Source organism: Quercus suber, unplaced genomic scaffold (assembly GCF_002906115.3).
Source record: "Quercus suber isolate HL8 unplaced genomic scaffold, Cork oak 2.0 scaffold_352, whole genome shotgun sequence".
Lineage (NCBI taxonomy): Eukaryota > Viridiplantae > Streptophyta > Magnoliopsida > Fagales > Fagaceae > Quercus > Quercus suber.
Window position 1 is genome coordinate 520,175 of NW_027069804.1, and position 72,089 is coordinate 592,263.

At 35.9% G+C, this 72,089-nt stretch overlaps 2 protein-coding genes across 2 annotated transcripts; one reads left to right on the forward strand and one right to left on the reverse strand.

Annotated features, from left to right (window-relative positions):
• Positions 1–22,713: 22,713 nt before the first annotated feature.
• On the reverse strand, positions 22,714–35,522 carry LOC112033178 (plant UBX domain-containing protein 2). Its single transcript, XM_024065958.2, has 3 exons — positions 34,201–35,522; positions 24,257–24,535; positions 22,714–23,366 (listed from the first exon to the last, which is right to left on the reverse strand). Exons 1-3 carry the CDS (start codon positions 35,143–35,145, stop codon positions 23,112–23,114), a joined length of 1,479 nt encoding a protein of 492 aa, XP_023921726.2. The 5' UTR covers positions 35,146–35,522; the 3' UTR covers positions 22,714–23,111.
• A 1,534-nt stretch (positions 35,523–37,056) lies between these two features.
• LOC112033182 (uncharacterized) lies at positions 37,057–44,349 on the forward strand. Its single transcript, XM_024065962.2, has 3 exons — positions 37,057–37,203; positions 43,051–43,216; positions 43,989–44,349. Exons 1-3 carry the CDS (start codon positions 37,143–37,145, stop codon positions 44,227–44,229), a joined length of 468 nt encoding a protein of 155 aa, XP_023921730.1. The 5' UTR covers positions 37,057–37,142; the 3' UTR covers positions 44,230–44,349.
• The last annotated feature ends 27,740 nt before the right edge of the window (positions 44,350–72,089 follow it).

The following is a 72,089-nucleotide window of genomic DNA, read 5'->3' on the forward strand; positions in this document are numbered from 1 at the left end:
ATATATTGTTATACTACACAAAACACAAATTTTCACAATTATTGAGGTGTTAATTTCTTATAAGTCAAATATAAATAATAAAATATAAACTGTGACCAACCACAACTGAAAATAAATGTTTTGTGAAAATGTTGTGACACTTGTTAGGTAAATGTGTAAAAACTACAGTACTTTTGGTTTGTTCAATGTGTACTCTTTTTTTTTTTTTTTCAATCATCAATTTGTGCTCTTTTTTCTTATATAAAAAAGCACGAATGTGCGTACAGTGTTTTTGCACTGTTCATACAGTGTTTGCACTGTTCATCTACATATCTATTTTGTTGAGCCATTTTATCTTTTTTTTTTTTTCTCAAGTGTTGAACAGTAGCTACATTTTATTTCTTTAGTCTTTCGTTTGTACTTTTTTTTTTCTTATATATATTGTTATACTAACACAACAAAATTTCACAATATTTTTACAATTATTGAGGTGTTAATTTCTTATAAGTCAAAATAAATAATAAAATATGAAACTGTGACCAACCACCACTGAAAATAAATGTTTTGTAAAAATGTTGTGACACTTGTTAGGTAAATGTGTAAAAATTACAGTACTTTTGGTTTGTTTAATATGTACTTTTTTTTTTCCAGTCATCAATTTGTGCTCTTTTTTCTTATACAAAAAAGTGTGAATGCGTGTTTAGTGTTTTTGCACTGTTCATACAGTGTTTTCACTGTTCATCTACAGTTCCATTTTGTTGAGCCACTTTGTCTTTTTTTTTTTCCCCTTAAGTGTTGAACAGTAGCTACAGTTTTTTTTTTCTTCAATCTTTTGTTTGTACTTTTTTTTTCTTTTATATATATTGTTATACTGACACAACAAAATTTCATAATATTTTCATAATTATTGAGGTGTTAATTTCTTATAAGTCAAAATAAAATAATAAAATATGAAACTGTGACCAACCACAACTGAAAATAAATGTTTTGTGAAAATGTTGTAACATTTGTTAGGTCAATATGTAGAAACTACAGTACTTTTGGTTTGTTCAATATGTACTTTTTTTTTCCCAATCATCGAAATTTTTGAACGCATGACAACATGCTATAGGGTCCAATGCAAATGACACTGAACCCATAATCTAATGCCTCCTGAGCAAAAAATAAACACTATTAATAATTTAACACTCCTCAAAAATCATCCCTCCCTTCTGTATTTTTGGTACAAAAAATAATTTGGACAAATTTAAAAAATAACCCCTAGATTTTTACTAAAAACATGTAATGCAATTACATAGTTGATTAATGCATTTTTTTTATTCCCTCTAATTACCCATATGTCATAAATAGCTCATTAAATTAAAGTTTTTTTTTTTTTTTGAGAATCAAATTAAAGTGTATTTAATGTATACCATACGCAATTTAATTATGTTTTATTTTTATTAAGTTGACTTGTACATTTTTAGACATGTCATGACTTATTATTTATTATTATTTTCTTTTGTAAAGATGTGAAGACTTACTTGATGTAAATATTTTTGTTTACGTAATAAATATCATATGTTAAATTAAAATAAAAACATTCTTCATGTGTAATAAATATAAATATATATATATATATATATATAAATTGCTTGATCCCTTGAAAATATTTTCTAACTCCACCACTAGTCACTTTATGTCCTATTATCCTATGTATACAATATTATATATATATATACTAGTACATTTCTATGCGACACACGGCTTGATGAAAATTCATATGTAAACTAAATTTTTTAAAGAATAATTAAATAAATTGTAATAATAAATACTAAAATAAGTAAGTAATTTTAATTTAAAAAAATTACTTTAATTTCTTATTGTTTAGAGTTTGGACTTTATCAGTGTTTATTTATTTTTATATTTTAAAAATCTCTTTATGCTTTGTGTTAATTTCTTAATATGTGATATGAAATGAGTTTGATCATTTCTATTTGGGTTATGTTTAATCTATGCCCTAGCCAACTTAATAATAATAAACAAAATAGTTCCTTAATACAGCTTTTTTCCTAGTGATAGTCTAATTTAAAAAAAAAAAAAATCAACACACTCACAAATTAAATACAATAAACAAAACCCAAAATCAAAACATACACAAAAGAGTTCAAAAATTGAGAATATAAAAAATAAAAAATAAAAACTTAAATAAGAGAACCAAGAACTTAAATGAGGGTCCATTGTTTTGCTTTTTTGTAGTAAAATTCATTTGACATAATATCTTTTACGCAAATTCACAAGTAAATAACAATAAGTAAGATGGATTTATTAGATTAAAACATAAGTGTAAGTTCCAAATAATTAAATAAATTGTAATAATAAATACTAAAATAAATAAGTAATTTTAATTTAAAAAAATTACTTTAATTTCTTATTGTTTAGAGTTTGGACTTTATCAGTGTTTATTTATTTTTACATTTTAAAAATCTCTTTATGCTTTGTGTTAATTTCTTAATATGAGATATGAAATGAGTTTGATCATTTCTATTTGGTTTATGTTTAATCTATGCCCTAGCCAACTTAATAATAATAAACAAAATAGTTCCTTAATACAGCTTTTTTCCTAGTGATAGTCTAATTAAAAAAAAAAAATCAACACACTCACAAATTAAATACCATAAACAAAACCCAAAATCAAAACATACACAAAAGAGTTCAAAAATTGAGAATATATAAAAAAAAAAAAAAAATTAAAAACTTAAATAAGAGAACCAAGAACTTAAATGAGTGTCCATTGTTTTGCTTTTTTGTAGTAAAATTCATTTGACATAATATCTTTTACGCAAATTCACAAGTAAATAACAATAAGTAAGATGGATTTATTAGATTAAAACATAAGTGTAAGTTCCATCTTGGGGGAAAAAAGTGAAAAATAAAAATAAAAATACAACAATGTGGGGTGTATTGTGTAGGATTTAATTAAAGGGATGACTTTATTGTAAAGAGTGATTATATTAAAAATTCATGGCTTTTTAAATTTCTAAAACTTGGATGATAAAGTTTTATATAAATTAAATTATTGTTAAATCTTATCCCTTAGTCAAGAGTCTTATAACTTAATATCCTAATAAAATATTAATTTAATAATATGCAACTTGAGGAAAAAAACAAAAACAAAAACGTGAGTTGTGTGGTATTTAAGTATAGAAAATTTTGATGATAGACTTTTAGTTTTATTTAAATTAACCAGTTTGTTAGGTTATAGATTGACCCCAGTTAATTAATTGAATTTCCCAAATTGATTAATAAGGTCAAATTACATACTGGAAGCACGAACAAATCAACAAATAAACTAGAGTGTAGCCAAAACCCAAAAGTAAATTTGACATGGTAATTTGTTGACTAAGGGGGAAATCATCTCCACCGGGTGATTTTCAGAACACCACTCCTAAGAATCACGAATCAAAATCAAGAGATTACAAGTACAAGTAATCTTACCCCAACTTGGTCTACCTACAGTTGAATCCTTACACCAACCCTCAATTGGTCTTTATTTTGTAGAGATTTCTTCCATTTGCACGGATTCCAGTATGTAACTAACTCCCAGCAACTTGAAGCTTGTTATTGGATACAAAGTCTTTCAATAAATTTGTAGAAAAGGAAGCACTTTGTCACAAAATTCTAAGACACACAAAAACACAGTAGTTTCTCTAAGTGTTTATATTCTCTAATTGAGTCTCTATGTCTTATGATGACTTTAAAGTAAAGCTTTTATATCTCTTAGAAGTTTAGTGAACAAAACCCTAGAAGTCCAAATCATCATGAGCCACAAAAAACAGATATGAAAATTCTGGTTCTATGAAACTTGATAGATCAAGAGGTGTCGAGCTTGTATCAAGACATTTTATTAATTCTCGATAGATAGCTTGTATCAAGTTAGTGTCAAGGTTCACTTTTTCAGCTTTTCTTCACTTATTTTTTGGTGCAGTCTTCATGTCTTCAATAATACCAGCTAATAAGGTCCTAAGACATAATTCATGATATTCTAGAAACCACTTAGAACTACCCAATTACAAGTAAAATATATTTTGTCAAAAAATATGCCAACACATGAAAAATATGACCCTAACACAGTTATTAAATGTTATCCCTTAATTTGAGGAAATGTGTAATAAAAAATACTAACACAAATTAATTTGCTGATCTTAAAATATTGATGGTAGACTTTTAGTTGGAGTAGAAGTCAAAATGTTTTTTTTTTTTTTGAGAAAGAAAACGTGGGTTGTTGTTTGGAATTTAGTTTAGAATTTTTGATAATAGACTTTTAGTTTGAATAGATTTAAATTTTTTGAAGTTTAAATGATAAGTTTTATCCAAATTAAAAAAATTGCTAAATATTATCCCTTAATTTGAGGAATTAAATCATAAAAAAATGTTATAAAATTAATTTATTAATTATTTGTTCTTAAAATATTGATAATAGAATTTTAGTTAAAGTAGAAGTCAAAATGTGGGTTTTTTTTATTTAAAAAAAAAATAATAATGGGTTGTTGTTTGAGATTAAAGTATGGCAAAAAATATGCCAACACATGAAAAATATGACCCTAACACAATTATTAAATGTTATCCCTTAATTTGAGGAAATGTGTAATAAAAAATACTAATACAAATTAATTTGCTAATCTTAAAATGTTGATGGTAGATGTAAGGACCAGTTTTGAACTTACAGCCCACTATATGGAATGACTTCGGCCCAAAAGCAATGAATTTGTAGAGAATAGGTTGGAGAACTGGGCTTTAGTTTATCAAACAGATATTGGAATCAATCAGATGATCAGAGAATGAAACAAAATAGGATTATACTGAAGAAAAGTGGTCCTCGGCCAGTTCCGAGGTATACTGTTCTCTTCTATTATCTTCAAATTCGTATACAGGTTTTGTTCCTAAATATTAAGTTTTTCTTTAGAATTTTTTCCCGATCCCCTTCCTTTGCTCCTTCCCCTTCCTCTTATACTCTTTTTCCTCTTTCTCACTATCTTCCACGTGCATGCCAAATGGTAAATCTTGATACTTGTCCCATCAGAGCCTCCCATAAGTCTTCATGTAGTAGCTGTATAGCTGAAACTCACTGTTCAAGCATCACCTCCACATTAATGCGGCCAGGAGGTTAGCTACAGAGCATTTAATGTGGAGGTAACAGTTTTTTCCTTAGATATTTTATGATCCTTCTATGTCTTAAGCTTCCGTAGTACTTATCTGTATCAATTAAGTACTTCTGTGACGTTTCTTCGAATAGCAGGTCATCTCTTCGGGCTATGGCCTCGATAAGTCGAGGTGACTCTTATTCTCAGCACAAACATTTAAGTCGTCCTAATCTAAATTGACATCTTTGCTTGTTAACATGGTCCCTTCTGATAACGTTTACCCCTTCTCGGATATATTTGATCCTCGGCGTGGGCCTTAGGCTCATTATACAACATGCGTAATGGACCCTCAGGCCCAATACCACAATAAACTTTTAGTTGGGGTAGAAGTCAAAATGCTTTTTTTTTCTTTTTTTTTTTCTTTTTGTTTGAGAAAGAAAACGTGGGTTGTTGTTTGGAATTTAGTTTAGAATTTTTTATAATAGACTTTTAGTTTGAATAGAATTTAAATTTGTTGAAGTTTAAATGATAAGTTTTACCTAAATTAAAAAATTGCTAAATACTATCCCTTAATTTGAGGAATTATATCATAACAAATGTTATAAAATTAATTTATTAATTAGTTGTTCTTAAAATATTGATAATAGAATTTTAGTTAAAGTAGAAGTCAAAACCTGGGGTTTTTTTTTTAATATAAAAAGAAATCGTGGGTTGTTGTTTGAGATTAAAGTATGATAAACTTTTAGTCATTTGAATATAATTTAAATAATATAGTTTTACTTAAATCAAACAGTTGTTAAATACTATCTCTTAACTAGTATGTAACCCGTGTTTACGCACGGGAATGGTGAATTGTAGCAGTACTATTAATGTTAGCTTAGGTTATTAAACATATAGGACATTAATTCATCCGAGACATTTGAAGGTACTAGAACGGTTTTTTCTTGCATTTTCATGATATTAGTTATGCCAAGTTTCTCATTACATTGCTGTTATGTATATAATTTTGAAAATTATTATTAGATATTACATATATAATATTAATTCACAATCACTGTTTGTAAATTTCTTCTAAGTACAACACAAAATAAAAGAATAAATTGATCCAATAGTATCTCCTAAATTGAATAGATCATACATTGTCAAAGTATATCACATAAATGACTTATAAATTTAAATTATTTTAAGTTACACAAAAAATGGCTCATAAATATAAAATTAGTCAAACTATTTCTTTCTCTAATTTTATATATAGAGTTAGATATATGATTAGGTTTTTTATGATTTATTTATACTAACTTGTGACCCGTGCTTACGCACAGAAACATTGAACAATAATAGTAAATAATAATAAATTTGAAGAATTTTGTCAGTATTGTGCTCATTATATTTATTTTTGGAAATATGTATTTAATAATAATAATAATTTTATTATTATTGTTGTTGTTGTTGTTGTTGTTAATATTTGTATATCGAGTATGATACTATGAAACTTGGTGGTTAACAGCAGCCATTACAAATTTACATAATGAAATTGTTTGTTTATTGATTAGGAATTTTTTTAAAAAAAATTGAAATTAACATTTAGAATAATAAATGAAAATTAGCTTCTTCTTTTTTTATATTAAATAGAAGACTTTTATTGCACACAAAAGAAATATACAATAGAATTAGTCATGCCAAGACTATTCTTCCTAAGAGACCAATCCCCTCATCAAAATAACTTGGAAAAGAGTTTGACAAAGATCATCTTGCTAAGACATATGCAGCTTTGTTAGCATTTCTATACACCCAATTAAACTCCAGCTAGTCAAATCTTGCATATAGAAATCTGAATTCAACAACAAAATTAACAATTCTCAAATGCACTGATCTGGATCTATTGGTCACTGCCTTAACACAATTTTTGGAATTGGATAAAATTTAACTACAAAATTGGTTGTAGCCTAAATGTACAACCTTACTCAATATCTTTTTATTATAGGTGAATTTTGACAAATCCACCATTGGATTACATCTTTTTCTTATATCCTCCATCTTTGCAAAATTTCTAAAAAATTAAAGATCAATAGCTATATCATTAATAAATTGTTTAAATTGAAAGTTTTTGTAGTATAAAAGTATGTATAAAATATAAGCATATAGATAATATAGTAAATAATATATGATTGATATAAATTAAATTTGATATATGTATTAAGAGCGTAAAGAACATGCAATTCAATGGTTAGATTTTCAAAATATGCAGTAATGTTTATTTTATTGAGTAAGGTTATAGCCTAAGGTTATAACCAATTTTGTAGCTAAACTTTTTCTTTTGAAATTTTTTGTAGTTTTTGATATTTACTATATGATCTATAAACTTATATTTTATGCATAATTTTAAACTACAAAACCTTTCAACTTAAACAATTTATTGATGACATAACTATTGATATTTAATTTTCAAGAAATTTTACAAGCATGGAGAATATACGAAGAAAATGTAATCCATTGGTGGGTTTATTTTATTGAGTAAGGCTGCAACCTTACTAAATAAAATAAACATTATTACATATTTTCAAAATCTAACTGTTGAATTGTATATTCTTTATGCTCTTAATACACATGTCGAATTTTATGTCAATCGGATATTATTTACTATATAATATATTAACTTATATTTTATGCATAATTTTAAATTATAAAAACTTTCAACTTAAACAATTTATTAATGACATAGCTATTGATATTTAATTTTCAAGAAATTTTTCAAGCATGGAGAATATAAGAAGAAGATGTAATCCAATGGTGAGTTTGTCAAAATTCACCTCCAATAAAAAAATATTGAGTAAATTTGTAGCCTTAGACTACAATTAATTTTGTAACTAAATTTTGTCATTTTTGGATTACTGGCTTTGTTTATTGTTGAGATGCAACCCAAAACCAAAAAGGCATACGACAACAACAAAATTAATAATAAATAAAATCTCCAAATAACATTATAATGAAGTATTATTTCCAAAAGCCATATTTTTCAAATTCCTGTGATTGCTTATTTTAATCCTCATACGGGATTTAAATTTCATTTATACACTTGAATTTTGATATTGTTAAATTCAATGGCTAGTTATGAAGCAAATGAGTTGTTAATTGTGAAAAAAATATGTGAGAAAACGAATTGACAATGTTTAATAAATCAATGAATATGAATAGAGAAGGAGCTACAAGTTTACTTACAAATCTATTTGTTGTGCGTTGGGGGGTTGCTGGTGTGTTGATGAGAGTTCTTTGATGATGGTAGCAAGTGGTTAGGGCTTGAGACTATCTTTAGAGAAACATTTAAGAGAAAGAGAGAAACTTGAGAGTCTACATAGAAGTGTCTAGGTGAAATGTTCTTGTTTAGGTTATTTTTGTAGTCTTCTTTGTTTTTGTATTAGGTGTTAATGTATCATTTATTTTGGCACACAAATTTTAAAAATTTAGATGGGACACATGGTACAAAATTGAGAATCCAATTAAAATCTAATTGGATTTTCTCTGAGTTTTAACTATTAATATATATATATATATAGAGAGAGAGAGAGAGAGAGAGAGAGAGAGAGAGAGAGATTGGACTCCTCGTTTTCTACTCTAAATTAACTCACTTGGTACAAAAATTTAAAAACTTAAAATAGATGAGACACGTGGCTAAAAATTAAACTCTAATTGAAGTTCAATTTTTATACCGAATCAACTCACTTGACACAAAAATTTAAAAACTTATATTAGACAAGATACGTGGCACAAAATTAGACTCTAATTGAAATCTAATTTAAAATCTAATTGGAATTTCTCTTAGTTTTGGCTAAAATATATACTAGTGTGAAGTTCTATGCATATGCACATGTACAATTAAAAACAATCACAATTATACGGTTCAAATTATACATTATTTTTAGAAAATGTTCAAATTATACATAGTATTAGCTTACACTTTTTTAAAACTATACATTTATAAAATATGTAATGATTTCTCATTATATATATATATATATATATTTTTTTTTGAATTTAATTGGTTTTAGATTCTTTGGTTTTTGCACTCAATAATTCACTTTCCATAAATATTAAAAACTTAAATAGACATATGGCGGAAAATTAGACTCCAATTGAAATCTAATTGGATTTGGACTCTTTGATTTTTACACTCAATAATTCACTTGGCACAAAATTAAAAATTAAATAGGATACATGGCGCAAAATTGAGAATTCAATTAAAATCTAATTAGATTTTCTATATATATATATATATATATAGATTTGAAGAAATATATCCTAACAAATAATATATAATTAATTTACTAATTAGTGAGAGTAATCACTTGGCACAACCACAACTTCTAAGCTCAACTTATATATATATATATATATATATATATATTCATGGAAATTACTCAAATACATACATACATACATACATACATACATATATATATATATATATTTGGGTTTGGTCACATTTTTTTTTTTTTTTTTTGAAACTGGCCAAGAAAGCAAGCCAGGCTATTTTGTTGCTACAACATCAGAAACATAAAATTTATAAATGTTGAAAGGGACAAAATTCCTCCACACTAAAACAGGAAAAGAACTTCTTGCTCTTCGGGCTGGAGCGTGTGCCAAAGTATTGCCTTGCCGACGCGTATGAGAGAAAGAAAAAAACTGTAAAGAATTAATTGAAGACATAATGTCTTTAGTCAAATGACCCATGGAAGGAAGATGAAAAGACTAGTTTTTAATCGCCAAGATTGATTCCTTTCAATCTCCTTCAAAGATCGAGTTGTGCAAGTCGAGTTCTTGAAGAAAACTTATTGCCTGTCAAGCTGCCAATGTTTCTAAAGCAACTATGGTCGATGGTAAAGAAATCTCGAACATAGCTGCCAACACTTCACTGAAAGAGTTTCGAACCACAACTCCAATACCTGCTGCTCCCAATTCCTCAAAAATAGCACCGTCAAAGTTTGTTTTAAAGTGCTTGGGTCACCACCGCGCACCCTTGGTGCGGTGGTCACTCCACAAGTATAAATGCTTGTGGGGTGTTGGGGGTAAAGGCCGAAGTGCAAGTCTCCTAGATGGAAATTCACACACATATACACTTAAATTAGACTAAAGTAGAAATTCTATCTTGTAAAAAAAAAANTGAAATCTAATTGGATTTGGACTCTTTGATTTTTACACTCAATAATTCACTTGGCACAAAATTAAAAATTAAATAGGATACATGGCGCAAAATTGAGAATTCAATTAAAATCTAATTAGATTTTCTATATATATATATATATATAGATTTGAAGAAATATATCCTAACAAATAATATATAATTAATTACTAATTAGTGAGAGTAATCACTTGGCACAACCACAACTTCTAAGCTCAACTTATTATATATATATATATATATATATATATTCATGGAAATTACTCAAAAACATACATACATACATACATACATACATATATATATATATATATTTGGTTTGGTCACATTTTTTTTTTTTTTTTTGAAACTGGCCAAGAAAGCAAGCCAGGCTATTTTGTTGCTACAACATCAGAAACATAAAATTTATAAATGTTGAAAGGGACAAAATCCTCCACACTAAAACAGGAAAAGAACTTCTTGCTCTTCGGGCTGGAGCGTGTGCCAAAGTATTGCTTGCCGACGCGTATGAGAGAAAAAAAAAACTGTAAAGAATTAATTGAAGACATAATGTCTTTAGTCAAATGACCCATGGAAGGAAGATGAAAAGACTAGTTTTTAATCGCCAAGATTGATTCCTTTCAATCTCCTTCAAAGATCGAGTTGTGCAAGTCGAGTTCTTGAAGAAAACTTATTGCCTGTCAAGCTGCCAATGTTTCTAAAGCAACTATGGTCGATGGTAAAGAAATCTCGAACATAGCTGCCAACACTTCACTGAAAGAGTTTCGAACCACAACTCCAATACCTGCTGCTCCCAATTCCTCAAAAATAGCACCGTCAAAGTTTGTTTTAAAGTGCTTGGGTCACCACCGCGCACCCTTGGTGCGGTGGTCACTCCACAAGTATAAATGCTTGTGGGGTGTTGGGGTAAGGCCGAAGTCAAGTCTCCTAGATGGAAATTCACACACATATACACTTAAATTAGACTAAAGTAGAAATTCTATCTTGTAAAAAAAAAATAAAAAATAAAAGTGCTCGAGTCGGGTGGCTTCAAGATGGTTTCCTTTGGTGGCTGCTTGATGATAGGCTTGCAGTTTTTTTTTTTTTTTTTTTCCAGGTAATACTAATGAAAGTCCTTTTGCGGTTGGAGCTTAATTTAGTATATGCTTGGTCACATATGTTTTTTCCTCTCTCTTTTTTTCCCGAAGAACCATATGCTTTTTCCTTTATTAACTAATCTTGCACTTATTAAAAACAATCAAACAAACAAACAAATTTTGCATATATTTCATAATAGTATTAGTATATTAAAATTTACAGATGTGGATTACCATCTGTTTTTAATATAAAATATCACTAATTTTCTTTTGAAGCTCCATGTTTTAATATTATAACCGATGGGCACTAAATATTACTTTATTAAACAAAACCATGTGCTACGGTCACTTAGAATATATAAAGATTTGATTCTCATAGACATGGTTCTTTTGCTCCTTTCTCTCCTGTGGTCCAAGTTGACCGACTACCTGATTCTCTTGGGATTCGCGTTGGGTTAGGAGAACCTGTAAGATTAGGTAGTGTTTGGCATCTCCTTTAAAAATGCATTTTATAAAGTAAAATATATTTTACAATTTTTAATAGTTGGACAAAATTTTTTAAGTTCTTTTGTGAAATACTTATCTTAATTATTGTCTTTACAAAAGACTAGTTAGGAGATATTGTTGTTAGGATAATAAGATTTTTAGATGTTGACTAATTGTATGATAAATATATTTTTAATTATTGGGTTTTGATTGTAATGTACAAAATGGTAATGAAAGCTTAGTTGAAGCTTTTGTTCACTGTGCAAGAAAGACAAATTGGGTTGTGTGAAACTAAAGTCCCAATCGTGTGAGTTCAATCTCGGTTGCACGAGATCCAGGCAAAGACTCTTGATCAACCGAAACATTGTTATAGAAATTCCAAGATTTGCTTCAAGAGTTGGTTTTGTGACTATCTCTAGCCAAAACCCTATGTTAGGAATTTAACCAAAATTCCAACCTGTGAGAAACCAAAAAAATAGAGAAAACACACGTCAAAGAAAAACAATCACACGCACAAGACAGTATTTACGTGGTTCAGCAATTTGCCTACGTCCACGGAGTTGCAGGGATTCACTATTATCAGGGAAAAATACAAAGTGCGGCTACAATGTTTTTTCTCTCTCTCTAAAAACACAACAACATTAGTAGTCACAAAACCCTAATTATAAAAGCGGCCTTTTATATCCTACTTATAGGGTTGCAATGGGCTAGGCCAAAAATAAACTAGGCTCCACAAAGCCCAACAAATCTCTCACTTGGAGACTAGTTCAATCATCAACATCAGCTGCTATCCTCCAAAAGCAATCCCTCATCCCTGCAACTCATCCTCTTGTCCTCAAGCTAGAAGACCAATTGAAGCTGCACACAGCTTCAACTTCTCAATAGTGACACCCTTAGTCAACATATCTGCTGGGTTCTTAGATCCACATATCTTCTCAAGTGTTACCAACTTATCTTCAACAAGGTAACGGATAAAGTGGTATTTTGTTTGTATATGCTTCGACTTTGAATGAAAAGCTAAATTTTTGGCAAGAAAGATTGCACTCTGACTGTCACTGTGTAGAATGCCCATCTCCTGCTTCTTACCCAATTCATCTAAGAAACCATGTAGCCAAATCATCTCCTTTCCAGCTTCAGTTGCTGCAACATACTCAGCTTCTGTAGTAGACAAAGTAACAATCTTTTGTAGATTTGAAGCCCATGATATAGCTGTACCACCTAGAGTAAATACAAACCCAGTAGTACTCTTTCTACTATCAATATTGCCAGCAAAATCAGCATCTACATAACCTTGCAACTTCAAACTTGCACCTGTGAAATAAAGACATGTATCTGATGAACCCTTCAGATATCTTAGAATCCACTTGACTGCCTCCCAATGCTGCTTTCCAGGCCTACTCATGAATCTGCTCACAACTCCCACTGCATGTGCAATGTCTGGCCTTGTACACACCATAGCATACATCAAGCTGCCAATAGCTGAGGCATAAGGCACCTTGCTCATATGGTCCCTTTCTTCTTCTGTCTTCAGTGATTGTTCTTTGCTCAGTTTGAAATGACTACCCAAGGGTGTGCTCACTGGTTTAGATTCATTCATGTTGAACCTGCTGAGAACTTTCTTCACATACTCTGACTGTGAAAGCTTCAATGTACCATTAGNACCTCAAACATTTTAGTTTTAAACCTGTTTCTATCTCAACCATGGCCTTCCACTTCTTAAAAGTTTCAAATACGTCAGATTTATTTTTCAGAAAATAAACCCATACCTTTCTGCTTGAATCATCAATGAAAGTGATGTAGTACCTTGAACCTCCAAGGATGCAACCGAAGAAGGCCCCCACAAATCAGTGTGTACTAACTCCAATTTTTCTGCCTTCGGTGTCCTGCAGTTTTCAAAAAACTCACCTTTTTCTGCTTTCCTAAGATGTAGCTTTCACACATGTCAAAATCAATGGACTTCAATTCTGGTAGTTTTCCTTTTGACAGCAGCATCTTCATCCCTTTCTCACTCATGTGACCAAGCCTGCGGTGCCATAGGCTTGTATCAGTACTTGCATCAGCAACTGCAATTGTGTTTCTGGACTTGAGTTCATATAGAGAGCGCCAGTCTTCTTTCCACGAGCCAATACTCTAGCTCCCTTTGTAACCTTCCAAGTACCACCAACAAATAGTATTGCATGCCCTTCATCATCAAGTTGTCCAACAGAAATCAGATTCCTCCTTAGGTCAGGAATATGTCGAACCTTCTCCAGTAACCAAACAGACCATTGGGTAACAATATCGGACATCTCCGATACCCACAACATCCAGGGCTGAACCATCAGCCAAATATACCTTACCAAAATCACCTGCATCATAGTTCTGTATGATTTCTCGGTGTGGAGTGGTATGAAACGAGGCTCTTGAATCCAAACCCAATCATCAAGTGGACTGTCTACTGCAAGAAGTAATGCATCCTGTACTCTTCTATTACAGCATTAGTAGAATCATCTTCATTCTTCTTCTTAGGACTTTTGCATTGGTTCCTAAAGTGACATGTTTTCCCACAATTCCAGCATTGTACTTGTTGGCCTAATCTAGATTTACTTCTGTTCTGATTAGTATTTCTGGATTTTGATCTGCCTCGATTTGAATTTCTGTTATTACTCTGCCTCTTCTCTCAAGGTTTAGGGCAGAACCAGATCCTGAGGTTTCACCTGCATCTCTTCTGTGAATCTCCTCAGCCAGAATTAAATCTCGAATATCATTGTACTTAAGCTTTTCCTTTCTTGTAAAATTACTTACTGCCATCCTCATTGCCTCCCAACTGTTTGGCAAAGAAGCCAAACGATCAGAGCACGAATCTCATCATCAAAATTAATTTCTACAGACGACAATTGATTTGTGATAGTATTAAATTCGTTCAGATGTTGTGCTACTGATGCATTCTCTGCCATCTTCAAATTGAACAGTTTCTTCATCAATGCACCTTGTTGTTTGCTGACGGCTTTTCATACATACCAGACAAAGCCTTCATCAGATCTGCTGTGGTCTTCTCCTTTACAACATTATGTGCAACAGACCTAGACAGAGTTAACCTGATAACTCCTAGTACCTGTCTGTCAAGAAGAGCCCATTCATCAGCCTTCATCGCCTCAGGTTTTGTCCCCAAAAGAGGCAGATGCAATTTCCTCCCATAGAGATAATCTTCAATCTGCATCCTCCAATACGCGAAGTCTGTGCCATCAAACTTTTCTATTCCAGACGCCTTTCCTGCTTCCTCTGCCATTGCTCTCACTCAAACCTAACCCTAGGCTCTGATACCAGTTGTTGGGAATTTAACCAAAATTCCAACCTGTGAGAAACCAAAAAAATAGAGAAAACACATGTCAAAGAAAAACAATCACACGCACAAGACAGTATTTACGTGGTTCAGCAATTTGCCTACATCCACGGAGTTGCAGGGATTTCACTATTATCAGGGAAAAATACAAAGTGCGACTACAGTGTTTTTTTTCTCTCTCTAAAAACACAACAACAGTAGTAGTCACAAAACCCTAATTATAAAAACGGCCTTTTATATCCTACTTATAGGGTTACAATGGGCTAGGCCAAAAATAAACTAGGCTCCACAAAGCCCAACACCCTACTCATCATATAAAAACCTATGACAACCCTAATCTTTAGAGGAGTCTACGGCTATTGAAATACAAAGAAAAACCCACTGAACTCATTCTTTGTCTACCAAGTCTCTTCAAATGATCATTTTTGAGAGAAGATTTTCATCCAAACATTAAGATCACCCATTAAGTGTATGGGGTGCTTTATGAAACCACAAAATGGAAAGAAATCTTCAAGTGAAGTGTGGAGCTCAATATAGTGTCTGATTACTTGTATTGGAAGTCCTATACGTTAGCTCGTATCACAACTTTTTCATAGTTGATTTGAAAAGCTTGGCAGGGACTCAGCGTTTCACTTCATAAATAATTTCTCATCTCAAGTATGTGGTTGTTCATGTAATTGTTTGAGTCTTGGATTACTAATTGGAAAATTAAGAAAAATTGATAATAAGCCGTATATAGGATCTAAACATCTAATTTTCAATTGATAATAAGCCGTACAGTATTAATCAATTAATGGCAATACACTTTTTTTTTTTTTTTTTTTGAGGAGCAATACTTTGTTGCTTGGTAATTAGTTTGTACTGAATTAAGAATTCTTGAGCATAGTTTGCTGTAGGTCTGCATTCAAATTCGCCAAAGTTATATATTTTAATGTCTGAAAATGAGAAAAGTTAATAAAAAATGTTCAAAATTAGAGATGCTGAATTGCTGTTAGCCACTTGTTCATACAACATTGTACCAATATTAGAGCCCATATTTCTAAATTATTATCATAATATAATAGAATTAGCCAACTGGATCGGTTTTCATAAAGAAAAACAGCAGAAAGTCAAACTCGTCGTTTTATTTTTTCATTAAATCTCGTTTTTTCTATTGTATAGTGTATTCTGTTTCGGAATTCATGCTGCGCACATCATTGTTAGATATATTATCATAGCGGGTTTGTTGATTGGTCCCCAATTCTTACATCAATTAAACTGGTGACTGATTTACGTTAGAAGATATATATATATATATATATATATATAAAAGAAAATATTTCAATTTCTAGAGTCTATTTCATGATGGTTGCTCTTTATCATTAAGTTAAGATATCAATTAGTTTTTGGTAAAAGCGGGGTCCAAATCCTAAATCTCTTATTCAACAATAAGAGATTTTACTAATTGAACTAACTAAAAACAACTATGTTAGAAAATTTGGTTAATTAGTATAAGCAAATATATTTTCTTTGTTAATATAATAATTAATTAGAACTACCATTGCGCAACAATTATGTGATGGTCATTTTACACATATAAATTCTCGTGGGATAAAAAGAAAAAAATCGAAATTCAAGTTTCTAAAAAGAAATTTCACACTTAAATTAAACTAGAGTAAATTATACATCTATATATATCGCTCTAGTAGCATCTAAAAGTATGCAATTAATAATATTTACAAAATAAAAAAAATATATAAAAAAAAAAGTACGCAATTAATATACGTGTGACCGAATTAAATATTGGGCATAAAATTGAGTGCGTCTTCTACAATTTTTTTTTGAGTACATTTTCTACACATGTAGAAAGAAGAGGGTACACTTTTTTCCCATGTGAACATTTAATATAAAAAAAAAAAAAAGATAGTGTCCTTTGGTGCATTGTCCTGTGCAGTGGCTGTGGTTTATCCCAGGACATTCTATCTGGGCAGGTTCTACCGTTCTAGCCATTTTTTTTTTTTTTTATGAATAAGATATAATATATATATACACACACACATATAAATATAAAAGAAAGCATAAAAACAATAAAAACCACTTTAATAATTTAATTTTGTAATAAGGTGTCTGACAGCACATGGGAAAATTGGGAAACGAGAAAATTTTAATTTATTTTGAACTAGCACTTTTCTTTTGGCACGTGTTTTGATCATATATGCTAAGAGTGAGTGTTGGTACTTGATATACCACCAGTAAAATCCCCACAACGAGGCAAGCTTGTTTCTAGAATCTAGATCATTTTAAAAGAATTATATTTATATTAGTATTAACTTTCGAAAAAAAAAAAAAAGAACTTTTATTTGTTGTTTTCTCCTTCATTTTCGAAAAGCCTGCTCTTGAAGTTTCTTTTGTATATATTTTCCTTCCCTATTTAGAAGTTTCTTTTTCATTCTTTTTTCTCAACTTTGGGATCGTGGTTATAATTTTTATGCATTTTTTTAATCCAGAAGTAGCATTATGAAAAGAGCAAATATAAAAAGAAAAAGATAGTTCAAAAGAATTGATTAAACAAGACAACATTTAGCTAGTTGGTAGAGATGTTTTATTAAAGGATAAAGGTAGTAAATATACAGATATTCTAGACAATGCAAGTAGATATAAAGGGGCACAAAAGTTGGCCGCTTAGTGCTAATAAACCAGTGCATGTATAATAACAGGCAGGTGGATATTATAGTCATCACCAACTTCATAGATAGCATGGTCAAGGAATATGCCTTGGTTATTGCTAACGAGAAGACTAAGGTATTGAATAGAGTTGAAGAACCTGAACCTTGGCAACCCTCTCCTACATGCATAGTCAAACTTAATGTGGATGCAGTTGTCACTGATGATTTAGCTGCCCTAGTAGTGGTGGCAAGAGACAGTTAGTGAAGTGCTCAAAGTTCGGACCAAGCTACATAAGTTGTGCTCCCCTTTGCAGGTTGAGCCTTCACATAGACTTTTCAAATCCTAGAAAGCAATCTCTTGCAATCAAAAAGCAAAGGGGGAAAAGCACTCCCACCCCCCTCCCCCCCTTTATGTTTGGTATTCACAATTTACCCCGTTATCTTTGAAACTAACCAATTTCACCATTTTTGTTTGGGAAATAAGCAAATACCCTCCAATTTATAACTTCCTCAGTTAAATCCAATGGAATTTTTGGAAGAAATTATTAATCGTACATCACAAGGAAGAGAAAAGGTTGAGGATTATATTGTTATTTTCTTGGATTACATTTGTAATAATTGTGATTCTGTTGGATTTAACTGGAAAATTAACAAATCATTTAAGGTATTTGCTCATTTCCCAAATATAGAAGGAGAAATTAATTAGTTCCAAAGATAAAGGAGGGAATCATAAACTACGTTTAGAGGGAAAAGTACTTTTTCTCCAAAAGCAAAATAGTTTAATTGGCAGAATTGAATAAATTGGGTAGTAATAAACTTATATGCTAGGAAAGAGTCGTTTCAAGAATAATATTGGAAAAACTAATATCCCTAGCTAGCATGAGACCTACTCTGAATGCCCATAATTCTACAATACAAGTATATAAAGATTAGGGTTACCTTTAATTTAAACCTCTATCAATATTAAGTTCAACACTACCAAGCGAGGGTGAGGCCCAAAAAATCCAACTGGAAAAATTTTGAATTGAGTGATTTGGAGTGGTAAACATACAAAAAATAAAATAGAGAGAGAGAGAGAGAGAGAGAGAGATAATAAAACAAATTAGTAAATTACAGATACTTGGGTACGTAACAATTAATATGATCAGTTTGTATTGATATTTTTCTTAGGGATTTTATCCTAAGGAACTGGACCCTCATAATTAAATCACATGATGAGATATATGAGGGAGCTAGGGCAGAATGGTAGATATATGCCACTGACTTTTTCGGTTTTTCCATTAACTTCACGCAACTACTTTTGTACAAATTAAAGTATGGATAGGAATATCAGTTTGGATCTTTATTATGATACTGTAATTTCAAGCTCGATCTGGTCATTTCACTTGGCCAAAGATAAGGTATGAGCATTTTCTCTTTAATTGATGCTCACACCGTTATTACTGTTTAGAGACCGACATAGCATCACATCACATTCGTGCATAATAATTCACTTGAATTCTGAGATGAGTAGAGTAGGGCTACTTAACTAAGAAATTATTCATCATTTACACAAATGCCATTGGACCTTATCTCAATCACGTGATGAATTTCTTTTAAAAAAAATTTTAATTCACATGGAAAATATTGCCTCCTTTTGCATGGGTATGTATTTTTGGATAAGAATCATAAGATCCTAAAAAGAATTGCTATGTGACACATCCTCCTTCATGAGCCAAATGTTACATTGATATCATGGTTGCTTCGCAAGCGATTCAGTATCATGTTCTCAAGTTCAAACATTCTTCTTTCTCAAAAAAAAAAAAGTTCAAACATTCTTGTAATTGTGTGTCATTATAAGACACGTGACTAAAAAGAAAAATGATTTGCCAATTTTAACTTAGTATTATTGTTAATTTAGATTCTGACCTTCTCTTATTTCCTTACTATAAAAATAAATGTAAGTCAATAAATGCGAAAAAGTAAAGAAATTGTGAAGCTCTAGAATTATCCAGTGGCTGATAAATATATTTTTTTTGTTGAGAGAGAGGTAGAACCGTGGCTGATAATTTAAGGTACAAGCCATGAGCTGTTGAGCAAGAAAAAACAAAAGGTACAAGCCATGGAACATGTTAACAAAGTTGACAACCATGCTCCCTCACATGCACAAATAGTAGGGTAAGAAGCAAGGACAGAACCAGGATTCAAATTTAGTAGGACCGAAGTTTTTTGTTCAAAGGTTTTAAAAAATTGAAATATCAATACTAGAGGTTGACAATGATGCATTATTAGCATTAATTTTTTCATTATTTATATTTTTTCTTTAAAAAAATCAATAATAGGAATTTATAATCAAGAGTTTTCAAGGTTTGATTAAGATTAGACCAATTCTTTATTCTATCCACATTATCAATTGAAAATATTTATTTATTCTTTTCATATAATTCTATAACTAATAACTTCATAATGATATACATACATGTGTAATATATATATATATATATGGTTAAAAGATTCAAAAAACAAAAAACAAAAAACCAAAAACAAAAAACTATAGTTTAAAGTTGAAATCCATGTCAGGCATTATATTAATAAAACAGTTAAAATAATGGTTAATAAATATCGTGCATTAATATTCAATGATAAAAGGGGTGAGACAATTATTGAAAAAATTGATTTAAAAAAGAGGTCTATTAAACAATCATATGATAATGGACGATAACTTTGAGTATTTAACTAAGTAAATAATAAAGCTTTATCTATCATTACATTAATTTAGCTAATTAAGGCACAAAGTTTATTACCAATAGACTAATCACGCATGCTTTGGTGGCATTTAGGTAAGGCACAAAATAATAGATTGTTGTTATTTCACACATGTATTACCATTTATGCATGCATGCCAAGTGTGTCCAAAGTTTAATAAAATATTAAAAATCAATAAAATTCTATCATTCAAAAAATAAATAAAATTTTCACAGGGCATGTGGATGAAGCAATCAACATCATAGAAGTTGTCTCTATGGCTATGGGGTGGAGTCATTTGAAAGGGGCATAGAGCTCTCAAATGAGAGTGAGAAATTGGGTAAAGGTTATTAGGTTTTTATGATTTGTTTTGCTAGCATTTGTAATTGATTTGTTATTATTTTTGCTTAGACCAAATTTATGATTAATCCAAAGATTTTTCTTGTTATCTAGATATGTGCATTTTTTTAAAAAAAATATTTTTCTTGTTATCCATTTTTGGGATTTCATGTGTCAGCTTGTAAATTTTTTAGGTGAGGGAGGCCAAGTATATAAATTTTAGAGCCAAAAGTAATTTTTTTTTTGTGTTATTATATATACTAGTGAATTTTTTTCCAAATGCTAGGGGGGTGGGTGGGACAGCCCCTCTCAATCCTAAGGTAATTCCGTCATTGTTAAAAAGTATTATCGCAAATAAGAGGAGGAGATATTATATGCATTGAGTGCATGTATTCCCCTCTGCCATGCATGGAGGTGGACCAACACGTATTAAAAGAGCTAACCATTTTCAACTCCCCATAATTCCAAGAGAAAAACCTCACCATCGAAGGAAAAAAATAAAAATAAAGTAGATACATGAAGACTTCCCTTATCCAGAGGTATTTGGTATATACTGGGTATATGCAGCTTTTTCCTTAAGAGCCACATTTAAGGGTCCATCACATAGTAGAGGGGCCCTTAGGACTTAGGATCTCACATTTGTGCAGTCCATCTCATGTGAGAGAGATCTTATACCAACACATTTGATGTACTTTTTGTTGACAACCAACCAAAAGGCTAGGCTAGCTATACTAAAGGAGTTATTCACCTGAGCACTATTAGGGTTCATCATTGGGCTTAACTTAAGTCGAAGGATATTGGCCCAATATGCCAACATCCTTGATAGAAGTAGAACCATGCTCAAATCAAATGTGGTCACTGATGGCTCACCATATCCCACATCATCATTCATCATGGTGAGAGGACGCACCATTGCCAACACAAGGGCTCTCCTTCTCTTATCCTCTCGTGATTCCACTATCATAACAGACATTGTAAATCTTCATGGAAGAGTGCTCGAGATGCCTGTTGTTTCCTCTTTGCTTGACCAAGGAATTCTATAGGGACACATGTTCCCGAGACAAAAAGGAGGAATGGATAATGCGTCAAATACTCTTTTGGGAAGCTTCTCTTTTATTAATTTATTAGATTTAAAAAATATAAACAATTGCACCTTAGGGGAAAAAAAAACTTTATTTTTAAAATATGAGGAATAATTTCACTGTGAATTTTTATATTTTCATGAATCAAAAGATATAGGTGTGGTCACATTATTTAAAAGTAGATGAAACGAAATTTTAAATGATGACATTACATGCACTTAAAAAAATAAAAATAAAAAAAATAAAAAATAAAAAAAACCAAATTTTCAATGTAAAAATAAACTCTTTTGTATTCCCTATTCTACCAAAAAGCTACAATGTGGACACCGCAATCATCATTCCTTCGACTTCTTTATATAGCCGTTGTTGGGGAGGAATTATATGAAATCTTTGTTCAACCAAATTGTATTCAATTTTTATACAAAGACATCTTTGTTCTTGAGAACTTTTTTTTTTTTTTTTTTTTTTTTAAGGTCCACCTAAATCTCTCAAGCTTTGTGTATGTTTGTTTACTTTCTTAGATTANTCCACACACATATATTATATATATATATATATATATATTTATATTAGGTTAAAGTAAAAATTTTATATTGTATCAAAAAAGAAAATTATAGCCAAGGCGAAGGCTGTTGTAGTTACAACTCACTACAAAATCATCCTCATTTCAACGGGCTTGCAGAGTGCAACATCTTTAACAACCCACACATGGCAGGTCTGTAAGAATTAGATAGCATAAAATTTATACTAATTGAAAGAAGTAAAAATAAAAACCTGTTCTTAATAAGTCCAAAAAAATTTAAACTGACCTTCAATACACTTTACTGTACAAATGAATTTTATTGTACAATCCTCATATGATCAAGAAATGCTTTCAAGAGCTCTGGCTAAGGACATTTCAAGAACAGAAAGAAGCACTTCATGAAAGGTAGGATCCTTTTAACCTTGTATAAAGAGAGAGAATTCAATTTGGCTGAAAAGTACAACATGAAAGAGATACTGAAAAAGGTAGATCCATTTATGCTTGTAGAGAGAGAGTACAATTTGGCTGAAAAGTACAACATGATTCAGGGATACTGAGGATACTAACATCTTTAAACCTGAGGAGCTGACTTTAATTTTTATATGGACCCAGTGAAAATACCAAATGTATTGAAGCTTATTTTGGAACTGCTGAATCATTCACAAGTGGTTCACAAATTTCAAGCAGGTCATTGCATAGGCCGGTGAAAACTACTGAATCTGTTTCAATAGGTCTGAACTTGATAAGAGCTGAGGGCACCAAGTCCTCATCCTCTAGTGTTATGGCAGTCTCTCCTGCAGCTGGAATATTAGGGATCACCCTTCGTTTCACGACTACAGGATGTAATAGCTCAAACTCCAAGCTGGGTTCTTTCAGTGCTGAGCTAACAAACTGATTTATCCAAAAAAAGAGAAAAGAAAGGAAAGAGCTGAGTTGACAACCTCAAGATAAACTGAAGTTCATATCATTCATTCAGAGAATCAGAGACACCATTGTTGAATATTTATCCTCATTTTTTTCTGAAAAGACAGGAAACTATTCACAAATATAAGATCCTCAGTGGTAAACAAAGTCCAAATCAATCAGCAAACCTAATGTAGACCACAAAGCTCAAAAATACACATCTATGCAGACAGACACACATTCATAAACATATTTCTTTCCAAGCAGAAATATAAATTATATTGATAATCTAAAACAAGTAAAAAATTTTAACTTTAAGGACGAATTAGACAATATAACCATACATTGTGCCCTAGAATCTTCAAACTGTTTGTGAATAAGTAATTTCTGTTCATATTTAAGCCAAATAGACTTTAGGTGTGGCTGAATTGGACAAATATGAACTGAATATTGGTACAGTGCTGCACATACATCCTATGCACAACATTATCATGAGGTGCCACATCACCCTTGGGGCCAAAGTCCAACCCCAAAAAAATAAGGCGGGACATTGCCAGAAGGACATCCATATTTCCACCCAGCATCCAGCATGCTGAGGGTTGTCATTTGTCAGTTTTATCAGAAAAATACTCCAAAAAGAAAATTTACATGCCAAACAAGTGGCAGCTGGAGTATGTCACATGTACTACAAATTACAAAACCATGTTTCTCATTTAGAACTCATCTGAATAGGTTTAGCAATTAATTCCAGTTACCAAATGAGGGACTGCTCCTACAGGAAGTACAATTTGGTACAAAGTCACTGTCTACAATGCAATTACAGAACCAAAAAGAAATGGAAAAATTACAACATCAAACAAGTAGCAGAAAGGACTAACCTCATAGAGAGAGCTGGTTCGCTCCCAAGGGTTGAAGATACCTTGGAGCACCACTCCGTCAGGAAACTGAATCCGGATAACAGTTTTTCTGTACCGCCTCCTAGCAGCTTTTGCCTGCTTGTCCTTGAATGACTTTGGGATCAAGAGCTGAGATTCTGCCATCTTTTTCTTCCTCATATCAGCTTCTCTTTTGATCTCTTCCAATGAGAGGTTATAGAAAGAATCCGGTAGCTCAATTTTTGCTGCTACACTTTCCGGGACAGAAAAGAATACCCGGACCTAAAAACCAGCAGAAGTTAATTGGTAAAAATGGATGGGACACACATATTAAAAAATTATAAATACAAGTATGTTAGAAAGCACAAAAAAATGAATGAATGAACACTTCCATTAAATATCAGTATAACATTAATGGGGAACTAGTCTAAACAAAAACAATACGAAGAAGTATTAGTACAAAACAAAGATAGTACTCTGTTAATAACATTCAATAACTATGCACAGTTTTTTTTTTTTTAAACAGGTTTATCAGCTATAATAATTAACAGATACAAATTCAATAACATGGTGGTCTTCTTTAAGCAAATTGTGTGTGTGTGTGTGTGTGTAGGTCTTGATAAGAATAAAATAGTAAATCTAACAACTTTTGATGAAAGACTCCTTTGAACTGTTATATAACCACAGATTGGGCTAAAGTTTACTTTACCTTCAAGGGGCCACTTATTTTGGTGAAAGTAATTTCAATTTTATAGACGATAATATGAAAAGATGTATGATATAGCAGTTTTGTGCTAATAATCTTTGGACCAAATGGCAACTCCTCCTCCCATAAGTAAGAGACGGAGTATAAGGTTATGAGTTGATCTCATACGGAACTGTGATTCAAAATAACTCCACCTTCATGTGGCAAACACAATATCAGTGGATAGCATGGAAAATATCCATATTATAGTATGTTTTGAAAGCAAAATCATAAGTTTTAACAAATAGAAACAACCACTGAGAATATAATTTACAAAAGTTAGGGATCTAGTTTTTTTTTTTTTTTTTTTTTTTTGGTATATTAACTTTGACCGCAACAATAGGTATTTATTTTTATTTCTTATTTATCGGTACACAGTGGGTCTTGAACCAATGACAAGAGAAAGAATTTGGGGCTCAATATCAAATAATAAAATACAAAGCTTATAACCAGTAAAGTTTCTACTACAGTATTAAATGAATTTATGCTATCCCTTTATTTCATCAGTAATAATTTGATCGTGTTCCCATAGTTATTTTACAAATTATGTTGGAATTAGTCTAGCCTATAAAATTTTAGGGACTCAATTAGTTTTTTTTTTTTTTTTTTTGGGTAAGTAATAAATTTATTGAAGATAAGAGCACCAAGTACATTAAGAAATGTACTCAGTTACAACAATCAAGCATAAAAGCTACAAAGATCAACAAAATTGAGTAAGTTTGAAAATGAGAAAAGTCCTGTAGCTGTCACCCAATCAAACAGTCCTAAGAAGCCGTTGTTTCAGATCTAAAATTGTTTGCCACATCCCTCCAAGCGTCACAAAGTCCTCACCCTCCAAATACACCACATCAAACAATGCAGAATAGCCTTCCAAACCTCACTGCTATGATGTCACCCAAAATGATCTTGCTAACAATCTAGTAAATAAAAAACTCCACTAGGCATCACCCATCGAACTCCAAAGAGGGCAAAAACCATGTCCCACAACTCTCTAACAAACGAATAGAGTAGAAGCAATTGATCAATCCTCTCCTCATCCCTTTTACACAAGCAGCATCCACTCACCAAAGTGATGTTTCATTTCCTCAAATTATCCACTGTCAAGATTCTCCCCAACAATGCAGTCCAAGTGAAGAAATCAACTTGTGGTGGAATCTTAGTTTTCCAAATACTTTTTCAAGGAAACATGCCCATTTCATTAGGTGCTAAGGCTTTAAAATACGATCTCAACTTGAATCCTTTCCTAGAAGACACTTTGACACTTTTAAGCATAGCTTGTCCCCTCCATTGCCTCACACCGAAGCTGGGTAGAGTAGATCCAAAAAAGATGAAATGGAATCTAATGCTCAAACCTGTATTGGTCTATAAAATACTATCCCTAATTTTTTTTTTTTTTTTTTGATAGGTAAACAGAAAACTTTTATTAAAGGGAGAAAAAATTAAAAGAGAAGAACAAAGATGTTCATGATGATGAACAACAACACAACACAACAGCAACAAAACAGCAACATAGCACAACACCACACAGTACAGCACAACACTACATAACACACCACTACACAACAGCAAGAGAGAAGTCAAGAAACTAAGCTAAGAGATGGCATAAACTCAGAGAGAGAAGAACACTCAATGAAACCCCAGCAACAAGACCACTCCATTAGACTGCGTTGGCATAAAATATTTAACTCCTCCAACATTTTCTCTTTATCCTCAAAAGATTGACGATTTCGCTCCAACCACACAATCCACATTAAGCACCCTGGAACCAAGTTTCAAATTTTCGATTTATGCTTCCCAGGCCATTGATGCCAACTAGATAACAAACCCGCCACCGAACCCGGCATAACCCAATGAACACCAAAAGCCTGAATCATGAAAGTCCATAGGAAATGAGTAACAAGACAACGAAGAAGAAGGTGGTCTACTGACTCCCCATCACAGCAACACATACAACACCAATTAGCCAAAGGGCGACCTTTAAGCATTAGGTTATCCAGAGTGAGGATCCGACCATGTGCAGCAGTCCACATAAAGAACGCCACACGCTTAGGAATCCTTGGTTTCCAAACACCCTTCCAAGGAAATAAAGAATTCAAGGCACCCCGAATCTCATGGTAGTAAGACCGGGTGTCGAACTTTCCATCCCCTTTTAGCCGCCAGTGAAGAAAATCTCTCCTATCACCCCGAGGGATACAAGGATGGATAAGCTGAAATAGAGAATAAGAAGCCGCCAACTCCCAATTTTCAAACGCTCTATAAAACCTTAAATTCCACACTCTAACAATACCCCCTTCAGGAGTCCACAAAACCTCAGAGATGCCAGCATCTTTGATCGCTAAACAAGCAAAAAGCTCAGGATAGCGATCTTTTAAAGAATTCTCACCAATCCACCTATCATGCCAAAATCGGATACGAGTACCATCTCCCACCTCAAAGGACAGATGTTTAGAAAAGCTCTCCCACCCATCATTAATGCTTCTCCAAAGACCACACCCATGAGCCCTCCTACAGACTTTAGTCCACCACCCCCCTTGAGCCTCACCATATTTAATGGAGATAACTCTCCGCCAGAGATGGGTAGTTTCATGACCAAATCTCCACAGCCACTTCCCTAAGAGAGCTTGATTAAAAGACACCACACTTCTTATCCCCAAACGCCTCTCTCAACGGAAGAACACACCTTATCCCAAGCCACCAACGGAAACTTGAAACTCCCCTCAAAAGACCCCCACAAAAAATTTCTCTGAATACTTTCCAATCTAGCCGCCACAACTTTAGGAATAGTAAAAAGAGATAAAAAGTACGTGGGGAGACTAGAGAGCGTGCTCTTTAATAGCATGAGTCTACCACCTTTAGATAAATAGAGCCGCTTCCACCCAGATAGCTTCTTCTCCATTTTCTCCAAAATAGGATTCCATATTGCAGCTGTCTTAAAAGAAGTTCCCAACGGCATCCCCAAATATTTCATAGGCAACCTGCCCACTCTACATTGAAGAATATTAGCCAGAGCATCTATATTCACCTCCCCAACGGGAATAATCTCACTTTTCCTGATATTGACCTTCAACCACTTAAAAGACTGAAAACAAGACATCACCAACCTAATGGACAGCAACTGCTCCCTGGAGGCATCACAAAATAAGATAGTGTCATTAGCAAATAATAGATAGGAGATACGCACACCAACAGCGTTCACACCTCCCACATGGAATCCCCGAATTAGGTTACACTCTTCTGTCTTCTTCAAGTGAGCATATGTGGAGAGATTAATCAGAGCTACATGCCAAAAAAGAATACGAGAACCATCCCCCACCACTAAAGACAAGTGCTTAGAAAAGCTCTCCCACCCTTCACTAATGCTTACACCAGAAAATATGTTTGATAAAGCAGTAGCTTTGGATGAGTTGAGATATTTATGTATTTGAATATGCTTTGCTTTGAATGCCGATGCTGTGATTATCAGACCATAAAATTCAAGGCATACTTTCCAACCACGTTCTTTTCTTTGGACTGGTTAAGCAAATCATGGTCGGCAATGAAATATTTGATTATTGGATATCTCTTTTGATTCAATATGGGTGGCTCTGTTTTTTTCTTCGTGGAATCAAAATCTTTTGAGTTTTCAGCCGAGGAAGGTGGTATGTTTTACCAGCTGTGTATTTACGAGAGAGGCAGAGATTCTCTAAGATCAATATTTAGGGGAAGAAGAAGTGCAAAGAGACTGTTGTTCTATGTGGAAGAACTGATCTCTGGGCAGTCTAGTGGGCAGTTTGCAAAAACTTGCGGCAAGGGGAATAAATGCTTTATTCTTCAGTTGGGTTCCAACTCTCACGGAGCTTTCTTATTAATCTCAGAACTCACTCATGGTCATCGTAAGGGTTCTATAGTGGTGCCTGAAGGGAAGATGGGGAGTGGCTGGAGAGGTTTTGGATTACACCTAAGAAAGGCGTTAGCCCCGGAGTCTCTAGCTCCCAAACAACCTATCACAGGTATTCCATTTACTGATGCCTCAAAATCCTTTGCGTCGGTGGTGGCTGGGAAACGGAATTACAACGGTGGTGGAGGCGCAATAGGGAAGAATATAAATGTATTGATTCAAGATACAAATCCTGAGCTACCTAGGGTGAAGAGTCTGTCAGTCTCCAACCGTAATAACCATGAGGAAAATATCCTAGGACAAAGGGAGTATCCTGGGGTGAAGATTTTGTTAGAATCCAACCGTGTTAACCGGGTTACCTCCAAGGATAGTACTCTGTGAAAGAGAGATCAAATTGAGGTGAAGATTTTGTCAACAATTGATGGGATTGAAGATAAAGGTAATAAAGCTGAGTTGACCTTGGACCTGATATTGCGGTTGGAGTGTGGGTTAGATGGGAATTGGGCTTTAGTGTGGTCTAAAGTGAAGGAAGCGGGCCCAAAAGTGGTGCAACCTAAAAAGCCCACTATTCAGAATTCTCATAAGGTTATTACCTCAGGCCCACTCAATTACGTCAAGCCCAAACCTGTCTGGAGGCCACGCCAAAGTCAATCTTTGGCAAATCCAGTCCACAGGCAGCGGAGTAATACTGATCTTGTAGCCGTGGGTGTGCATGGCTCTCGGGTTCTGCCTCCAGGACATGTGGGTGCGAGCTCAAGTGACAATGGGTTGACAACGATGAGAGTATCGGATACTCCAATGATCAGAAAAGAGTCTGCAACAAGGTCTTGTTCTGTTTTAGACAATTCCGACTCCGGCAAGGTTGCCTTTTCTGGGTTCTCGGGCTCTGGTGCTGAGGAAACTCCGGGATTACGCAGGAGGGACGCTGGGTTCACCGGGGATTTGGTGTCTACCTCGGAAGTGGCTGGTATTCAGCCTCCGATTATGAAAGAGGGGTCGCTGATCTTGTGGCGACAACCATGGGAGGATCTCAATAGATTTTCCCCTCTCTCAAGTTTGGGTTTTGGTTTGGAAGCTGAGGGTAGGGAAGGGGAAGCTCATGAAGAAGAACAGAGTAGTGGTTTAGTGGATTGTGATAGGGGATATTCAGCCAGATGTTGGGCTGCACATTCTCCCATGGGAAGCCAGTGGTATGGATGACAGTGGTTGTGACTCTGATGAGAAGGATAATTGGGTGTTGGATTGTGAACCTTTGTCTCGATTGGAACCGTTGGCTCAGGACTCTCTTGAGGGAACACAAGCGACGAAGCCTGGGCCACCTTCGAATTGGGTGTCACAGTTGATGAAAAAAATTTGTTAGATAGTGGGTTTTCCTATAGTGAAACATGAAGCACAATGTTTGGCTCTGTTTCGCATCCTAGAACAGGAATGTCTTAAGGTGAATGATGCCAAGGTGTCTAAGCGTTCTGCAAACTCAGGGACGAGAGGTCTCAGGGAGCTTAAGGGGCTTATCTCTTATGTTAATTATGATGGAGCTTCTGCTAGGAAAAGGAAGGGGGGGTGCTGAATGTCTGAAATGACTCTACGACTACTATCTTGGAATGTAAGGGGGCTTAACAATCCTCGGAAGAGAGTGGTTTGTAAGAATCTGCTAAAAGAGTGGAAGTGTGATATTGTATACTTTCAAGAAGCTAAAGATTCTTCTCGTGATGTTGCTTTTGTGCGAAGTTTATGGGGTATTCCTTTTATTGATTGGGCTGCTTTGGATGATGTGCAGTCTTCGAGAGGGGTCCTGCTGATTTGGGATAAAAGGGTTTTTGAGAAGTTGGATATTAGGGTTGGACAGTTTTCTGTCAGTGTATTATTGAGAGGAGTAGTGGATGACTTTGTTTAGGCTTGTACAGGTGTGTATGGCCCTAATGTTAATGGTCAGCGGTCTATTTTTTGGGATGAGTTATCCCAGGTACATGCCAAGTGGCTTGTGGCTTGGTGTCTTGTAGGTGATTTCAATATTATCAGGCACCCTAGTGAAAGGATTGGCTGTGAGTCTTTTAGCCCTGCTATGTACGCATTCTCGGATTTTATTGAGAATAACTCTTTAGTTGATTTACCTTTAGAAGGGGCCTCCTTCACTTGGTTTAAAGACTCTGGTGTCCCCTCTATGTCAAGAATTGATAGGGCTTTGATTTCTCTTGATTGGGAGGAGCACTACGTCAATGTATCCCAACGGATGCTTCCCCGTGTTCTATCTGACCATTGTCCTCTTTTGTTGGAAGCTGGTGTTGTTCGGCGTGGTCGTAGTGCCTTTAAATTTGAAAATATGTGGTTAAAAGTAGAGGGTTTTGTTGATAGAGTAAAGCATTGGTGGGATGGGTGCGGTTTCACAGGCTCTCCAAGCTTCATTTTGGCTCAAAAGTTGAAGGCTTTGAAAGCAAATTTAAAAAAATGGAACAGGGAGGAGTTTGGTAATTTGGCTTTCAGAAAGAAGAACTTGCTGACTGAGCTGATGGGATTAGATGCGAAAGAGGAGCTGGTGGGTCTTTCAAATGAGGATCAGATCCGTCGCCTTCAAATCAAAGGTGACATAGATCAGTTGGCTTCTCTTGAGGAGATTTCCTAGAGGCAAAAGTCTCGGGCATTGTATGTGAAGGAGGGTGACACTACTCGGTTCTTTCACAGATTAGCAAACTCTCATAGAAATGCTAATCAAATTAAAAGGATTGAGGTGGACGGTGTTCTATATGAAGATGAGCCTGATGTTTGCTCTCAGTTAGTTCAATTCTATCAAGGTCTGTTTAAGGAATCTGAGGTGGGGCGTCCCACTATGGATGGGTTAGGTTTTGCTTGTATCGAAGAGGGTGAGCGGTTATCATTAGAGAAGGAGTTCACAAAGGAGGAAGTCACCTTGGTATTAAAGGAGATGGAGGGGGATAAAGCCCCTGGTCCTGATGGTTTCACTAAAGCTTTTTTCCACACTTGTTGGGGTGTGGTGGAAAAGGATGTTATGGATTTCTTCGCTTATTTTCACCGCCACTCGGGGTTTGAAAGGTCTATGAATGCTTCTTTTATCACGTTAATTCCTAAGAAGTGTAATGCCGTCAACATCAAGGATTTACGTCCCATCAATTTGGTGAGTAGCGTGTACAAACTGCTATCTAAGGTGTTGGCTAATAGGTTGAGGGCGGCTTTGGACAAGCTAATATCTGAGACTCAAAATGCGTTTGTTGGCGGAAGGCAGATTCTAGATTCAGTGCTTATTGCAAATGAATGCCTAGATAGCAGGTTGAAGAGCAGAAGTCCAGGGGTGGTATGCAAGCTTGATATTGAAAAAGCTTATGATCACGTGAATAGGAGCTGGTGGGTCTTTCAAATGAGGATCAGATCCGTCGCCTTCAAATCAAAGGTGACATAGATCAGTTGGCTTCTCTTGAGGAGATTTCCTAGAGGCAAAAGTCTCGGGCATTGTATGTGAAGGAGGGTGATAACACTACTCGGTTCTTTCACAGATTAGCAAACTCTCATAGAAATGCTAATCAAATTAAAAGGATTGAGGTGGACGGTGTTCTATATGAAGATGAGCCTGATGTTTGCTCTCAGTTAGTTCAATTCTATCAAGGTCTGTTTAAGGAATCTGAGGTGGGGAGTCCCACTATGGATGGGTTAGGTTTTGCTTGTATTGAAGAGGGTGAGCGGTTATCATTAGAGAAGGAGTTCACAAAGGAGGAAGTCACCTTGGTATTAAAGGAGATGGAGGGGGATAAAGTCCCTAGTCCTGATGGTTTCACTAAAGCTTTTTTCCACACTTGTTGGGGTGTGGTGGAAAAGGATGTTATGGATTTCTTCGCTTATTTTCACCGCCACTCGGGGTTTGAAAGGTCTATGAATGCTTCTTTTATCACGTTAATTCCTAAGAAGTGTAATGCCGTCAACATCAAGGATTTTCGTCCCATCAATTTGGTGAGTAGCGTTTACAAACTGCTATCTAAGGTGTTGGCTAATAGGTTGAGGGCGGTTTTGGACAAGCTAATATCTGAGACTCAAAATGCGTTTGTTGGCGGAAGGCAGATTCTAGATTCAGTGCTTATTGCAAATGAATGCCTAGATAGCAGGTTGAAGAGCAGAAGTCCAGGGGTGGTATGCAAGCTTGATATTGAAAAAGCTTATGATCACGTGAATTGGGAAGCCTTGTTTTATTTGTTGGACCGGATGGGGTTTAGGATGAAATGGAAGGGGTAGATTAAGGTTTGTGTTACATCTGTCCGTTTTTCTGTCCTGGTTAATGGATCCCCTGAAGGATTTTTGGATGCTCACAGGGATTGAGACAAGGGGATCCACTATCCCCGCTATTGTTTCTCTTGATAATGGAGGTTCTAATGAATAGAGTTGTTACAACATTGCATGTGATATGCTACTAAAGCTTCCTTATCACATATAGGGAGTCGATTAACTTTCAATCTTTCATTAGGAACCAAAATAAAATTAGGTTGCATAGTGAGGCTTCAGATTGAATAAAATGGAGGAAAAGAATACAAGTGGTTAGCCCTAAATAATCTGCTAAGGATCCATCGGCGACCCCAAAATTTTGGTACTAAGGCTTTGTGGTTGTTGTTGTTGAACCAAACCTTGATACGATCATAAACTTTTTAGTTAATATATATTAAGCTTGTATCATGGGTTCCAGATGTTGCCTAAATGGCTGGAAATTGGAGGATAAAAAGATTGCATTGTGCCCTGAGATAATTCAAGCTCAGAACAGACTACTTTGGCCGAAACGAAATCAAAGACTGTTCATTTTTTGCCTGTCAAGTGGGCTCAGTACACTGGTCCCTCTCATATCTGTAGCTCGCTTACTGAGGCAGTTGCAGAGAACGCCTCTAAGCCAACTGCAGATTCTGCAATATACACAGACTGTAAATCTACTCGCACACCAATGTCAACATGTCCTGAAATGGGTACCAGATTCAAATTCAAATTTACTTTACTTCCATGGTGCATTCGAAATGAAGCTTACTTCCTCCAATTAGGCAGATCAAGGGTCTCCTAAGCTAAAAGTGGTATACTTGCCTCTGTTCTTCTAACCCTCTTCATGTTTCAGGGCCATAGACTGTAAATTATTTCAAACTTTAAAAATTGTATTCCCATACTTCTATTCTAATTAATCCATTCCCAAATCCTACAACCCTATCAGACTATAAACATATAAACCTGACAGAATATTACAATATGCTTGAAGTAAATGGTCATAAAATGTGAATATGCACATAATTCCACAAAAATATCATGCAAGCAATTAGAATAACCAAATAAGTTATGCTAACAACACACCTGCCTGTCGACCTTCTTTGGTTCAATCTGTTTTTCCACATTAGCTGAAGCTGCAGACTGCAAATCTTCTTTCTTTTGTGGTTCCTCAACCTTTTGTGGTCCCAATAACCCCGTTGCGCTATTAATTAAGCTAATCTGTTCCTCTGTAGGAACCTCCATGACCACCCACATCTCTCCATCCTCTTCTTTCAATCCGAAACCTACAAACTCCAACAACTCAACCCCTCCTGCAACCTCACCAATGGCCTCCCTTATCTTCGGATTACTCATCCGAATCCTCCTAAACTTGGCATTCTCCGGTTCCCTCACAATATTCCTCAACAGCTTAAGAACAACCTCGACCGACCCCTCCGAGGGCTTCCCGGACACAAAAGCACCAACGCGACACTCCAATTCACTCCTAGACTCCGCCCCATTATCGGCTAAATCCGAACCACCACCACCGCCACCACCGCCATTAGCTTCAACCGAGTTATTGACACAAGTGTCCACATGTGCAGACACCTCTTCTTCAGACCTATAAGACTGCCCACAAATCGGACATTCGTACACGTTTAGTGAATACCCATTTTGTGATCTCTTCCCAAAAGTGATCATCGAGTCGAATGGATCGAACCCATTTGCCGGTTTGCGATTTGGGGTCGAATCATTCGTCAAATCCGACCTATCTTTGTGATCAGAAATGGGTGGTTTCTGAGGCAAAGGCTTGGGTTTGGAATCTGAAGTCGCGGAATTGGGTTCTTTCCGAGGCTGTGGAGATGGGTTTTGAATTTGGGAAGAAGGGCGAGAGAGAATTGGATTAGTGGGTCCTGAAGAAGAAGAAGAAGAAGAAGATCCCAAGACTCTACCTTGGCCCTTGAATTTACCGGAAGATGAAGATGAAGAAGAGAAGGGATTGTTGACTTTTTTCATGAACCCTTTGACCTTGTCTTTCATGTCGCCCATACTTTGTACTTGTAAAAAAAAAAAAGGCACAAACAAAGAGAATCAAAGGCTAAAGGAGCTTTCTTTTCTTTCTTTCTTTTTTCTGTGATCAAAATCTGAGATTTGGGAAAATAGGGTTTTCTGATTTAAAGAAATTTGGATTTTTTTTTTTTTTTTTTAATTCTTGGGGGGATTGAAGATGAAAAAAAACCTCAGAAGCTCAGAAGAAGGAAAAGGAAAGCTGGTGTGTGTTGTGTTGTGTTGTGTTTGTGCGTGTGTGTATGTTTGTTTGTAGTGGCGAACGGAAATACTTTAGGAGAGAGAAAATCTTAAGACCGGCTGTTATTGGCGTTTGGAAATTGGAATTTCTTGTCTGTGGAAATTGGAATATGTTGTACACGCAATTGATAATTGGGCGACCTAATGAGGTTGTGCCACATTGGCATATACAAATGTTGAGCCCATCTATGGCTGGGGACGGACGTGGATCCATTTGGAATTGGAATATGCCGGTGGAACAAGAATTGTTTTTGTTTTTTTTTCTTTTTTTTTGGCACACCATTAACGCATTTAAAATGAAGAAATTTAGGAAAGTTTTTGATAATATTTTTATAAAAACAAATCACTTGGTACATTGGTTAACTTTTGTTTATAGGAGTGTTTATTTTACAAACATTGTTTCACACAAAATACACTCAAATCACTTTTGACCGTGTCTATGTGTGCAATAGTTTGTGCACTTATTTCTTTTTAGAAAATGACACATTTAATCGTTGTTAAAGTCTATTTGAGATTCGTTCATTTTATTGAGACTGTAAATTTTTTGCTGAAAACACTATAAATAAATGTAAAAATTAACTGAAATAGTACCGTAAGACTCATAAATAATACTAAAAAGTACAGTGGGGTCCATAAATAATAACAAAAATAAGCTAAATAGTAAAATAAACTGGCAACTTTCATCAATGCCAAATGTATACTCAATGTCATGACATCGCCCAAAAATCATTTGAGTATTTTAAGCTTAAAGTTAACCATTTTAGAATTTGTTTAAGAACAACTTATTTAGTTGAAATTGAAAATTTTTTACTAAAAGTATTGTAAATAAAGCTAAAAGGTAGCTAAATAGTACAGTGGGACTTATGAATAGTACTAAAAAATACAATAGGACCCATGAATAGTAGCAAAAATAAGCTAAATAGTAAAAAAGTTGGCTTTTTAAGCTAATGCCATACACAACCTTAGGTTCCGTTTATGATTCATTTATTTTGCTGAAATTAAAAATTTTTTACTGAAATTATTGTAGATAAAAGTAAAAATTAGCTGAAATAGTATAGTGAGACATATGAATAGTACTAAACAGTACAATAGAACTCATAAATAGTATAACAAATAAGCTAAATAGTAAAATAAGTTAGCAAAAATAATATTTACCAAAAAGACACCTAGTGTGATACTTTTGCCCAGAATTCATTTTAATCTTTTAAATTGGCCATGAGTGTGTTTTTGTGCAATAGTGTGCACTAGTTATTACCTTTTGTTAATTTAATTTTTTACCTATAAAAAAAAGTTATTACCCTTTTTCTTTTCTCTTTTTTTAGAAAATGACTCACTTAATGTTGTAACTTCACGTAAAAATTATTTTATTCTTTTAAGTTTGAAGTTGGTCATTTTAGCATGATAGTTTTACCCAAAATTCATTTTAGTATTTAAATTGGCCGTGATTTTTGGGCAAAGTTATCAAATTAAGTAAGTTTTGGACAAAATTAATAGACTAAAATGACCCAAATTTCAAATTTAAAGGAATAAAATGATTTTTTTTTAAAGGAAAGTTAGTGTATTTTTGCCAAAACTCACTAACTTCGTCCAAAAATAATTTTCGCCCAGTAATTTGAAGGCCGGGTTGAACCTACTCAGTATCTAGGCCTAGCCGGTTTTACTGGAAAGAAAAAAGCCCATTCTATTAAACAAAAAACTAGTGCTTGCGACTCGTCCATGTCTATGAGAGAGAGAGAAATATGGAAGTAGATGGCAGCAAAGGAAACATGGCGGAGTCACCGACCAACTATCAGCAAATAGGTATTCATCTTCATCCTTGTTATTCTAACACACACACACACACACACACATATATATGAAATTTGGTTGACTAAGTTGAATGGCTATTATATGAGACTGACTTGAGCGTTTGCTTTCTTCGGGCTTTTGAAATCGAGGGGATGCATAATGCATGCATGTATCTGTGATTCCAACTTTAGTTTATTTTCTTTTCCCTAAACTATACAGAACCCACATTTGGTTTTGTGTTCTCCTTTTGTTTTCCATGTTATTTTCTTAAAACTTGTGATTATTGGAATCTTAAGAGTTATTTGCTGGGTATTTTGCTCTTAGTATATAGCATTTAATGGAATGAACATAATATAGATTTCAAATTCTATATGGGATTTATTTACTTGATATGGTGGACCTGGAAATCAATAAATTTATGTCAATTTCTATGTACATAGAAAGATGATGAGAAGTAATATATGCATGTTTACTAATTTGTACTCTTTCTCTCTCCTCTTCTCTTTGTACATTTGTATTATACTAGATGATAAAGTTGCTAACACTATCTAGGAATAGATTTATTTCTCTTTCGAAAAAATGATCTGTTCTTGACATTAATATCAATGGAGGAACTTAATTGGGTCAGCCTCTTGCAATTTGGGATTTTTTGGGGGCAAGTAATTATGTTTCAGTGTAGGAAAGTTTTATCTGTATGATTCTTCTCTATAGAAAATTAAGACGGTTATATTATTGGGTATTCTTTGATATCTTGCTTTCAACCCTTCCAACTACATGTTGAGGAACACAAACATAGATTTACATGATCTGTCTTTTGGAGAGACCTACAACAGATTGATTTCCTACAATGGACATAACGTAACATTTTGGCTTTTTTATAACTCAGTAAAAACTTTTGTTGAGATCAACAAGGTGATTACAAACACATGCTAGTATGCTACCAAATCCAACCTCGAAAATAGGTCAAAACAATTACAACAGACCAACTCTAACTCCCTCCACATGGACCAAAGGAACTAACTCTGATAGTACTAACACATTCTACCAAACCAACCTCAGGACACAAACCAGAGCAATTACACCCTCTAACTCCCTCAACATAGACCCAAACAACTAAGCCATCATCAGTTTTTGAACAAGAGGAATCCTCCATTTACAATAGAGGGCCCTATTGATTGATAATTAAGTTCCTGAAGTCCCATTTATATTGTATCATAGCACTAACTTCCCACTTTACAGCTTGTATAATTTGCTCTTCAGTTTGAATCTGACTCGAGTGAATCATTGCATTCCATTGCAACCATATATGAAATATCAAAGCCCCCCAGCTCAGTTTGCAAAACAAAACTTTGACACTTCTGGTTTGAGGTTTTGCAATCCCCAGTCAACCACTTCATCCCAGTAGTATTTAGGTTTGTTGACAAGACAATAGGCCATGATTTTTAATCAGAGTCTACTAGTGAAAGAACACTAGATGGCTTCTGTTCTCCGGAACTGTACTATTAAAAAGTCGGTCCAAGTGATGCAGTGAATTTAAGCACTTGCATGCACCCAATATACCAGCTTTTGTATTCTTTTGAACAATAATTGAAACATTCATGAAGCCTGGCGAAGAAAGAGTTAGTTAAAGATTAGTCAAGTCTTGTCAAGAATTTCCAAGATGTGGTTACAAAGCAGTTTAGCCTAAGCCACATGACTTTGCATCAATAAAATAGAAAAGTCTAGGCATTTCTAAGACTGAAATTTGTGAGCCATTCAATTTAGAATTGAGTTTTCCAAATGGGATCTTGAAGATTTATATTACGTAAGGTCTGTTTGGGATCCGTTTATTTTGTTAAAACTGAAAACTTTTTGTTGAAAATACTGTAGATAAATGTAAAAGTTAGCTGAAATAGTACAGTGAGATCTATGAATAGTACCAAAAAGTGTAGTGGGACTCATGAATAGTAGTAAAAATAAGCTGAATAGTAAAATAAGTTGACAAAAATAATCTTTGCCAAATGGACACTTAGTTTCCCCTCTTAACAGCTTCCCCATTTCTGTCATTGTTTTCATATTGCCTCCTAAACACATTACTTCAGTATCAGAGCAAAGGTTCGTAATTTAGAACACCAAGAACCAATATTTCTGCCTTGCCCCAGCCCCTGGACACCTTGCAAACCAAACACAAATCCAAAACCATTGCTTGAGTGAAACAAGAGTTTGTGATAGTTTTGCAAAGATGGTTCCTGTAGATAAGGTAAAGAAGTAAAAGCATAGAAGGGTTCAAGTGCATCCTATGACTAACATGGTGAATCTGATTGCCTAAGACCAAGAGCCCTGGCAAGAGCAACAACAAACACGAGAGACTGAGATGGAGATGTTGAGGAGCTAGATTGCATCCTTAACTAAGTTCATTGAAAGGTATCAAGTATCAACTACTTGTCAAGAGTGAAGATGCTATGAACAACTTCAAAAATTCCTTTGGTTGTGTTTCAAGAGGTAGACATGTACCTGCAAGAGATGAATACATGCTAGCAGGAGAAGGCTATGTTCCTATGAGAGAAGGTTATATGCCTGCAAGGGGAGAACCAAAGTGGGAGTCAAGCATTAAGGTGGAGTTACCTAAGTTTCCTTGGAAGCCTAAAGTTCCAAGAAAGGTAGTGTTTTTTTCCTTTGAACAACAGCTTTGGGGAAACTTCTCGCTATAGATAACCTCAGGAGGTGGAGATTTGTTGTTCTAATTAGGTGTTGCATGTGCAAGAGGGATGGGGAAACTATTGATTATGTAGTTCTGCATAGCAGGGTGGCTAGAGAGCTTTGGAACATGGTTTCTTCATTGTTTGGGGTGCATTGGGTAATGCCAAAAGGTGTTGTGGAGCTCTTGATAAGTTTGATAGGAAAGTTCATCAGGTGTCCTAATGTTGTGATTTGGAGCATGATCCCCCATTACCTCATATGGGGTCTGCTGGGTGAGGAATGCTTGGACTTTTGAGGGTAGCAAGAAATCTATTCATGAATTGAAGCTTTTGTACTTCAAGTTTTGTTGGAGTGGATAAATGCTTCTATTTGGTTTTCCTTTACTGGTTTGCCTACTTTTCTTAATCAGCATGCTACTTTTAGCATTTAATTTGGAGTTTCCTTTTGTGTACTTGGGTGGCACCCTTTTAGTCTTTGTTAATGTAACTTTGTTTATTTAAAATAAAATAAATAAATAAAAATAAAAAATAAAAAATATTGAGAGGCTCTTTGAATTTTAGAAGCCAAGAAGGTTAAGTTGGTGACTGTGAAGCTCAGAGGAAGAGCAAGTGCTTGGTGGGAGAAGTTGCAGATTCATAGATCAAGATGAGGTGAAACTCATAAAAGAATGATTCAATATTAGGGGAAATTGAAGCAGAAGTTGAGGGAATAGTTCTTGGTTGTGTGAATGGTTATACAGAAGGATTCTACCAAGTGGTGGCTTGGATAGACCTCAATGAAACTAACGTCAACCTTCCAAGATTGCACACCTAATGCTGCTAGCATGGCTCCTTAAAGTAATAACACCAAAGCACCTATGAAGACAACCTGTATTAGCATTACAATTATATGAATGTGGTGAGTCAAGCCACAGGGCATCTGAATGCAAGACAGAAATGATGACCCGTGGCAAACTTTGACGATTGAAAGCTGTGAGGACCCATGTGATGATGAACTCCTGTATGACTAGTTTGAAGGAGAAGTTGTTGGTGATACTAAGGAGGAAAGGGCCTCGCATTGGTTATAAAAAATACTTTTGATGTAGGACAATCAAGAGAAAATAAAAGAACAAGAAAATTAAAAGTTAAACCCTAAGAATTAACACCTAGGGGTCGCTTGGAATCAAAACCAAGCAAAAAACCTTAGGCATCATCACCTAAGGTGTTAGGAATCATCACCCAACAATTGGAAATCTCCAATCTGAATTTCATCAATCAATAGTCTATTTTCAAAACACAAATAAACCAGGCTCTTATATAGAACTAGAGCTTCTAGGAAATAAATTGATAAAAGATAACAACTAATGAAAACTGATCCTAACTGAAATCAAATACTGAACCTATCCGAATAAAAGTCTACAATCATCCTATTTCCTATGAGATAAACACAAAAATATGAAAATATAAATTCTAAAATAAATTTGGTTTTGCTCCTACATCATACTCCCTTGGTTACCGCGAGTTTTAAAGTGTTGAAGGATGAAAACTCTGGCAAATAACACTTGTTGTAGTCTTTGGGAGCATTGAAAACTAGGAAGCACGGACACTTCATTTAAGGTGCCATACCCATGTAGTATCCATGTCATACCGATGTTGTACCGATCATCTTATGTTATAATTTTTCAGAAATTGTCCTTGTCACCATGTCGGACCCGTGTCCATATTCGTACCAATACCCATGTCCGTGCTTCCTAGATTGAAAATAGCTAAACCTTGTATCCACCTCATGAAATTCTTCTAGAATCACAAACCCAATTTGTGGAATTGGAGTATCAACCCTTTTGACTTCATCAAACTGTAATCTTCATGCACCATGGATGATTCTTCAAGTATAGAGGTTTCTACTTCTTTGTCAACATCAGGGTCTGGTGGTACTTGATTTCCCTTCATTTGAGTAGCCAAGTCTCGAACAAGCTTCATTTGTGTAGCCAAATCTTCAACAGTTCTCATTAGATTTGCGAAGTCTTGGCATATGGCAGATACTTCATGAGTAAGGTGAGCATTGTAGCACTGCCTCATACTTGTTCTTTAATCTTGTAAAATGCCATGAGAAGGTTGTTGTAGATCCTTGTGAAAATATTGTGGGAAATATTCAATACAAAGACCTTTCCAAGTAATTTGAGACCATTGGTATCTAAAGTGAAGGCTCTCATAATGATTCCAATACTCTAAAGCACTGCCAGCAACTCTTGTTTTGGCAAACTTAACCTTTTCTTTCGCATTTGATAAACCCACTTTTATAAAGAATTGATCCACTTCAAATACCCAAAGTTGGAAAATACACGAGTCTTGATCTTTATAACAATAAAAAATAGGTGGCTGGTGCTACTAGTCTACTACCATGGTTCTCTAAAAGCAATAAGCTTCAGTAAAGAATTTAAAAGAACCTGGATTGTTTAATTTGCTGCTGAAAGTCCAACCTGTGCTTCATAGGTTGTGGTCTGGGCTTTCATTTTTTTTTTTTTTTTTTAATTTTAAATTTAAAAGATTTGGGCGTTTTTTGGTGATGGTGGCAGGATGGTTTTGACTGCTGTACGACTTGATTCTCAGGCAGATGGGTTACTGTGGTTTGATGGGAAACACGACAAAGAATTTTTTTTTTTTTTCTTTTTGGCTGATGGTGGCAGGGTGGCTGAGCAAAGTAATTTGGGTTTTGACAGATGGTTCTGTGATGGGTGGAAAAGGAAAATAAGGGATTTTTTTATTTGGTTGAAATTGGATCCGTTTTGCTCTGATTCCAAAATTAATGCATAACAATCAAGAGAAAATAAAAGAACAATAAAAATAAAAGATAAACCCTAAGAATCAGCACCAAGCAAAAAACTTAGGCATTAGCACCTAAGGTGTTAGAACTTGGAAATGGAACTTCCAAAAGCTGTACATTCAATAGTTTATTGTTTAGATTTCACACACGCGGCACGCGCACACATAATTGTTGGCATGGTGTTTGAAGATTTAGTTAAATTGTCAGGATAGCAGAGTGGGCTTGGGGCTTACAATCTATACCGCTATACGAGCTTCATCTACCCCTCTCATTCTCCTTATAAAAAAATAGGGTTAAATTGTCAGAATAGCATATTAACAATAAGTCAAATTGGATGAAAATAACAACCTATTCAATTTAATTTTTTGTTTATTGCAGTTTCTGATGATGATGAAATAGACTACTCTGTAAAACCAGAGTTCTATGATCCTAAACTTGATGATAAAGATGAATTGTGGGTTCAAAAGAGAAGAAAGGGTCACACCTCTGATGCAGTACTTAGTTGCCCGGCTTGTTTTACAACTCTCTGTCTGGAGTGCCAAAGGTATATGCATTGGTCTGTATATTGGTAAATTTTGTGTTATTGATTTTTTCTGTCTTTTTTTTTTTTTAATTGTCTTTTGCGGGGGTGAGTAGCAATTTTCTGTATCCATGGTTAAAGGTCCATTGTACAGGCCGTTTCCTTGTTTTGTTAAAACAATGTTGGTTAGTGATGGTGGTGAGTTGATATTGTGATGGAGGTGGAAATGATGGCAACAATAATATTGATGGCACTGTGGCTGTGTGGCAGTGATAGTGGACCCAGTGGAAGTAAAGTAATGATGGCAAATTGGCAACTGTGTTGATAATCTTTTGGTGTTTGTAAATTTTGGTTTTGGCACCTGCAGTTTGACGGTGTCATGGTGATAGGGTGGGGTTGGTTGTTGTTGAGGTTGTTTCGTGTGACCTCAAGGAACTTTTTGAAAACCAAATTATGTTGTCAAAGATATTTAAAAAAAAAAATGTCATACTTAGCACACAAAACTCTCACTTTTTGGGGTCTAGAAGAGGTAATTGGTAGGCATCAAAAGCATCTGTGCCATATAAGCATTCCTCTGAAATCTCAATTGGTAATAGTATCAATAATTTGTTTGTTCATAGAGAGATGGTGTATCAAATGCATCTCTTGACATTTAAGCATTCCTCTTAATTGGAATTTGTAGCTATAATGTATTCATGGAGTTGTAGACTTTGTTGATTTCAATAATATTATTGCCTAAAATTTGAGACTACGTCAAAATATATATATATTGTTAGAGCTTGATTGGGTTTTGTAGGCACGAAAAATATGTCACCCAGTACAGGGCAATTTTTGTTATAAACTGCAAGATTGATAGTGATCAAGTCTTGAAGCAAAATGGTCCAAAACCGATAAAAGGCAAGAGCAGGAGGGAAGCAAGTTCTGTTGGTGGTGAAACATTGAAGAAAGTAAGCTGCTCAGCTTGCTCAACAGAGGTTGGAGTCGTTGATGAAGATGAAGTTTATCACTTCTTCAATGCCCTTCCAAGTGAGTCTTGACTTGACATGCCTAGTTTCATTAGGTTTGGCATTAAATGGGTTGTGTACGTACAATTTTGTCCTGGCTGTACTGAATTTTATTGTTAAAAAAGGTTTATTGCATTGTCAGAGTTACACGAATGCGTTTTGGTCTTGTATTGCAAAAGCACCTTTTAATGCCTACTTGTGTGTATAGTTTTTTTGATGGAAAAGAAGACTTTATTGAACTGAGAAACAAAAAACAATCAAAGGCTATAGCTTCCTTCCTAATTACAGAAGCAAAACAAGGAGGACAGCTACCCCAATCAAAAGAACCAAAAAAATTACAAGCTAGAGACCACTTAGCTAGGGAGTGAGCTGCCATATTAGCTAGCCTAGGAACCCAAAAGATAGACACATTAGAAAAAGTTACAAGAAGAGAGTGCATGTCCGCTAAGATTGAAGCAATTCTCCAAGGTGGGGGGCAAAATCAGCTCGTGAATTGCATCATGACAAATCTTAGAACCTGTATCAATAATAACATTCTCAGCCTCCAAACTAAATTTCAAATGAAATACCTTACGAGAATATAAACGGCTCTGTTGTGTATGCCTATATGCATGTTGTGTGCTGTGACATGTGAGTGACTGGTATTGCCTTTCTATTAAATATATGCGGACAGTGTACAGCGTATTATATAGTGATTTCGTATAGATTTTTTTTAGTAAAATTACATTTTTGAAACATTTCATCAGTTCTCATCATTAACCTATTCTTTTGGGAGGAAAAACTATATTTTGAGCTGAACTCACTGACTCCATAAGGATGGAAGTATCATTAGGCCAACAATGGTATCAAAAGGAGAAGTTATCTTGTTGGTCGCGGAAGTGTTCTTACGATGAGCTTGAGTTGAGCACTGCAAATGCTTTTCTTACTTTGCGGATAAAATTTGTGAGCACTAAAAACGTGTTTCGTTGAACAAGAGAAGATTTCCTACACAAATCTTGAGCACTGTAAATGCGTTTTGTACTTGGCATATAAAAGTGAGCATTGGCCGATGCACTTCCTACTTTGGGTTTGATAGGTAGAAGGTTTTTTTTTTTTTTTTTTTTAGACAGAAGAGATCATGAGACTGTCCAGTTTGGCTACAAAGATTGCTTAGAAACGAGTAGCCTTTTCCAAATTAGTCTGTTTGGGATAACGGTTTAAAACATGCATTTTGAAAAAATAGCGATTTTAAAAGCTGTACTTTGAAAATGTGTTTTCTGAAAACGTAGTTAAAGTTGACAAAATTTTCAAAACTATAGTTTAAAAACAAAGTTTTCTTAAAAAATGCAAAGCCAAACGATTGAAATTTTTGTGTGTGTTCATTAAAAATCACCATGAAATCACAATTCCAAACAAACCCTTAAATACCATTTGATAAGGAAAAGGGAATGTTAGATTCAACAATTTTCACCACCTTTTTTATAGCTTAAATAAACTCAGTGAAAACGAGCTCTTATTATGCGTCAATGGCTATGGAAAAAATATTTTTTTAAACTTTTTGTGTCATTATACTTATTATTTTATCGGGATTTGGCTTACTTCCAGTACTTTTTTAACTGAAGGTCTCACTTTGTTTTAAATACACAATAACAAGCGGTAGTGGGTTTTAATCTCCGCTTTTTATCTAGTTAGTAGATGATGTGACAGTTTCTCATTAAAAAAAAATTCCATTAAAAAAGTACTAGAGGTAAGCCAAACTCATTTTATCATATGCCAACTGTATTAGTTGATATTGTAATCTCACTCTCCTTATCATGCACTCTTCACTTTCTTTCTTTCTCAATTGGAGGTTAATTTGGATACAATTCCACAAATGTAGCATTTTTGTCCAAATAGTCTAACGGTTTAGGAAAACTGTCCTCTAATTCTCTAATATTAGTTCAAGTAAATGAGAGGTTATTTCATGTTTTGGGTGTATACACCTAGCTCTCTTACAACACATGGAAGTGGGTCTCACATGTCATGAGAAAGCTAAGTGTATACACCCGAAACATAATATAATTTGCCAAGTAAATAACATGTAACATGTAATGGAAATTCTTATGATTGTAGCTAAATAGTCCACTCATAGGACCCATTTTATAATTGAAGCACTTGACGAGTCTTTCTAAGTAGAACAAAATTTTTAACCAATTTCACAACGCTCCCAAATTTCACAACAAAAATTTAAGTGCCACATAAGCTTACGACGTGTTTAGTTTGTCCAATAAAATAATGTCACTTAAACACATGTGGTAAATTTATGTGACATTTAAACAAAAAAAAAAAATGATTGCATATCTCTTTCCACTAAGAGGGAACATTCAAAACTGCACATTACCTATGTAAAAAAGATTTAAAAATTCCCATCTTCCAAAAGTAGTTGGCTGTAGATTGACCCAGATTGAACCAACATTTCAGTGGGTCAAGTTCGGGTCAGTTCATCCTTCATATTAGGTTGGCTAACTTTGCTTAAACATAAAAATAACAATAACAATAATTAAGCAAATGTTTTATGTTTGAAATATTTTTAAATTACTTTTATCCATTGAACAAAAATTTTAACCAATTTCACAACGCTCCCAAATTTTACAACAAAAATTTAAGTGACACAAACTTACGACGCGTGTTTAGTTTGTCCAATAAAATAATGTCACTTAAACACATGTAGTAAATTTATGTGACATTTAAACAAAAAAATATGAACGAATGGATTGTTGTGCAAACAAAATATAACTTCATTGGGTAAGTCAACATCCACTATTAGAATATTATAACTGATCATCGATGCAACCATATATCAATTCATACTTTGAATATTCACCGTTGGAACTATTTTTCTATTTCTCGTTAGTCGCAGTTAATTAGAAAATAATGGATCTAATTAACCCTAACTACTAAACAACCCAAGACAAGCACTAAAAGTTTAATCTAGCAGCAGCCTTAAGAATTAGAGAGATCGATGAAACTAAACAACACAAGCACAAACGGTTGCATTTAATTTAGTCGAGCGTTATTCCTAAGATCTAATAATTCTGACACAGCAAATCATTAAATCTTGGTTGCTTCACAAATTAGAGAGATCAAACAATTACGGATTTGATATCTAACTTAGCAGTAGATTGCAACGAATAATAAACTAGTAGGTCTCCTAATAATTAAGCGAGACAATCATGAAAATAGGCACAGAAGAACATCTGATATTCAAAGCATAAATTGAACAATATAAACAAATTAGATCTCACAGTTTTATTGATTCTGAGGCTTCAGTTTCCTTCGACCAAGTATAAAAGTTTAGCTAAGCAATGTCATGATGAAAACTCAAAGAAGAAGTTAGAGAAGAGGGGAGAGAAAGGCGTGTGTGAATCTGATTTTTCCTCCCCTCTTTTACACGTTAATTCCCCATTTTCCAAGCCTACAAAATCTCCTAAAAATATTCAAAATAATAATATCCAAATATGACTAATTAAGAAAAATATTAAAATAAAACAAATTCCTAATATAACTAGGAAAGTGGTGTTTTTTAGCTGGAATTTTTGTGCACCAGATCTGGAAGCTTCTAAAAATAAACCACATCAGGTATTAGAATTTCAGGCAAAAGAACATTCCAGAATGTCAGTAGTGTAAGTGCAGCAACTTCAAACCCGATTTCGACCTTGATGCAGCAAGTATCTCTCAAAACTCAAAACACGAAAGTTGTAGAGCTTTTTCTTGGAGTTTCATAGCATCTTGAATCATTTCAATCGGAGCTCTAATGAGAAATTTATGCCCAGATTATTAAGCGATATCAAAACTGTCCAAAATCACCCAATTAGCTACGTTTTGCACTTAATGCCTCCATTTGCATTCTAAATCAACATATAAGAATAATGAATACATTTAGGCACCAAATAAGTATAAAAAGACTAAATATTAAAGGAGAAAAATATGACAATTTGCATTCTCATCAGTAAAATTTAAATTCTAAAACCTTAGGGTGTAAAATCCAAATATTTCCAAACTTTGGGAGAATGTTTTGCACTTTAGTCTTTTTAATTTTTTTTTTTAAAGTACATGCAAAAAATATTTTAAGAGATCCAAATTAAAAAAAAAATAAAAAAATAAAAAAATAAAAAAAAAAAAACTGATTGCATATTCCTTTCTACTAAGAGAGAACATTCAAAATTGCACATTACCTATTTAAAAAAGATTTAAAAATTCCTATATTATAAAAGTAGTTGGCTATAGGTTGACCCAAATTGAACCAACATTTCAATGGGTCAGGTTTAGGTCAGTTCATCCTTTAGATCAGGTCGGCTAACTTTTCTTAAACATAAAAATAACAATAACAATAATTAAGCAAATGTTTTATATTTGAAATATTTTTAAATTACTTATATCCATTGAGCAATTGAAACAAATTTCCTTGTATAAATTTGATGAACTATTATCTTAATAGTGTATATATATATATATATTTATTTTTTTTGGTTGAGAATTGAATAAAATAAGCATGCAGCGTTCCAAAAATACTTTGATAAATTATGTTACCTTAGGTTGCTTGAACTTTCTCTTAAATTAGAATTACTTATCATGTGAATTCTCTTTATTTTTATTTATTGTTCTTCTATTGGTTCTATAAGGTCAATATTTGTAGCCCAAACCCAAAAGATATGGAATATGAGCCCAACAAGCTCAATACAATGAATTTGTAGAAAGTGGATGAAAGAGCTGGGCTGATAGTGAATTAAACAACATCTAATTTAGATTTTAAAGGATGAACAAGTACAAAAACACACTTGAAATTTGAATAAACTGATGTCCGAAGAGATAAATTATTGTTTGGAAAGGCTAATACAATTCTTAGAACTACAGTATATCTTCTTTCTTTCTCACTTTCAATTTTCTTTGATCCCCCTACCATGAGAGGTTTCTTACACTTATATAGTTTTCTTTCAGACCATTCTGATCGTCCATTTGTTCTTCATCTAAACGTTCACTTAAGTATATGTCCCATCAAGTATCTTCGTCGGTTTTCCATAAGTGGTGGTAGCTGAGACTACACTGTTCAGGAGTTTTCTCCATATTAATGAGGCCAGAAAAGTTGCTGCAGTGTATTTAATGCGGTGGTAGCAGCTTTTCCTTTAGATATTTCTCTGTTCTTATCATCTTTATACGTGCCTGAAGTTTATCCTTATCGTTAGAATTGTCAGGAAGGTCACCCAAACCTCTCAAGTATTTGTTTGACCGACATTATTCATATCTGAAGAGGACGCACTCTTCGGACTATATTCCTCGATCATTTCCTTGCATGATTCTCCAATCTGGGGTCTTTCTCAATCATTTACACCTCTTCGGATATACACTAATCTTCAAATAGGGCCCGAGGCCCAATATATAAATTTGGGCTTTTATCCCCACAATAGCCCCTCAAAATTTTAATTTTTCCCTTACATCTAAGGAGAAAAAATGGGATTTTGATTTGTCACAAAAAATAAAGGCTAAAAAAATGTAAAAATACCTGAGTTTACACGTGTGGGAGCATAAATTTAGGCGCTTCATCATTGTTGCTGACGTTTCGGTATTCACAAAGCGCTATTAATTACTCCAAGCGGCGCTATGTCTTTGATATCCAATGGTGAACTATTGATCCAACGAATGATATTTTTCCTTAAGATTTCGGCGGGATAACTCCCATCCACTTTCTGGCCCCTATATAAAGCCTCAAAGAAGATCATCTCTCTTTTACTTCGCAATTTCTTATACTCTCAAGCGAACCCAAACACTCAAGCTCACCAAGTTTTTCAAATCATCTGTCTCATTTCTTTAAAAACCCACGAAAATCCTTCCAAGGATTTAAGGATCACTCCCCAACCCAGTTTGTGTAAGTTCTAATTTCCTTGAACCCTTCGTTCTCTTATCGACCAGCTTCCTTGACCCTCAAACTCTCATTTTCCAGTTGTTATTCTTAGTGTTTCCTTCTTTCTGCTTATCCGAAATGGGCGGATTTAAGTATCTGGTTGATAGTCCTACCTTAATAGAGACATTTAAGGAAACATATGACATACCGCAGGGAGTAAACCTGAGGTATTGTCCCCTGGAAATATTATTAACCGACTGAAGGGTGGAAGAAGTCATAATCCCTATGATAGCGTTCATAGAAGGGGGAATGACTCTCCCTATGGGGTCCTCTTATAAGAGATTATCTTCGTAACCATATGCTTTCTCCTAATCAGTGCACACCTAACGTCTTTAAGATCCTATGAGCGATTGACGCTTTGAATCGTCATTTAGGCCTGGAGCTCACCTGACTTGACGTAGTGCATATGTACGAATGTCATAGCCAAAAAGGAGCGGGATATTATCTTAAATCCCAATCCGACATCGTTAGGTTCATTTACTGTCTTCCCAAGTCTAACAAGGGGATGAAAGATGACTATTTAATTGTCTTGGGCACGTGACATGACGGTCTTCATTGCCTAACCCAACCAGCAGAGGCAGGTGGGATATCCTAGATTTAGGTTTCCTAACAATAGATTTAGGGTCCTCATCACTTAACATTATTTTTCTTTTCTTTGTACCAGTGTTCTTGAGTTTCTGATTATGGTTAATTCTGTTGTGATGTTAGCAGATAAAATGCACGTTGCTCCTTGGCTTAGCCTGACTAATATTGCCGCCCTCAACTATCTACTGAGATCAAAGATTTTTATAAGTGAAGATAGGCAACTTCGGGCTGCCCATCTTATTCTCGGTTTCAAGCCACTCTCGGACGCTTTTCAACCAGTTGACAACGCTATAAGGCAAAGAGACTATCGAATTAAACGAATAGATGTTTCTCGGCCTAATTTTCTAGCGCTGTTCGATCTTGCCCCTGTGCCACATCTGAACCCACAGGGTGTACCACTACTCATCCAATCGGTTCAACAGATTCCCCTTGAACCAGCCGCAGCAGGGGAAAGAGTTGCTTCCTCGACCTCTTCACTTGAGGAACAGATTGATCAGTTCCAATTTGAAGGGGAGGTACCAAGAGAGGTTTAGGTGATTCCAGTTTCGGATGCCGAGGAAAAGACTGACAGACAGTCCAGCGTCCACGCTCCCATTTTAATAACTGCCCTTTCAAATGGTTCTTCGAAAGAAGAAGAAGAAATGGCGAGCCTAAAGGAATTAATGAAGGCCAGGAAAAAAGCGCCTGAGGCCAAAGAGACCGGTCTGTCTCAACCAGCTATTAATCTTCCTCCACCCCTTCCTCAGCTTCCTGCTAATCTCAGACTCAAGCCAATCCCCGATCCGAAGAAGAAAAAGCCCATTATAGATACTGAAAAAGGTGAGGTGGTGCCTCAAAAAAGAACTAAGGAGCAAAGAGTGGCCAAGGACCAGCGAGAAAAAAAGGCTTCATCTATTAAGTGCCGAGATGACACTCTCACCGCCGATGTGCGCCAAGGATAGCGCACTTGGTCCCCAAAACTTGAGTTGAATGGTGTTCCCTTCCCCTGGGATACCTTAGTTAGAAATTACCAAGGGGGAAGGCAGGTTTCATTGCTGAGGCCCTGGAGTAACCACTTCTCCTGCCAAAGGATATGGAAGCTTACAAGTGCTTTAATCAGCATGAACTCTTTCTGTCCCTGAAGAGGCACTTAGCCATGGTAAGTGAATTGATCCACTTCTTCAATTAAAATGCTGATAATTTTATTCGTCCATTTTCTTTACTTTATACTAAAATTTTCTATTCTACTATGTAGATTACCCAACAAATTTATGTGGCCGAGGAGTGGAATAAAAACGCTTGCAATGAAGCCCAGGCGGAGGCCTATTCTGGGTCTGAGGTTGAAAAATCTCTGGGTAGTCTGAAGGAAGATTATTCTCAGCTGTCCCAGTAGCTAAAAGAGATGACCAAGTAGAGGAATAGTCTTGATGCAGGCCTTAAAAATGCTGAGAAGTAGACCGAAGACCAACGCCAACAGTTACACATGACCGAGATTAATCTAGAGACAAAGAGAGAATTTGTGAAAGGTCTTCGAGTTGAGTTTTAGAAAGCCAAGGAAACTGCCCAATTGGCCAAGGAATTTGCCCACTTGGCCAAGGATGCAGTTAAGGCTGAAAAGCAGGCTGTATACAAGCTTATGGTGGAGGAGACCTAAGTCAGACTCACATAGGAGTTCTCCACAATCTGCATAGATTATTGTGATATAACTTGGGGTAAAGCCCTTGATGCTGCTAGGGTCTCTGCAGAATCTGACTTAAGACAACCTGGGAGCATCTACTACGATCTTGAAATTTGCGAACTCCCAGGTCCTGACTCCTTTCCCTCCAAACAACTCCCAGAGGTCTCGTAATAGCCTTTGATAAGCCAAGTTCCTCTACTCTTCTTGAAGCTCCCAAAGAGTCTGGTTAGTTTGGTGGTCAGGGCAAGCAAGTTAAGGATCCTAAAGATAAGGGTAAAGACTTGGGGAAGAATAAAACTCCTCCTGAACCTAAGGACCAAGCCCCAGATGCTGCTGCTACTGCTGCCCATTCCAGCCAAACTATTTACCCTTTGGTCCCCCAGATGAAGGCCTAGATGTTTAGGACTTTTATTGCATACTTGTATTATTTTTTTTTTTATGTAAGGGATTGCAAAGTAATTTCTTTTGATCAATGAAACTGTTCTTCTTTTATTTTCTATATTTTCATTGCACATATTATAATATTTATTGTTATTGCAAATAACATTGACCAATAGTTAATGTAACCTGAGCATACTTAATAACAATATCCTAAGAGAATACTACTGAACACTGATTCTGAACTAAGTACACGATTGAAGAGGCCTATCATAAGTTAGTGTCTATTTAAATATCTTCGAGGGCTTTAGGTGTAATTGAATTTAAGGTTAAATACTAACAAGAATTGTGAGTGAGTATTAACTAACCCATATCATCTGGTCTGAGAACTTCAGGCATGATTGGATTTAAATTTAAACACTTATAGGAATTGTAAAGAAGTGTTAACTGACCCATATCATCTAGTCTGAGGACTTCAACCATGATTGGATTTAAGTTCAAACATTAATATGAATTGTCAGGAAGTGTTAACTAACCCATATCATTTGGTTCGAGAACTTCAGGCATGATTAGATTTAAGGTTTAACACTTATAAGAATTGTAAGAGAGTGTTAACTAACCCATATCATCTGGTCCGAGGACTTTAGGTATAATTAGATTTAAGCTTAAACACTTATAGAAATTATAATGGAGTGTTAACTAACCCATATCATTTGGTCTGAGGACTTTAGGCATGATTAGATTTAAGTTTAAACACTTACCCTGAAACCTTTATGTAATAAATAAACATATTGATAGAAGAAAAAATTTGATTAATAATAATACCTTTTAAGGTTGTTTACATTCCAAGGACGTGGTATTACATGACTATCTAAATCGTCCAAAAAATATGCCCCAATGTCAGCCCCTGAGGTAATACGATATGACCCTTCCTAATTGGACCCTAATTTTCCCAAAGCTGGGTTTCTTGTAGTGCCTACAACTTTTCTAAGCAATAGATCACCAGGTGTTAAAGGCCTTAACTTTACGTTGGCATCATAACCCTGTCTGAGCTTTTATTGGTAATATGCCAGTTGAACCGTTGCATTTTCTCTCATTTCTTCCATCAGATCCAAACTCTTTTCTAGCAGTTCATTATTACTATTTTGACTGAAAGAACTGATTCTCAATGTTGGAAACCTAGTCTCCAGAGGGATGACAGCTCCAGCCCTATAAGTCATTGAAAATGGAGTTTCCCCAGTAGACCTACGAGATGTAATTCTGTATGTCCAAAGTACATGAGGTAGTTCTTCCATCTATTTACCCTTCGCGTCATCTAGCCTCTTTTTTAATTCATTTATTATGACCTTGTTAACAGTTTCTGCTTGCCCATTCCTTTGGAAATAAGCAGGGGTAGAGTATCTGTTCGTGATTCCCAATTCACAACAATAATTTCTGAACGCTTTGTTATCAAACTGAAAGCCGTTGTCCGAGATGAGAGTATGAGGAATCCCAAATCGAGTGGTAATATTTTTTCAGACAAATTTCTTTGGGTCTACATCTCTGATGTTAGCTAGAGGTTCAGCTTCAACCCATTTTGTGAAATAATTTGTGCCGACCAGAAGATACTTCTTGTTTCTTATTGTTTTAGGGAATTGACCCACGATATCTAAGCCCCATTGAGTAAATGGCCATGAGATGGATAATGGATTAAGGATTCCACTTGGTTGATGTATGTTTGGTGCAAACTGTTGACATTGATCACACTTTTTAACATATTCATGGGTTTTTTTTTTTTCATATTTGGCCACCAATAGCCTTAGATAATGGCTCTATGTGGCAAAGATCTACCTCCAATATGGCTTCCACAGATTCCCTCATGTAACTCCTCGAGAAGTGATTCAGCTATTTCAGGATGTATGCACAATAAATACGGCCGTGAATATGAGCGTTTGTAAAATTTCTAGTCCTCGAATAGTCAGAATCTAGTAGCCTTCCTCCGAATTTTGTCCATTTGTAACCTTGCTTCAGGCAAGTATCCTCCTTCAGGAATTGAATTATAGGGTTCATCCAACTTGGCTCAACTCTGATTTGGTGAACTCGAACTACCTATTTTCTTATCTTCGTAGGTTTATACAAGTCTTCAACAAAGATAACTCGAGGCAAATTCTATGTCGAAGAGGTTGCAAGTGTAGCCAGAGAATCAACATGTGCATTATTATTTCTGGAGATGTGTAGCAAATTAAAAGATTCGAACTCTAACTATAGACATTTAACTTGGCTCAAGTACCCTTACATCCTTTCATCTTTTGTCTCAAATTTTCCTTGTACTTGGCCGACGACTAGCCTTGAGTCTGAGAAGATTTTCACTAATTTTCCTCTCATTCTTTGAACAATTGTCATTCCCATCAGTAGAGCTTCGTATTCAGCCTCATTATTTGTGGTTGTGAAGTCTAGCCTTAGTGACTTTTCAATAACGATCTTTTTTGAAAATATTAATACTAGCCCCACTCCAGAACCTTTTTATTTTGTTGCACCATCTACATACACCTCCCAGAAAGAGGGACCCTTCTGAAATATCACACCAACCGATTTTTCATCCATGTTCTGTGCTGGTTTCAGCTCTTCTAACGAGGGCATAATGAACTCTGCTACTAGAGGACCTGTCCCTTTGTGGAGGTAAGAGGCATATACTTGATGTCAAAAACTCCTAGGATAGTGCCCTATTTAGCTATTCTCCCTGTGTAATCAACACTTCTAACTATGGTTTTAAGCAGAAGTTGGGTAAGAACAACAACTGTATGTGCTTGGAAATAATGAGACAACTTCTGTGTACCAAGCACTATTGTGAAGATGGCTTTCTCCAGTGACAGATAACGAATCTTGGCCTCATGCAACGACTTACTCACATAATAAACTAGCCTTTGCAAACCTTAGGCCACTCGTAACAACACCAAACTTACAGCATAAGGAGCCACAGCAATGTAGGCAAACAAGACTTCATCTAGTTCAAGACTAGACATGATTAGTGGCCAAGCTAAATAGTCTTTAAGTTGCTGAAAAGTTAAAGCACATTCTTCAGTCCACTTAAATCCCTTCCACTTATTGATCAACAAGAAGAAAGGTCTACACCTATCTGCTGATCGAAAGATAAATCGGTTCAGAGCAGCAGCTCTTCCAGTCAATTTCTGGACCTCTTTAGGATTTCAAAAAGGGTTGTAAATTGTGGATGGCCTTTATCTGAACTGGGTTGATCTCAATTCCCCTATGAGTTACCATGTAACCCAGGAATTTGACTGATCCGACTCCGAACGAGCATTTGGATGCATTTAAACACAACTTGTATCTTCTGAGAACTTCAAAAATGTTTCCAAGATCTTTCACATGCTCCGAAACAATCTTGCTCTTCACCACCATGTCATCTATATAAATCTCAATACTCTTACCCAACTGTGGCTCAAACATCATCGTCATCATTCTTTGGTAGGTGGATCCTGCATTTTTCAAACCAAATAGCATTACTTTGTAGTGGTAGTTCCCAATAAGGGTGACAAAAAGCAGTCTTCTTTTGATTATTCAGGGTTAATGGTATTTAGTGATAACCTTGGAAAATATCCAGGAAACTCATCTAAGGATGGCCAACAGTAGTATCTATTAGCTGATCTATTTTAGGCATAGGGAATGGATCCTTAGGGCAAGCCTTATTCAAGTTAGTGAAGTCTACCCATACTCGCTATTTGCCATTCTTCTTCTTTACCACTACAGTATTCACTAGCCACTCAGGATAAAAAAAACTTCTTTAATAGTTTCAGCTTGTTTGAGCTTTGTTAGTTCCTCTTGCACTGCGTCAGCATGCTCCTTGGATAAGCACCGATGAGGCTGTTTCCTAGGGTTGATCATTGGGTTGACCTTCAGATGGTGACGTATGAATTCTGGATCCACCCCTGAGGTTTCGTAAGCATTCTAGGCAAATACATCAATGTTTCTTTTAAGGAATTCTATAAGTTATTCCTTCTCCTGAAATGGTAACTGAGATCCAACTTGAAAGAACTTCTATGGATCATCTCCGATAGCAATTTTTATCAAATTTTCACACCTTGCACCCTCGACTGAATCATTGATGGGCAATGCTAGAGGTTTTAATTGTTATAAATTTCTTCCAGCATGGGTCGAGAACTCAGCTTCGGGCTTATGTTGAATGGCAGCCACTAAGCATTATCTCACTATAAATTGATCTCCCAAAATTTTATTAACTTGATTTTCAGACAGATACTTAACCTTCTGATGCAGAGTAAAGAAAACAGCCCTTAGCATATGAAGCCAAGGTCTAGCTACAATTGTAGTATATGGCGAATACGCGTCTACGACAATGAAATTTATCTCTACTACCTCTATACCAGTCTGCACAGGTAATCGTATTTGGTCCTTTGGGATAACAATTCTTCCTTCGAAACTCACTAGGGGAGAACTGTATGGTGCTAAGTCATCAGGTTTTAAATTCAACCCCTTATAGAGATTAAAGTACATTATTTCAGCTGCACTACCCTGGTCTACCATTACCCTCTTCACATTATACCCCCCAATTCTGAGGATGATTACCAAAGTGTCTTCGTTCGAGAATCCTAAAACTGGTGGAATACTAGTTTTAGCTCTCTTCGGATCTTGATTAACATCTCCTGTGGGTAAAAGGGCTATCGACATTACCCTAGAGGGGTAGGAACCTATTCTTCCAAGTGCATCGAAGATGACATTGACATTCCCAAAGGGGGTTTTGAAGAAACATCTCTTCGAGATTCTGAGCTGGCTTGACTTCTCTGACCACTGGAATGATGTAGGAGTTGCTTTAGTTTGCCCTTACGAACAAGCTGTTCCAAATGATCCCAGAGATTCCTATAATCTTCTGTGGTATGCCCATGATCTTGGTGATACTGGCAGTAGAGATTATGATTACGTCTTTAAGGATTTCCCACCATCTTGTTCGGTCATTTGAAAAATAGTTCATTTTTAATTTTCTCCAAAACTTGATGCACTGGCTCTCGGAATACTGTGTTGACTGCTTGAGGATTCGCCGATCCAGACTGTCCAACGAAATCTCTTTGCAGTCTATTATTATTGTGACGATCCGACTTGAAATCCCTCATCTTTTGAGGGATAACCTTATCCTTGCCTTTTCCTTGCTGTTGATCCTCTTCAACTCTTTTATACTTGTCAATCCTGTCCATCAAGTTACGCACACTGGTGACAGGTTTTCCAGTCAGAGATTTCCTTAAACTATGTTAAGTGGGGAAGCCGAGCTTAAACGTATTAAAGGCCACTTCATCAAAATCGTCTTCCATCTCATTAAACATCTCCCAGTACCTATCTGAGTACATTTTCAGGGTTTCACCTTCTTGCATGTTCAAGGATAGCAATGAAGCTAAGGGCCGAGCGACTCTTCGGCAGGTGACAAAACGGGAACCAAATGTTTGAGTGAGTTCTTTGAAGGAACTAATGGAATCTGCTTTCAGGTTGTCAAACCATCTCATCGCAATCGGTCCTAGACTAGAGGGGAAAACTTTGCACATCAAAGCTTCATCCTTAGAATGGACAGCCATCCTTTGGTTGAAGTGACTCATGTGCTCCACAAGGTCTGTTCTACCATTATAGATAGTGAACGTTAGCTAATGAAAATGACGAGGGAGTCTTGCCTCTTCAAACCTACGTGTGAAAAGCGATCTAGATATTTGGTTCAAGGCCTTGCTCGTAGCATCGTTCCCTACACCTCCACGTGATGGGCTTCGAGGTTGCCGTTGCCGTTTATGATAATGTTCTTCTTCATAGGAAAAAGATTCACTAACTGGTGTTCGAGACTTCTGTTTATAAGTAACGTCTTGTTCGTCGTCAGAATTATCATCAGAGTATGAAGAAGTTCGCTTCCTTTTTGCATAGCACGGCTCCCTTTTTAACTAATCAATCTCTAGTTACATGTTCTTGTTATTCTCTGCATGAGACATGTGACTTCCACCTCGTGGCTGGCTTCGGTCAGTATGTGTAGTATGTACATTACCTTCATGATCATGTCTTTACTCCAGGTTGAGAAAAAAATTGATGTGTTGGGATGCCTTGGATTCTGTTGGTTATTGCTCTGGTTTAGCCATCGTCAACTGTTGCTTCCACTCTTGCTCAAACTCTTCCCACAGACAGCTTCAATTGTAAAGTCAATATTTGTAGCCTAAGCCCAAAAGATATGGAATATGAGCCCAACAAGTCCAATACAATGAATTTGTAGAGAGTGGGTGAAAAAGCTGGGCTAATAATGAATTAAACAACGTCTAATTCAGATTTTAAACGATGAACAAGTACAAAAATACACTTGAAATTTGAATAAACTGATGTCCGAAGAGATAAATTAATGTTTAGAAAGACTAGTACAATTCTTAGAGCTACAGTAAATCTTCTTTCGTTCTCACTTTCAATTTTCTCCGACCCCCCCTACTATGAGAGGTCTCTTACACTTATATAGTTTTCTTTCAGACCATCCTGATCGCCCATTTGTTCTTCATCTAAACGTTCACTTAAGTATATGTCCCATTAAGTATCTTCGTCGGTTTTCCATGAGTGGTGGTAGCTGAGACTGCACTGTTCAGGGTTCTTCTCCACATTAATGCAGCTAGAAAAGTTGCTGCAGTACATTTAATGTGGTGGTAGCAGCTTTTCTTTTAGATATTTCTCTGTTCTTATCATCTTTATACGTGCCTGAAGTTTATCCTTATCGTTGGAATTGCCAAGAAGGTCACCCAAACCTCTCAGGTATTTGTTTGACCGACATTATTCATATCCGAGGAGGACGCACTCTTCGGACTATATTCCTCAATCATTTCCTTGCATGATTCTCCAATCTGGGGTCTTTCTCAATCATTTACACCTCTTCGGACATACACTAATCTTCAAATAGGGCCCGAGACCCAATATATAAATTTGGCCTTTTATCCCCACATGTTCATACTAATTTCAAACTTGTTGTTTAGGGTAAAATATCTTTTTAAATATTATTTATGTATAAACATGCTTATTTACTTCCAATTTGTGTGTGAGTGAGTTTATATATATATATATATATAGATATGTGTGTGTGTTTTACTATACTATGTACACATTTATTATGAAGACCAAGTCATGAATAAATGAATGTTCAATTTTGTTTTATTAGAATGCTTCTTTATGATAGCTCTATCAGTCTTGATAATTCAAAAGGATTTAGTGCTAACTAGTGCTTTTAGGAATTTTCATTACATTTCCTTTAAAATAAAATAAAAATTTCTCATTACATGCAGCAAACAACTCTCCTGCTTTGTAATTGTTGGTGACATTGTAATCAACTCGACGTTTGGTGTACTCGTTTAGGCCTTTACATCCTACACTGTAACCAAGTCTAGTTTTGATATTTTTCAGATTATATGTGTTTTCATTTAGGTTTTTAACAGCCCAATTATATATGTCAAATTTCTCACAAAATTAATTTTAATTTCTTAGGTGGTAGTTTTTTCTTTAAGGGCTAACAAGTTTTCTTTTTCAATTTTATTCAGAAGATGTTCATTTTGCTGCCTTTAAGACTACCATCCTACATAAGCGAGCTGTGACTTCTTCCCCACCCCCTCTCTATTTTATTTTCATAATCATGCATAGAAATAACAAAAGAAAGGTTAGATGTGTTACCAATATAGAAAGATAATTCATAAATTTATTTATTGCAATTACATTAATCACTTCATGATTAGTTTATATTTATTTTGTAGTAATATAGGTAATAACTTACATGATTTTTTCTAAAAAGTATATTTTATGTTTTTATAGTAAAATGACGTCGATTCTTTTAATTAGAATACTTATTATGGGGATGCAGACCCAAGTGTATGTTGGGCCTTGGGCCTTGTCCGAGGAGGCTCAATGGTCCGAGAATAAATCAACAACAAGGAAGACGTAATATTTCAAACTTCACGAGCAAACTATGACTGTAGAGGCTGGGAGAGGTTATCCGAGGAGGAATATCCCCTCGGCTAAACGCAATGAAGAATCAAGATGTGCCTCCTGTCATCCAATGTGATGTTCCAGGAGGTTCTATTGATAAAAACCTGCATTACAAACATACTGGAAGAATGGGAGCTAGGAAATATCTAAGAAAAAGCTACTGCCACCGCATTGAATGCTCTGCAGTTAACTTTTGGGCGGTATTTATGTGGAGAAGACCCCTGAGCAGTGCTACTTTCGCTACCCTAATTCACAGAGGGCTAGAAAGGATGTCTAATGGGACAAGCACTCAGGTAGTGCCCTGAATGATCAACAAATGAAGGGCCAAGATCATTCAAAGGAAGGTATCTCCTTGGAATGTGCTGAGGACAATTTTCTTATGATTAAACTAGTCAATCTTCATTCTCTTGCCATCTAAGTCTATTTTTCTTGTTGTCTGAACTAAGGCTTAGTTTTCCAACTCACTCTCTAGAAATTCATTGTTTTGGGTCTTTTGGGCCTAAGTCCATCCACTATTTAGGTTAGGGGCTGAAGTCTAGTCCTTACAATTGGTGTCATCTGTGGGAAATTACTGGTGTTATAGTGAGTCTAACATTCAAACGATGGTAGGTTTGAGTCCAAACGATGGGATATAATGCTTTGCTCGGAGGCTGAGATCATGAGAGACATAGTAGAAGGAATGAGTAACAGAGGCTCTCACCCGGTGGTGGAGTTAGGAATTTGTCTTTGGAGGGGCCTAACAAAAAATGAGACGATCAAATTCTTTTTCCTAAGATAGTATTATATACACAATTCAATATACAATTAACTATACTATAAGAACTGTTTCTCAAAATATATATGTATGTGTGTGTGTATTTATATCACATGGGAGCTAGATATGTCCAAAAACAAGTAATAATATCAAAAGTTAAATATTTTTATTCAAAAAAAGTAACTTATGTTCTTTAATAGAGATAAAATAATAAATTATTGAATTAAGTTCTTAGCAATTTTCATTTTCAATATAAACAGTATAATGACTGAAAATTTTTATTTTTTATTTTTTTAGAAGGATAATGACTAAGAATATAAAAACAAATACTCATTGAATGAGTGCATATTAAAAAAAAAGTAATAATCAAATAACCAATTACCTTAGATTTTGTTATTTATACGATATATTATATATTTTTATAAGTTTTAATATTAGTTTATTATATTTATATGTTATATAATATGTTTATCAATTTAATGAATAATTTTACATCCACCAAATTTTAAAAATAATTTTTTTGCTACAAGTTATTACTTGTGGCAAAAAATGATGTCAATTGTGAACATAGATTATTACTAGTAAATACTCACCGCTTAAGATATGCTGTCAAAATGATGTAAAATTATTGTGCACCTGGCAATAATATTTAATGACAATAACAAAAAGAAAAGTCAAACGGGGTACCACGTATATGACTTGAAGCAAACTGTAGGCTGGAGTAGTTTTGCTTTTGTTTTTAGGGGGAATGGGCAGACTAGTAGTGTGAGGGGCAACTATGTAGTAAGTTAGGCAAGGTTTGAAAGAAAAATGAAAAGTAGCATCTTGAATTTTAGAAACTCGAGATCCATATTAAAACTCGAGTCCCAAAGACTCGCCTTGCGAGTATTTTGTTGGATGAGTTGGACTAAAAATGCCACATAGATCTCGAGTTTTAGAAACTCGAGTTCCTATAGTGGCGTTTTTTAAGTCCTATAGTGACGTTTTAAAGCCCTATAGCAGCGTTTTGCTGTAAAAAAAAAAATTATATGATCACCCATACTTCAGGGGGCCCTATAGTGGCGTTTTTAATCCCTATAGTGACGTTTTAAAGCCCTATAGCGGCGTTTTCCTGTAAAAAAAAATATTTATATGATCACCCTATACTTCAAGGGGACCTATAGTGGCCTTTTTAATCCCTATAGTGACGTTTTAAAGCCCTATAACGGCGTTTTCTTGCAATTTTTTTTTATAAGTGTGATCACCCCATACCAGGTTCAGGGAGCCCTATAGTGATGTTTTTAAGCCCTATAGTAACGTTTTAAAGCCCTATAGCAACGTTTTCTTACAATTTATGGAACTCGAGTTTTTAAAACTCGAGTTCCATGTGGATTTACATCAGACCCATCCGCTTACAAATCGAGACTTAAAAACTCAAGTTTTATCTTAGAACTCAAGTTTTAGACACTCGAGATGCTACTTTTCAGTATTGTTTTGAAACGTGACAACTAACTAAATTTTTTGATATTTATTGTTATTTGGAAAGGGTGTTCTTGTTTTTGCTTTTAAAGACAACTTAAAATCTAACCCACCACGTGTAGGTCATGGAGCACACTATAATCTCAAATCTATAAAATAAAATCTCTTGGACAGTGAAACATCATGAGCAATTAGCGGTCTCAAAGAAGGGGTAAAGAAAAAGAAAAAATAAAAAGCAAACCAACTAGACAGTGGTGAGGCCGGAAGTGGTAGCTTAAGAAATCAGAGAAGGAGAGAGATAGAGAGATATAAAAGAGTGGAGGTGAGGGTGCCAAAAGCATGTATGGTCTGTGTTGCCTCTTTGGTGTCTCTGCCTAGATGCTAGTCTGGGAAGCTTAAGGGGGCCAAAAGTATGTATGTTCTTTAAAAAGTTCAAATTTTTCAAGTCACCCATAAAAGAATACCTCTACTATATATTTTTTTTGGAGGGGGGGGGGGGGGGGGGGGGGGCAAGGTCACCCTCGGCCCCAATGTGGCTTTACTACTCTCTCACCGCCATTACTGTTTGTAGCAAGTTAGCAATTTTACAAACATGATTGTAACAAATCCTTGTCCACATATATAATGAAGGTCGAAGAGTGAGACTTTACACAACATCAACAACCAAGATGATTGTAAATACCATTTCCCAGTTTAAAATTTCAAGATCATTGAATCTCAGGTTTTAATACAACCTATTTTAGAAATGTTTTCTATCTAGGCATGATGGATGGAATGACTCCACTAACAAGTTCAATGCTAGATATCTTTGACAACACATAAGGATCCTTCACCATAGAGGATGATGCTAGTGGAGTCTCGATTTTTTAAGCATTAGTGACCATAGTACTTGTTGATCTAATGTCGGAATTAGGCATCATATGCCATATACTTCCAAATTCTCGTTCCACCTCTGCCATTGAAGGTCTAGTATCCATCACATCTTCACAACACTTGAGAGCCTAATTTAAAAATTTCACCACACAATACCAAGGCTATAAACAATACTCTTGTCTGTTAGTTTATGAGTTACGAAATACACCGAATCAAGGTAACCCTACAAATTTAATTCAAAGAATATGAGAATAAAGAAATAAACATCATTTAAATCTCCAATGGCATACTATTAAGTTTATATCATCTAGTTTGAGTAACATTTATTTATTTTATTTTATTTAAATTGTTGTATAAATTTATAATTTAAACAAATGGTTAATTGAAAAAAAAAAAAAAAAACCACCCTAAACTATGGGGATTGCCAATAACTAATAGCCCAACTGACACTTAATGGGATGAAGGCTAAGGTTGTGGATTCAAAACCTATTGAGTACTTATGTAACTTACAAATCAATATAGTCTCAATTGGACAGCTCATATATTGTACTAAAGTTGGTATTTTGTGTGTGCATGGTGCATTAATATAGTTGTTAAGGTTAATGAATATTGTTTTGTGGCTAGCCAATATTGTTGTTCAAATTGTGTACCTATGTTTAATTGTGAATCTTATGTGAGTACAATATTCAAATTATGTACTTTTCCAGCCATCTTGTGTACTTTTACACCACCACATATTATTAGTCAATTGTGTTTGAATGCAATAACTATTATGCCTACACTTACAATAACCATTTTACATCAAATTGTTGACAACCAGGTGCATTCATTGCAAATTCCAACAATCTCTTCAAGAGAACAAGAATTTGAATATAACTTTGAAACATAAAAATTTTAATTGTACCAAAGAAATTGGGAAAATATAATGCATAATAAAAATAGTTAGAAGAATATGACAATTTCATAAAAGCACAATATCAATCAAAAACATAAAATTAATAATATTATATATTTGTAACAATAAAGTGATGGAAATCATTTTTTGAAAATTTTGTAACATTTGGGGAGAGCAAATTATCTACAATAAAATTTAGAAAATAAATTATACATATTCTGTATAAGTTTGTTACGAGTTTTGATTATCATAATTGTGGGGCCCGTGGGCCTGACAGCCACAGCCCATCGCATAGTAGGCCCAAGGCCAACGCCGAGGAGGACTAACCAGCCAAGGCTAAGCTAGACAAAGCCTCTTTTTCTGACCCACGCCGAGGACCTCTTCGTCCTCGGCACACTAAGGATAACTATTGGAGGGGACAAGCCCAGAGCAAACTGTCACATTCGCACTTAATGCATTCACCTAACCCCTTCTGGCCGCATTAATGGGGATATAACCCCTTAGCAGGGCAACATTGATCAGAGTGAACCATTTGAGTACCAATAAGGCCTCTGATGGGACAGATGGCCAGAAGGGAGGCGAATGGATGATCAACAGATGGAAGAAGGAGATAGGAAGATGAAGACTATATAAGAAAAGCAAGTAAAGTAAAGAGCTGGGGGGAAAAAATGGGAAAGAAAAAGGTCTCCTCGGCCTGTGGCCGAGGAGCAATTTCCCCCCAGCCAGTTGTAAAGAAACTCTAAGTATCTTTTTTATAAAAGAGAGTGCATGCTTGATGAACGACGGCCAGCGCCTACACCTTTAACCCACTCTCTATAAATTTATTGTTTGGGCTTGATTGGGCTGAAAACCCATTCATACTCAGGGTCAATCCAAACTGAGTCCCTACAATTGGCGCCGTCTGTGGGAAGGATTAGGGTGCTGGCCGGCGCACCAGGCGAGTGTTCTAAGTAGTCGTTTTACAGTAGGTTGAAAAAAAAAAAAAAGAAGAAAAAATAGAAGATTTGACAGCGAAGAGAGAAATCTTGATATTATTATTATTTCATAAACAGAAACATTACAAATTACAATCAGAGGCTCAGGCAGGTGTGTTTCACACACAAATTTACAAGCTAATCCTACCAGCTATTTCTACAATCAGAGGCCCAGATGGGGCCGCTCTAAAAAAGCTAGCCGGTGGGAAGTGTCAAGCCGTCCCTTTATTGGCATAAAGAGAATGGGAGAGCTTGACACAAAAGGCAGAGAAGTGGGAGGGCCATCATGTTTCCAGGCCACCGACAACTCCCTTCTCGGCTAGGCGGAGCTGGAACAAAGAGAGGAGCAGATGCAGGGGCTCCGGGTTACCTTCCCCCATGATGTTCCCTTGATTCTCTCCACTCCTTACTAGTGTTGGCCGTTGGAGACGGCAACACTCGAGCACCGTCCATGAGGTGAATTTGCACGTCTTCTTCGTCGGGGGTGCGCTCTGAGGAAAGACGTTAGGTACTCTAACAACATCCCTCTGGGCCACCTTGTAGGGTGCCATCGGGGTTACGCCTAGATTCTGCCGCACCGAAAGCCCAGTGGGAGCTACGACCATACCGACTTTTGCCAGTTCCAGTCACAATTCCGGCGGGGTTGTTAAAAGGGCTTGGGAAGTTGGAAGAAGGTATTTTTTTCTGTTTGTGTTGAGAGATTCATGGATTGTGGAGAAACCATCTCCCCACCTTTTATAGGGGATGGAGGTTGGTGAGAATTAATTCATGTAGAGTTCAAAAAGAGAATTATCAGCTGGGCTAATAATGAAGCCATCAATTTCCAAGGAGGCCGTAGACCGTTAGACGGGTGTTAATTCACGAGGACATTAATGAAGGCGCGTTTCGTGCACCAAAGCGTCAAGCGCGGAACACGAATAGACAAAGGGCGCTTCATAAATGAAAAAGATGGGGCCTTGAGCTGGAGGCGAGATCAACGCCACGTGTAAAGATCATAATCCGACCCAAGGAGGAATCACCTCCAGTAAAGCGGTTCAAGGACAAACCTCTACTTACAAAAAAATAGAAGTGGTAGACAGAACCAAAGTATTGCATGGTCCTCGGACCCAAGCCTATGGTAAAACTATACACACCATTATACCTGGGTACTAGACAGAACCAAGGTATTGCATGGTCCTCGGACCCAAACCTATGGGGAAACTAGATACTTACAGAAAAATAGAAGTGGTAGACAGAACCAAGGTATTGCATGGTCCTCGGACCCAAGCCTATGGTAAAACTATACACACCATTATACCTGGGTACTAGACAGAACCAAGGTATTGCATGGTCCTCGGACCCAAACCTATGGGGAAACTAGATACTTACAGAAAAATAGAAGTGGTAGACAGAACCAAGGTATTGCATGGTCCTCGGACCCAAGCCTATGGTAAAACTATACACACCATTATACCTGGGTACTAGACAGAACCAAGGTATTGCATGGTCCTCGGACCCAAACCTATGGGGAAACTAGATACTTACAGAAAAATAGAAGTGGTAGACAGAACCAAGGTATTGCATGGTCCTCGGACCCAAGCCTATGGTAAAACTATACACACCATTATACCTGGGTACTAGACAGAACCAAGGTATTGCATGGTCCTCGGACCCAAACCTATGGGGAAACTAGATACTTACAGAAAAATAGAAGTGGTAGACAGAACCAAGGTATTGCATGGTCCTCGGACCCAAGCCTATGGTAAAACTATACACACCATTATACCTGGGTACTAGACAGAACCAAGGTATTGCATGGTCCTCGGACCCAAACCTATGGGGAAACTAGATACTTACAGAAAAATAGAAGTGGTAGACAGAACCAAGGTATTGCATGGTCCTCGGACCCAAGCCTATGGTAAAACTATACACACCATTATACCTGGGTACTAGACAGAACCAAGGTATTGCATGGTCCTCGGACCCAAACCTATGGGGAAACTAGATACTTACAGAAAAATAGAAGTGGTAGACAGAACCAAGGTATTGCATGGTCCTCGGACCCAAGCCTATGGTAAAACTATACACACCATTATACCTGGGTACTAGACAGAACCAAGGTATTGCATGGTCCTCGGACCCAAACCTATGGGGAAACTAGATACTTACAGAAAAATAGAAGTGGTAGACAGAACCAAGGTATTGCATGGTCCTCGGACCCAAGCCTATGGTAAAACTATACACACCATTATACCTGGGTACTAGACAGAACCAAGGTATTGCATGGTCCTCGGACCCAAACCTATGGGGAAACTAGATACTTACAGAAAAATAGAAGTGGTAGACAGAACCAAGGTATTGCATGGTCCTCGGACCCAAGCCTATGGTAAAACTATACACACCATTATACCTGGGTACTAGACAGAACCAAGGTATTGCATGGTCCTCGGACCCAAACCTATGGGGAAACTAGATACTTACAGAAAAATAGAAGTGGTAGACAGAACCAAGGTATTGCATGGTCCTCGGACCCAAGCCTATGGTAAAACTATACACACCATTATACCTGGGTACTAGACAGAACCAAGGTATTGCATGGTCCTCGGACCCAAACCTATGGGGAAACTAGATACTTACAGAAAAATAGAAGTGGTAGACAGAACCAAGGTATTGCATGGTCCTCGGACCCAAGCCTATGGTAAAACTATACACACCATTATACCTGGGTACTAGACAGAACCAAGGTATTGCATGGTCCTCGGACCCAAACCTATGGGGAAACTAGATACTTACAGAAAAATAGAAGTGGTAGACAGAACCAAGGTATTGCATGGTCCTCGGACCCAAGCCTATGGTAAAACTATACACACCATTATACCTGGGTACTAGACAGAACCAAGGTATTGCATGGTCCTCGGACCCAAACCTATGGGGAAACTAGATACTTACAGAAAAATAGAAGTGGTAGACAGAACCAAGGTATTGCATGGTCCTCGGACCCAAGCCTATGGTAAAACTATACACACCATTATACCTGGGTACTAGACAGAACCAAGGTATTGCATGGTCCTCGGACCCAAACCTATGGGGAAACTAGATACTTACAGAAAAATAGAAGTGGTAGACAGAACCAAGGTATTGCATGGTCCTCGGACCCAAGCCTATGGTAAAACTATACACACCATTATACCTGGGTACTAGACAGAACCAAGGTATTGCATGGTCCTCGGACCCAAACCTATGGGGAAACTAGATACTTACAGAAAAATAGAAGTGGTAGACAGAACCAAGGTATTGCATGGTCCTCGGACCCAAGCCTATGGTAAAACTATACACACCATTATACCTGGGTACTAGACAGAACCAAGGTATTGCATGGTCCTCGGACCCAAACCTATGGGGAAACTAGATACTTACAGAAAAATAGAAGTGGTAGACAGAACCAAGGTATTGCATGGTCCTCGGACCCAAGCCTATGGTAAAACTATACACACCATTATACCTGGGTACTAGACAGAACCAAGGTATTGCATGGTCCTCGGACCCAAACCTATGGGGAAACTAGATACTTACAGAAAAATAGAAGTGGTAGACAGAACCAAGGTATTGCATGGTCCTCGGACCCAAGCCTATGGTAAAACTATACACACCATTATACCTGGGTACTAGACAGAACCAAGGTATTGCATGGTCCTCGGACCCAAACCTATGGGGAAACTAGATACTTACAGAAAAATAGAAGTGGTAGACAGAACCAAGGTATTGCATGGTCCTCGGACCCAAGCCTATGGTAAAACTATACACACCATTATACCTGGGTACTAGACAGAACCAAGGTATTGCATGGTCCTCGGACCCAAACCTATGGGGAAACTAGATACTTACAGAAAAATAGAAGTGGTAGACAGAACCAAGGTATTGCATGGTCCTCGGACCCAAGCCTATGGTAAAACTATACACACCATTATACCTGGGTACTAGACAGAACCAAGGTATTGCATGGTCCTCGGACCCAAACCTATGGGGAAACTAGATACTTACAGAAAAATAGAAGTGGTAGACAGAACCAAGGTATTGCATGGTCCTCGGACCCAAGCCTATGGTAAAACTATACACACCATTATACCTGGGTACTAGACAGAACCAAGGTATTGCATGGTCCTCGGACCCAAACCTATGGGGAAACTAGATACTTACAGAAAAATAGAAGTGGTAGACAGAACCAAGGTATTGCATGGTCCTCGGACCCAAGCCTATGGTAAAACTATACACACCATTATACCTGGGTACTAGACAGAACCAAGGTATTGCATGGTCCTCGGACCCAAACCTATGGGGAAACTAGATACTTACAGAAAAATAGAAGTGGTAGACAGAACCAAGGTATTGCATGGTCCTCGGACCCAAGCCTATGGTAAAACTATACACACCATTATACCTGGGTACTAGACAGAACCAAGGTATTGCATGGTCCTCGGACCCAAACCTATGGGGAAACTAGATACTTACAGAAAAATAGAAGTGGTAGACAGAACCAAGGTATTGCATGGTCCTCGGACCCAAGCCTATGGTAAAACTATACACACCATTATACCTGGGTACTAGACAGAACCAAGGTATTGCATGGTCCTCGGACCCAAACCTATGGGGAAACTAGATACTTACAGAAAAATAGAAGTGGTAGACAGAACCAAGGTATTGCATGGTCCTCGGACCCAAGCCTATGGTAAAACTATACACACCATTATACCTGGGTACTAGACAGAACCAAGGTATTGCATGGTCCTCGGACCCAAACCTATGGGGAAACTAGATACTTACAGAAAAATAGAAGTGGTAGACAGAACCAAGGTATTGCATGGTCCTCGGACCCAAGCCTATGGTAAAACTATACACACCATTATACCTGGGTACTAGACAGAACCAAGGTATTGCATGGTCCTCGGACCCAAACCTATGGGGAAACTAGATACTTACAGAAAAATAGAAGTGGTNAAATTTGGGGTCGCTAGAAAAAGAAGACTTACAGAAGTATGGCGATTCTCTTCAGGAAGAGTGCAAGTTGAACTAGACTTAAGTCATACGCATCAATGGTTGTAAGCGCGAAAATGAGGAAACCAGACGTTTTAAACAGGTACTTATACTCCCCCTTAGGTTCTCCAAATGTAACTGCCTGTCTATAAAAGCAGGAGATCCCCACCGAATGATTTCCATCACACCGTTGAGAGTGGGAAACGTGGTGTTGCCAAAATTTAATGTGGACACACATTAAGTCTTGAAACGTAAAAAACGCACATCGAGTAGTCGAAAAGTCGCCAGCGTTAACACGAACCAAAGTGGGGCGATTCGCCTAGGAGGGCCCGTAGGTATCAAAACCCTCCTCCCCGTCCGAGGGAACATGCAGCAGGGTTTTGAGGGGCTATTGTGGGGCCCGTGGGCCTGACAGCCACAGCCCATCGTATAGTAGGCCCAAGGCCAACGCCGAGGAGGACTGACCAACCAAGGCTAAGCTAGACAAAGCCTCTTTTTCTGACCCACGTCGAGGACCTCTTCGTCCTCGGCACACTAAGGATAACTATTGGAGGGGACAAGCCCAGAGCAAACTGTCACATTCGCACTTAATGCATTCACCTAACCCCTCTGGCCGCATTAATGGGGATATAACCCCTTAGCAGGGCAATATTGATCAGAGTGAACCACTTGAGTACCGATAAGGCCTCTGATGGGACGGATGGCCAGAAGGGAGGCGAATGGATGATCAACAGATGGAAGAAGGAGATAGGAAGATGAAGACTATATAAGAAAAGCAAGTAAAGTAAAGAGCTGGGGGGAAAAATGGGGAAGAAAAAGGTCTCCTCGGCCACGGGCCGAGGAGCAATTTCCCCCCAGCCAGTTGTAAAGAAACTCTAAGTATCTTTTTTATAAAAGAGAGTTCATGCTTGATGAACGACGGCCAGCGCCTAAACCTTTAACCCACTCTCTATAAATTTATTGTTTGGACTTGATTGGGCTGAAAACCCATTCATACTCAGGGTCAATCCAAACTGAGTCCCTACAATAATAATTTCTTATAAGAAAATCAAGATTTTGAATAATTTATTTAATTAAAATTATACACACACACACACACAGCTTGAAAGTATAGTCATCCTTATGCAATTCATTTAAAAGTAATGAGGCTAAAACAAATGAGTAACCATCATAAATATTAGATTTGTGTTTTCATAGTCTTAAGGGTTTGAAAGACTTTAACTTAAATTTAGCCGAAAATGTGAACTAAAATGCTATGTTAATGTGGCTCAACAAAAGTATAGCAACAATAAATATTATGCTTAAGATTTTAGATATTACGAATTTGAGATCTATATTTTTTTGTAATAAATTTGGACCAAATAGGACCAAAAAAGAACCAATGGATAGATTAGGACGAAAGTGGA

What these genes read in the sequence shown, in the direction of transcription:
- LOC112033178 (XM_024065958.2), bottom strand. Translation starts at nt 35,145, where the DNA reads ATGGGCGACATGAAAGACAAGGTCAAAGGGTTCATGAAAAAAGTCAAC. An exon ending in CAAAGAAGGTCGACAGGCAG is followed by an intron (nt 24,536 to 34,200) that starts GTGTGTTGTTAG and finishes GCTGGTTTTTAG; the next exon opens with GTCCGGGTATTCTTTTCTGT. An exon ending in GAACCAGCTCTCTCTATGAG is followed by an intron (nt 23,367 to 24,256) that starts GTTAGTCCTTTC and finishes TGGATAAATCAG; the next exon opens with TTTGTTAGCTCAGCACTGAA.
- LOC112033182 (XM_024065962.2), top strand. Translation starts at nt 37,143, where the DNA reads ATGGAAGTAGATGGCAGCAAAGGAAACATGGCGGAGTCACCGACCAAC. An exon ending in GACCAACTATCAGCAAATAG is followed by an intron (nt 37,204 to 43,050) that starts GTATTCATCTTC and finishes TGTTTATTGCAG; the next exon opens with TTTCTGATGATGATGAAATA. An exon ending in CTCTGTCTGGAGTGCCAAAG is followed by an intron (nt 43,217 to 43,988) that starts GTATATGCATTG and finishes TGGGTTTTGTAG; the next exon opens with GCACGAAAAATATGTCACCC.